General features: G+C 38.8%; 1 protein-coding gene across 2 annotated transcripts; it reads right to left on the reverse strand.

The window, feature by feature from the left end:
* Positions 1-8,600: 8,600 nt before the first annotated feature.
* On the reverse strand, positions 8,601-43,556 carry ATXN7L1 (ataxin 7 like 1). Of its 2 annotated transcripts, none has more exons than XM_010172527.2 (9): positions 43,338-43,556; positions 34,356-34,639; positions 29,007-29,089; positions 27,870-28,126; positions 25,475-25,667; positions 22,916-23,037; positions 18,854-19,808; positions 14,518-14,592; positions 8,601-11,231 (listed from the first exon to the last, which is right to left on the reverse strand). In XM_010172527.2, the coding sequence occupies exons 1-9, from the start codon at positions 43,541-43,543 to the stop codon at positions 11,190-11,192; spliced, it is 2,217 nt and encodes a 738-aa protein (XP_010170829.1). In that variant the 5' UTR covers positions 43,544-43,556; the 3' UTR covers positions 8,601-11,189. The 2 variants fall into 2 exon arrangements, with proteins under 2 accessions (XP_010170829.1, XP_010170830.1); XM_010172528.2 differs by having other exon boundaries at positions 11,190-11,228.
* Positions 43,557-59,764: the final 16,208 nt, after the last annotated feature.

The raw sequence follows: 59,764 nt of genomic DNA on the forward strand, positions 1-59,764 counted from the left end.
CCCTGGGTGCCGTGGGGTTGGCACGGAAACGGAGAATCGCCGCTTCCAGCCCAGGGACTAGTCTGTGCCGCAGCTGCGTTAACTCGGGGGGAAGCCAAGGACGCGCTGCTGTTCCTGCCGCTGAGGCCGCGCTTGTCCCTCGCAGCCGCAGCTCCGCCGTGGGCGGGAACGCGGCCGGCACGCCTCGCCCGAGCCCCGGGGCCCTGGCTGGAGGCGCTCTCGGTCAGTCCCGGTGAGTGCGGGAGGGAGCCCGGTGTTGGGATGCCACCCCGTGGAACGTGGCCCTGTGTGCACAGTGCTGCTCCGGGATGCAAACATCGGCGGCTACGTGTGAGAAGGGTTACATTTTTAACTCGCTATGGAGGTTTGCAGCGTAGCCTGGGCAAAGAGAGAAGAGATACCAAAGAACCTTTTTATTGTACTACCTCATGTGAGCAGGAGAAAGGTAATAAAGTGTCCCACTTAAGAAATAAAATTAAAACAAATCTACAAAGACATCTGCCATCAAATAAAAATAGACAATGTATAGCAAAGAAAAAATGGTATTCCTGTGAAAAGTCTAGCACTATCTGTATTTAACTGTTTGCCAAAACTAAAATATCACAAGAAAGATGTTAATAGAATTCACCTTTTTTTTTCTTAGGGTGGGAGAAAGACTGCATCCAAAACTGCAGAGATTGTACAGCCATGTTCTGGCTGTATTCTTAAACTGATAACACTGCCTCCTCTAAGTCTCAGTTTGGGCTAGAGGGACTGTAGGTTCAGAACAGTTACCCCCCAGTGATGGAAACCTCCTTTTCCTAAGGAATACAATTCATCCTTACTGAACCCACTTGGCTTTTCTCCACCTTTCAATAGAGTTTGCAAAGCACTAGCAAAGTTTTTTTACTAAAGAAGAGTGATGGGAGAAAGTGTGTACAGAGAGATACAAATGGGGGTGAGCTGGCCAGCAGAGGAGAAATAAAGATGTGGAAAATATCTTTGTGAAAATGAGAACCTAAGGATGGGAAGATTGACTGGAAAGGAAGGAGGAAATGAAAGACTGGAGAGAAAGGTAGGTAAGTCAGTATTTGGGGCAGGGAAAACAATATTTGGCAAAGGAAATTTCTTCTTTAGTGGTCAACAAAGATAACTGATATAAAACACATATGTTGAGGGCTGAAATTTTAAGAATAAACACCAGAATTACAGATTGAAGTGTGTTTCTTAGATGAATGGTTCAAAAATCACTAAGCAGAGCAAATGCCAATTTGATTTGCTACAATAATGTTTTTTAAAAAAATCTTTTTCACTTTAACAAACCACAATTTATTTCCTTGAAAAAATGTTCTGATAGTGATTCATGTATTTATTATTCAAATAATAGATTACTGTCCTCAGTTCCTATGATGACAGTATCAGCTATATATATATATGAGTCCTAAAAGTATGACAGTTTAGGACAATTTGTGAGAAGCTTACATAGACTATTGCAAGAGAAATTGAACTTCTGGTGACTAAGAAAAACAGGATTTGACAAACATCTGAAAGTTTTCTGGTTCTGTTACAGAGATGCTACTAACTGAGTTTTAATCTAGAACTAAAGAATCAGATCTGTTTTCATGTGTTTAAAGTGTCCTGGTTATTTAAAATTGAATTTGGTTGAAAGACTTAATACCTTTTATGACAGAAGCTGAGCCTTTTGCAGAGTATCTTTAGTAATTTAAGCCTTTTATCTAATTACATAGGACTGAATAGACTAGCAGGAGTCTTAAGGGTGGTAACGAAGAGGAACGGGGACTGCAGGTCAGATATGAAGCTGGCTGCAGAACAAGCATTTGTCTCACTGAGAAAAACAGGCAGATGGACATGTTTTTGCCAATGGAAGTGTTAGAAGATGGAAGTCTAGGGCTGTGGGAAGAGACAGGAGCAATGAGGGCATTGCTTACTGTGAACATGCTGAGTAGCAGCTCCTTTAATGCTTTACCTGCCTTTGCTCCTCCTCAACATGGACAGTAGAAAGCACTCTGTGTTAGGGAGCACAGGGTGGACCTGTAGGGATTGGGTCCTGCCGTTTCTGTAGCTGCTTTGGAAGAGCTCCACCACACCCTTCCATTGTGTATCCTCAAGGACTTCCAAGATACAAGTGAGTTCCTTGCCAGGGGATTTTACACTGTACATTTATAAGGGAAAATACTTAACAGCAGAACCAGTAATCTTCTGGGTATTGTCTCAGCAGAATAATTTAGGAACGGACCTCTAGAGATCATGTGGTCAACCCCCTCTCCCTCCTGAAAATGGGCTAGTTTCAGAGTTGAGATCAGGTTGTTCACAGCCTTGTCCAGTCAAGCTTTTAGTATCTCCAAGATGGAGAATCCATAACATCACTTGGTCCCTGTTCCAGTGCTCAACTACATTGCAAAGAATTTTTGCCGTGTGTCTAATCAGAATTGCCCTTGCTCTTCCTTATGTCTATTGCTTCTTGCCATTTTGTTGTGCACCACCCAGAAGACTCTGGCTCCATCTTCTCTACAATCATCCGATTTCCAGCTGAAGACAGCACTCAGACCCCTCTCCTTCCCTTAATCTTAAAACTGAACACATGTTTTTTTTTAGCATATCCTTCTACATCATGTGCTTCAGCTGCCAACCATCTCGATAGTGCTGCACTGGGCTCACTTCAGTATGTGTGCTGTGTCTGCTACAGCAGAGGCCCAAGCTGGATGTGGTTCTGCAGATGCAGTCTCACAAGCGAAAAAACAGAGAGGGACAATCAGTTCCCTCTGCTGCCTGGGGTTAGCTTGCTTACATTCTTACTGCTGTGGTGAGCTTTCAGCGCACCAGGGGCCCGTTACTGACTCATGTTCAGCTTTTCCACCTGCTCCTTCTCCTGCAAAGTTGCTTTCTTGCCAGTCAGCACCCAGCTTGTTCACTGACATGGGGTTATGCCTCCCTCCCAGGGGCAGGACTCTGCATTTCTCTTTGTTGAACCTAATGAGGTTCTTGTCAGCCCAATTTTCTAGCCTGTTGAGGTCCCTCTGAAGGACAGCCCTGCCCCTACAATTACCTCCCTACCCCCAATTTGTCATCTATGAATTTGCAACCCATCCCAACATCCAGGATGGTAACAAAACCCTCCAGCATTATTTCTCTCAGTATTAACCCCGAGGCATGTTACTAGTAACAACCAACCAACCAGACTTCAAGCGTCTGACCTTAGGCCTCTGAGCCCTGCTGCCAAGATGATTTTCCACCCACCTCACAGTCCACTCCTTGAATCCACATCTCTCCAATTTATTGTAAGAATACAAAAGCAGACAGTGTCAAAAACCTGGCTAAGGTCAAGGTGAATGACACTCGCTGTTCTGTGGTCAGCACCTGCAGGCAGTCATTTCATCACAGAAGGCAGGCAGGTTGGTCTGGCATGGTTTCCCTTGGTAAATCCGTGTTGTCTGGACATGGCTTCCAGTAGAGTTTGTTCCATAATCTGCCTGGGGTTGAGGTTGGGCTGAGCAGCCTGTAGTTCCTGGGTCTTTCTTGAAAATGGGCACTGCATTTGCCTTTTTCCAGTCCTTTGAAACCCTGTACCCTGTTCACCATGATCTTTCAAGAACGATAGCAGCCTTGTAATCATAGCAGCCTGCATCCTTGAATTAAGCCCAGCTTTTCCCCATAGACTGGTATGGATTCAGGGTAAGTAGTCCTTACTCAGGCTTCCTCTTATGTGGGTAGTACCTCACTCCCCAGACTCTCCCCCGAAATCTGAGCAGAGACCTGTCCAGTTAAAACCTGAAGCAAAGGCAGCACTGAGTGTACCTCAGTCATTCCCATGTCCTTTGTCACGAGGTTACCCACCCCATGTGGTGGGGCCTACATTTTCCTTAGCCTTCCTTCCATGTTAACATGCAGAAAGGGCCCTTCATATCCCTCAATAATTCTAACTACAGCTGAGCTTTGGCTTTCCTAGTTCTCCTTCAGCATGCCTAGGCAGCATTTCTGTCTTCCCCCAGGGTAGCCAACCTCTGCTTCCATAGTCTCTATACTCGCCTGTTGGACTTTATTTCAGGCAGGAGTTCCCCAGTCAGCCACCCCGGCCTTCTCCCATGTCTCCTCAACTTCCTGCACGTCAGAATGGACTGTTCTTGTGCTTCAGCTAGCTCCCCTGGGCCCTCAGGGCAGTCTTCTGGGGGATTCTGCCAACAAAATGTCTGCAGGAGACAAAGTCTGCCCTCCTGAATTCCAAGGTTGCAGTTCAACTATTTATCTTCCTCACTTCCCCCAGAATCTTTAGCTTTGTTATCTCACAGTCACGTCTGCCAAGGCTGCCACCAATGTCAGTGTTCCCTCCCTTATGTGTGAGTAGCCTGTCTAGCATAGCCACAGCTTGTTGAGCACTTCTGTCAAGAAATTGTCCTTGATATACAGAAGTAGCCTGGATCACTTGTGCCTCCACCATGTTGCCATCCCAGTCCCTTCTACAAGAACAAGAGTCTGCAGTTTTAAGGCTAAGCTTTGAATTTTTTGTTGTTGGTGGTGGTGGTGCTTTTTTTTCCATTCAGCTGCAAAACAAAGACAACCTGCCATCAAAAATTGTATCCTGAGAATAAATTAAATATCATTAGAATTAGAAAAATACTTCCAGTTACTATTTCTGAGTCAAGGAGCAGTAAAAACAGGTCACATCAGGAAACTTAGCTCTCTTACAGAACTCTCCACTTCGACTCTTCCAGTTGACTAAAAACCGAGGAAATTGATTTCCTAGAACTACAGTGGGACTTTTGCTGAATGCAAAAGGGGAAAGAGAAGATATGAGCAGGAGCCTCCACTCTTTGAGATATATAGTATATTTGCCTGTTTAAGTGTGGCTCTGAGCCCATAGCTCTTAAGACCACAGATGCTTTCATTCTAGCAGTATCTGTAGAGAGAGTTCACACTACATAAGGTGGTGGAGATCAGAGATGTATCATCTCCATCGCCTTAGTTTCTCTGACTCCCCACAGTCCAAATTTTTTCTGGATGCATCAACATTTGGTGGAGGTCAGCATCAATGTAGATGGTTTCCCACAGGTGTCAAGAACAGACATGCTCTTCATGTAGACTGCAACAGTGCATATGCTATAACAGAAAAGGTACTGATTACTGGGATAGTAGATTTAGAAAATAATGCCATCTAGTCTGTTACACAGTTAGCTATCCTTAGAGCAAAGATGTTCATGGTTCCTCAAAAGATTAACATTCTTGGAGAACATCTGAAGTGCTTGGTTCCGTGAATGTAAAAAGACAAGACGTGTTAGAGTGGGCAGTAGGTTCTCTGTTTCATCCTATGCTGTCTTAGAAACAAAGCAGACACAGCAATTTAAAGGAAGCTCTGTTATATCTCAGGGACATTTGGAAAAAAATCCAGTGAAATATCTATCTAAGAAAGACATAGTAGAGTGAGAAGGGCCAATAAGGCCTTGGGTGTCACCAGCTCTGAGTGGGAAATACAGCTACCAAAAAAGCTGCTTAATGAATAACAAAGACCAAGCACCAAAGAGGCTTTGGTATTAGGAAAATACCCCAAGGAGGCACGAGGGAGCGTTTTGAAGAAAATGACTCTACAAGATGAGTCCTTGAGCAAGGAGTTAGATCATCACTAGTGCTTTATTTGCATCTGGATCACAGGACAGAAGGTCTGTAGTCCAGCTTCTCACTCAAAGCAGGGTCAGCTCTGCAGTCAGACCAGGTTGCTCAGAGCTTTATCCAGTTTGGGCTTGAAAAATCTCAAAAGCTGGAGATTCCACCTACCTCTCTTCCAAGGCAGAGTGCCTTGGAAGCACTCTGCAAAATAACACAAGTGAAAACCAGCTTTCTGCACCTTCTTGGTGTCTCCTTGATAATGAAGCAGCAAGTCCAGTGCGCTGGTATTAACTGTTCAGGCTGTGCAGTCCAAATAGAAATCCTAAAGAGAATTAACAGGAAGGAGTAAATGAAGACAACATTAAAAAACCAAAAAACCCCCTCCAAACAACAACAACAAACCCTCTCAAACCCACCACAAAATCCCACAACTGATTATGGGTCAAAATAAGAGAAAACTAAAGAAAAAGGAAGGCAAATAGTTGCAATTTAAGCGTGGAGCTGACCGGAAGGGAAAGTTTCTTGTGTAGGCTGTTGAGAGTATCTTCAGAACTAAAGCAACAGGCCTGTCTATTCTGCATCTGCGGTGGGAAAGGCTAAAGAGCTGAGCCCGAGTAATCCTTTTCCAGTGCCCTGTCTACTCAGCTGTGACACAGCTCTCCACTCAAGCACTGAGTATATCTGCCACTGGGAAGGCGTGATGGCTTCTCTCTGCAGCGATGCTCACCCTGACACCAGTCCCTCCTCTGCCTCAGTAGGGGCCAGGCTAGAAGTAGCTGACCCAGACACAGGACTCACTGGGTTGCACTCATGAGTTCATCAGACCACTCACTGTATTGACACCAACAGGCCTTTATACCTGTAGCATTCTATACATAGACTTTGTTCACACCAGCCACTTTTTCTGAAACACTAGTCTCTTGTGGTGTCACATCAACCATGTTCATAACTGCTCCAAGTTAATCAAACCCAGATTCAGTTTCAGAACTCTATCCTTCAGGTTTGGGAAACATGCAAAGGGGCAGTGGAGTGTTGTGCATCATCTGAAATCCCTGTTGGTGTCCTTACCCCCAAATCAAGTTCTCCTGGATCCTGATTGTTGTTTCTGGCAAGCTTCCCCTAAAGCTCCCCTTCTCCCTTCTGTAGGGAAAAGACTAGATCTAAGTATTTCTGCAGGTCAGCCATAAACAACAAAAAAACACACACAAAAGAATCCTGCCCATGTCATTTGTAAAGCATCACAAAGTGAGAACAAGAGTATGCATGTGTCTGCCGTGGATGCTCCCTCTGGTCGAAGGGCAAACAGGGACCTGCTGCTGAATTACCAGCTTCATCTTCCTCATACTTAGAAAAGGAGGTTTTAAAGGAGGTCTGTCCTTGTTTAGAGTAGTAGCTTTTAAGAGGTACTCAAGGAGCAAAACTGCATAAAATTTGCATGAAATAAACATTCTTGTGTTCTGAATTCTGAATCTGTTGTATGAATCTCTTCCAAATATTTCTGGAATTGGTATTTGGCATTTCTTCCAATTATGAATCCTGACAGATTTGGATGAGGAAAGCAGATACTGGTTGCGGACAGCAGTGACTTCAGTCTAAAATAACTATCTCTGTGGTAAAACCAGAAGCGTAAAACCCAGAGTGCACTGAACAAAAAAGTTACAGCAAGATCTGCTTCCCTCTGAAACTGGTGGTGTTTTGAGCACCAGTGTGTTGATTAGAGAACACAAGCAAAAGAATACTGCTACAAGCAAAATACTGTGTCACAACTGAAAAAGGGTGGGAGGAAACAACTCCAAATAGAGAACAGCTTGTAAATCATTCTAATGAACCTGCAAGTGCTAAAAAATGACTCATTCTTATTTAGTGGTCTGTGGCCTTTTCTGGCCATAGGCACCGATGCCAAGCAACTCAGAACTCATGGCTGCAACATTCCATTTTCTTGGCTGCAGCTTTAATTTCTAATGGCTGCTAGAAAGAGCAAAGCATCTTACAAACACATTGTCACTCTGCAGCCCTGTGTGGGGACCACCCTATCAGATGAAACTTCAGTATCTACTGTTACTTTATGATGTTTGGTTTTTCTATGCTAGAAAAGATAAACTCAAGATTTTTTTTTTTTTTTTTTAAGTTTTCAGAATACAGGCAGCTCAGACCAAGGCACATATCGGACAGTGAAGAGGAAGTTCAGGACTAGCTTATGCCACATGCATCAAACATGCAAGATGTTACACAAAAAGCTATTTACCTTGAAGGTAAAATTTTCTTCCTTCAATTACCATTTCCTATAGCACAGGCCAGCTTTATCTCCTCTGCCAGTTCTGAGTGCATGCATACAAAAACACAGCTTGCAGTCCAAATTTCTCGCTTTTAAAAAAGATCATACCATAATTGGGAGTTTCCAGATACTTCATAAAAGGAACATAAAAATGTACATCTTCCCTCGATTTGCAGAAGAGGTTTGTGGCGAGAGAAAAAAACTGCAATCCTCTCTGCAGAGCCGACAAGCCAATGAACAATTTAAGTCTCATTTGATCTGTAATTGGAACAGACTTTACACAGAACAAGAATCTTAATGCCTCGATAAAAGTTGCATTTTTAGTATTAACAATGATAAAAAGACTGGTTATAAATTTGTACTGCCCACTGAAGTGAGAACTCCTAAATCTAGCAGCTCAAGCAAAGTTAATTCTTGCACTGATAAGGAAAGAGAAAATGCATTCAGCTAAGCAAAGGATTGTAAAAATGATTTATCAGTGCAAAAAACGCAGTAGCTGATCGTCTCACATGTCCTGGCATGGAATACAGAATAATTTTGGACACGCATGCCAAAAATAATCCCAGAGCAAGTCAGCCCTGCAGAGAGAGCTGGGCACATCTTCTGAACTACCAGTGGAAACCTCAGTGCTGGCTATCTGCACGGTGCATTGCAGCCCCTGGGAAGAGTAACTTGCGATATGTACCATCTTTGCTTTGTGAAGATAAATAATGACAAAATCCATCTGTTTCTTACAAACATATAAATTATTTTATTTACAAAGCCATGTTACAAAAAAAAATAATAATAATAAAGCAAAAAACAAAAATTACAATCGCTCACTAGAGAATATCTCCAGGCCCGGTGTTGAACCATGGCAGTATCAATCAGATACATGTTTGTTCTGTTTTTCCTTTTTAAACTGTAAGCCATAGAATTTACTATTTACACCTACTTTAGACATTTATTCTGCTTACAATTATCACAAGCATGGAATGAATTCTATTTGATACTGCTAATACATAAAGGTGCAGGACAAAGAATGAAAATACTTAGTGTTACAAAATATGGATTGTAGAAAAGAAATTGGCTGTACAAGTATGGCATTATTTTTTTTCTTAGAATGATTGGACATGCTTTCTTCAAAAGTCTTCTGGAAAAGGTTCTAAAATCTGTAGTAGGAAAGCACAATATAGCAGGTGCAAATTCATTTCTGTGCAACAACAGTTATTTAATATATCCCATGACTGACCAGCTATGCAAAACCCACAGAGTTTTGTTAAAGTGCCATGGGTCAACAGCATAACAAAATATAAGGTGTAAATAGAAAAATTTCTTTTTTTCTTCTTTTTTTTTTTAAAACAATAGTTCACTGAGAATCAGCAATAATAGAATATGCTGTATAAACTATTCTCTACAAAGGTCGATCAGCACTATTTACAACTGTTACATCAATACAAAAGAAGGCATACAAGTTATCCAAGTCGCTTTTTATGGCTGACGGGCCTATGCATTGCGTATGTGGAACAACCAAAGCTTCTGAGCCTCTATTGCTGGAAACAAATCACAAGATTTTCAGGCAAATGGGGAAGAAAAAGAACTACCGAGTGAATGCTACAATAATAATGCATTATAGGCTGGTCCAGTTTGTATCCGCTTTTTTTTTCCCAAATGTTTACTTCCATTTCACTTTTCAGGCTGAAATTTTTGATACAGATAATTAACTAATGAGTCTTTTATGACAAAAGAACACTGTGGCATTTTACTTGGTGCTTAACTTTCCTGAAATGCTGTCAGGTGTAAGCTAGTTGAAAAAAAATTTAAGCAGCATTGAAAGGACAGGCTCCATATTCCAGCTTTCCAATTAAAAGATGCATGGAAAGAGCTAAAGCTTCCTAAAATTACAACATTGCTCCTTCAGTCATTGATTAGCACTATTTCTCAGAAGCAACCACTGAATCTCACAACCACTGTTTTCCCTCAACAACTAGAAATAGCAATTCATTACAGAGGATGACTTTGTTACTGAGATTTTTAAACTCCTGCAGTTTTATAACTCAAAATAAATTAAAAAAATCAACATAGTACTGCTCCTAAAACCGAACAAGACAAAAATTGTGCAAAAATAACAAAGATATGTACACATTTTTCAGTCTGAAGAAATGTACAATAAAAACATAATTCAAAGAACATTTTAAAAATATAAACATTGCTTAAACTTTCCTAAGTTTCATACTGTTTCTGAAACTATACCGGTCAGTTAGCTCTGAAGTATAGCAAAACATAAATTATTACAAAATTAACACTATAAAAATTTATTTTAAGAATATTTCTAAACTTTTTTCAAAGGGTCTAGCCTTGTTTATAATTGCTTAAACATTTTTAGTCTTAAAATTTGCCTTAAGCCTTCTTTTTTTAAAAAAGAAAGTAGTAATAATCTCCCTATTTGCAGTCTCTTGCCTTTCCCCAAGATGTAAATAAACCAGCATATAAGTGCACTTTTAACACTGTAGAAATAAAAATTAACTCCTCTGTACTACTGTTCCAGTACCTAGTATTGGCTTCCTGATTATAAAATCTATATTTTATTAAAAAATTAATCAGTAATCCTATAAGAAACACTGTCAGTGCAATTCTGTTAATGCAAGCCAATCCGCTCAACTCCTGTCCTTGCAAACCCAAACTGCTTGCTCAAGTTATCAAGTGCTGTGATCTGAAGGGTCTAGAAATCCACCGAGATACGAGGATTTGACATGTTGAGCCCCTGATAACATCAGTTACAGTTTGGTGCAAAAATCCTCTATGCGTTGATCGAAGTACAGATGCCTTAAGAGCCTGATCCTGGAATTCCCACTGAAGTTATTAAATGCTGTAGGTACAGAGCACCAGTCAGGATTAGTCCCTAAAATTGCATTGCCCCAGCTGTTTGCAAATTACTAAGAAATGCACTCAATTTTTATCCATAGGACAAGCTTAAATACAGAATTACTGTAATTTTTATTTAATGAAAAAAATTGGAGATCCTTTAAATAAATTCAAATCGTGATCTGGATATTTTTTGGAATGTCCATTGTGTTCTGGTAAGGAAACAAAGGGAGCATTGCAACGCTAACAGCTTTAAAAGGCATGAAACGTAACCAAGCAGAACGCACAGATCAGTGGCAAATACAAGTGAAAAAAACTAAACAAATCACTATTACAGTTTTCTGTAAATTTAATTCTCTTTAAAACCACAAATTCATAAAAGGTTAAATCCATCTGCAGGACATAGAAAAGAAAAACCCTGTGGAGTAGGGCTGCTGAGAGCTAGAGATTATAGGCTGGTTCCTTTTCCTTGTTATGGAAGAGTCCTTATTCTACCAGTCCGGTTTGATGTCTTCTAAAAGAGAAACCAGAGCCAGGTTCAAAATCACAAAATGTCTTTCAGGATATAATACTTTTAATAACATCTGCGTCTGACAGAACTCAAAGCAGGAATTTATGTCAAATCCCTGAACTAAATTCCCTCCCTGTTTACTACATTAGACCTTTAAGAAAAGGAACTGCTTTGAATAAATGATGTATTTCCTTTTGGAACTGTCTGATTTTAGTAAGCTTTGGTAAATCTCATGCTCATTAGCTTGGTGTATCGTTACAAATAAAGAGCAGCAATTTAGACGACAACTCTGAAGAATCTTTTCCTCTACACAGCATGGTTTCATGCACAAGGAATCCCCACACAGCATACACGTTGTCACCTTCCCTTAATAAAATGATCTAGTTACTCAGTATTTAAAAACCACCGCATACTGAGGTCTTGAAGTGTTAACACATTCAGGCACCTAAAAGCACTATGAAGACAAAAAGACTTGATTAGTTATAAACCTAGAACAAGGATAAGAGCTGGAGAAAACAAATTTTTAAAACATAATTTGTATTAAAAGACACAAACAATTTGACTGTAAAACTACCATTCCATTAGTGTTTCTTAGAAACCAAGTAGGTTTTCTAGGGAACAGTAATATATTTTTTTTTTAAATTAAAGCAACAATAGTTGGAAAAAACAGGCACGCTTTTATGTATACAAGGCCCTGTTCAGGTCTCAAATAGATGCAGCAACACTGAAATTAAAGGTGAATTGAGAATAACTAGTCTGTGTTTAACCTGATTGAGTTTAATACGATGGGAGAGAGCAGACAGGCCCACAGCAGTTATCCTGACAATCCACCAGTCCCCGTGGGAGTACCTGAGAATACAGCAGCGTACTGACTGGCAAATGACCAAAAGAAACTACTCCTGTGATACCAGCACAGCCACGGGGCACCTTTATCTCACAACTCAACACTGGGAAACACCCAGGTAGCAGTGGTAGGAGACTCTCCTCTCGCTCCACCGCCACATGTCCTCTCAGCTCCGACTGGACACCGTGGGAAGGGGAGCAGGGAAGCTGCTTTCTCACACCGGCGATCACAGGTTCAAACCAGACTGTCTCTGCAGCCTACCACAACTTCCCAAATGCCTCATTCTCACCCTGACACTCAACCCCGTGGTGAGTTAAAGATCCCTCTCCCTTCTCTGGAGAAACAACCATCTTCTCCTCTGCACCAGCAGACAACCCTGACAGGTCGTCTGGCCAGGTAACACAGCGGAGGCAGTCCACAGTAACTGCTCTATACTCACATTTAGCTTAACAGCTGCAATTCTACTTCTAAGGGCATTGTTAGAAGTCTGTTGTTGTGACTTGTATGCGTGAAAGCTTGCCTGATTTTTCCAGCTATAAACCCCAGTGCACAGCAGAGATTGTCTGTCCACAGACCTTGCTGCACTTGGACTCCCTGATTATAATGGCTATAACAACACTAACATTAAAAACGAGCTCAGGTTCCCCCAGTAATATCTTCACTGCCACAGCATATACTTGCAGAACTACTTATTGTTACCTCATTAATAACACCTTTATAAAGAAATATTATAGCACAGTTTAAGACTAAAATTTTATTTAGAGACTATTCAGTTGCTAGATTGGAGATGAAAGCTGTCAACAAAGCAGCTCAGATTTATTTTGACAGTGACAAGCATTTATTAGATATGTAATTATTATTCATGGTTCCAAATACTAAAATCTGTTAGTTAAAAAAAATAATTAATAAAACTTAATACATCTTGATTTTCTTTTGTAGCTGTATTCTGAGCTCCATAGTCAACTACCAAACTGACAGAAACATATTTTTAACAATAAAGAGGTCGTGGGGCTTAAAACAAGCAAGCACTTCTATTTTTGATAAAGTTATGGAAACAGGCAGCTGAAAAGCTCAGCAATAGCCTGTGTTTACATAAGGCTGCCACAAATTAATGTTTTGTGCTGTTAGGTTTTCCCCATGGGATCCAGGCAACAGATCCCAACAAGCTCTGCTCCTCGGGTAGTGTGTATTTTATACTAACACGGGAGCAGGAGGTTAAAGCAAAAACAGTTTTGCACTTCAGAACAGCTTTTTTCCATGTTTGTTACTGGCAGTTGGATGACAAGTGTCTCACACACTAGTCCCTACAAGCATGAAGAAACTTTCCACGTTTTTTTTCCTTCCGAGTAGTTCGTCCATATGGACACTGCTTTGCATTCAGCACCAAGAGAAAAAATAAATTCACTGTATGGCAGTTCATCTCAAGATGTGAGTGATTCAGAATATTTTTCATGGGAATACAGTTGTGGGTTATCATTACTACATTCATTACTATTCTTTGCTGTGTCTACACAGCAGAAACTAAGCAGCACAGCCATTTGGAATAACGACTCCGGTATAATTTAGCCAGAATATGTAACAGAATTCTAAAATACTAACTGGTTGTACAGAAAAATCCTCTGGAATTTTTGTTTACTCGTGACTACACTTTGCTGAGGTGGGAAACCTTTTCATACCAAGGATCTTGATAATGAATTATTGATAAACTACTCAACTTGGAGAGTCAAACAGTAGGGGCCATATTAAAAAAATAAACTAGTCTATCTGCCCTCCAGACAGATGAGGGCTGGATCACAGGCCAAGCACCTATCCTCACAAAAAAGCCGAGTTCCAGAATTGATTATAATTACCTGACTAGTAGTCTGTGTGACACACATGGTGGGAGCGTTAGCATTTTCACTGTCTAAGAAGAGCTCAGGTTGCACTCAGCTTAGTTATGCTTTCAGATTAGTTTCTCCGAATAGTCAAGTGCCCTGTCTCCTCTCTCCTGTTTCTGTCCTTCCTTTGCTGCCTTTCACTTCTGGCCTGTTTTTAAATGCTGTCCCTTGTATGCCAGTTTGGCGACTTTGCTGTGCCACCTCGCTCAGCAGGGGAAGTTGGATAGAAAAAACCACATCAGCTTAGCTGGATCCTGTGCAGACAGTTCCTGCTGCTGCTGCCGAGTTTGTATCACCAAAGCAACAGCCAGTGAGCAGCACATAAGCCAACCTGAGGTGTACTACAGGTGGCGAAAAACAAGCAGAAAACTTGTTATTCATAAATCTCAGAGGGGAAAATAGCTGGAAAAGAAAAAAAGTGGGAGGAGAAATCTAGTATTATTCACTGAAAGAGCTTCTATTAAGAACCGCATTCATAAACAAATTGTATTTTAAGGCTTTACAGTATAAACTATTTCAAAACTGCTTACAGACTACTTAAGTACACTTTTTTTTCAAAGCAACTTACTTGTCTGTTGTGTACGGGGTTTGATGTACTCGAAGGACTGGATTGTGACAAAGCTACACTGCTATTTTTTCCAATCTGAAAGACATTAATTGAGCAGTAGTGAGAGGCATATTTGTCAGTTGAATGCAGATGCTGGTAATGGCCTTCCCTTTCCTGTGTGAAGTGGCACTAATTGCTTTGCATTTGGAACACAGGTATGTTGCTACTGCAAAAGATACACTTCTTCAGGTAGAATCATAATTATCTCTCAGAGCCTCCATACTTTAAATAAACTCTTAACAGGCATATAAATACTATTACAGGTCAGAAAACAACATACAAAACAGTCACTGGGGGAATAGAGATTTAAAACCCCTTATCTCTAGACCAAAATACTAGTTTACTGGCGTTACTTAGTGCAGCTAATCAGCAACTGAGGGAGCACTAAGTGCTCAAGGTCACAGACTCTTCCCCAGGGGACCTTCTCTGCTCCTGGGGAGTTCAACGCGAGCAGCCAAGCATCGTAGCACGCCCCAGGTTATTCCATTTTCTTCCATACAGTGTCTTCATTTATTATTGCTCAGCAAAGCAAATATTAACCAGAAGAATCAAACTTCAGAGGTTTACATTTGCAATTGTATCAATTTACTGAATTAAAGCATTTCTTTGGGAACGGGTGCGAATTGATACTACACAGACATACATTTTAAAAGTACTTAGTTAAAATAATGCAACCTTCAATCTGTGCATTTCAACACTGGAGAGATTACAGCACCCTGCAGGAGCAGTCTGCCTTAGGATTGTCTACATGACCCATAAACACAGCATATAGACATTTCTGTCGCGATACAGAAGTGGAGACAGCTGCTGAGTCACAGGAGCAGCTCCTCAGGGGTTACGAGGCTGAGAAAAATTAACCATGGACGCCAGCCTGCAAATGGCAGATGACTGGAGTTTGAATAATTATTCAAGAGGTCAATGGACTTCAAGTAATGTGAACTGTAATAATTTGATGGAGAGGTAGCAAGGACCTGTCTTCTGAACAGTGAGAAATGCAGTTTTTTACTGAAGAGATGGGACTGTGGTTTTACCAGCATCTTAAGTTTTCTCCTTCCCTTCTGCAACACCATTTGTTATTTGCCATTTCACATACATAGTGTCAGGCAGCCTTTGTCTCCCCTTCTCACACAGTGACTTTTAGAACAGTGTTCTCTATTCACATCCTATCCAGAAGAAATGTTTAAAGTTTTTATTCACAGCCAGTTCTGAAGGCAGCTCCCATGGTGCACACAGATTAAAAGGGCAGGCCTCTGTCTATCCTGTTCCCCTGAGCTTGTTATGCATGCCACAGCTATTCTCTAGGTAGTAATGTGCTTTTCTTCAATAGACAAATCTTGACTAAAGATACACAACCTTGTAAAATCTTTCCTAGCCATTCAGAACATCATGGCACACCTGCAAACCCTTCTCCTCCACACTCACCATTAGAATATTCATAAACCCCTTCCATAACAAAATAGACGCCCATCTTTTAAAGAAGAAAACGGCTACTAGGACATGAACTTGCTGAGACCCTAGACTCGTGAGAGGGAGTGTTATACCTCTTCAGGCTTTCACTCATTCAGTGCTCCTTCGACTCACGGACTGACCCTCTACATAAGACAAAGCACGGAGCAACACAGCTTGCAGCACTGTGGTCGGCTTCGAGCTGCTTCACCATCCTGTTTCCACCCAGAGCTGGAAAGGCAGCACTTGGGGACAGAAGGGTAATTCAGACTGACTGAACAGTTACAGCACTCAGTGAAAATAAGAAAGATTCCCAGTTGTGTTGGGTCTTTAATGATGGGAACAGCATTTCAAAAGGATTAGGGCGAGGCCAGGACTCAAGTGCCTTTTTTTTCCTTTTAAAAATATCATTTTATCACTTTATCACATATCACTTTAAAATCCAACGGTTAACGCTTTCAGTTAACTCAAGTGCCTTTTTTTTTCCTTTTAAAAATATCATATACTTTAAAATCCAACGGTTAACGCTTTCAGTTACTATCTATCCAGGCCAGACCTGAAATAAATTAGAATACAAAACAAAACAAAAACCTGAGCCTCTTCACTGGTCACTTGAACTTTTTTTCTGTGTTCTTATTCTCTTAATTTAATTTGCCCTATTACATCAAGGAAAAGGAGCAGGATTTTAAGTAACACTGATTTTTTTTTAGTGAAATTTCTACTGTGACTGCATTTCTAGAACACAGCAAGTCAAGACAGCAGAGCTTATAAATGATTTCAAGTATTGTATTTTCCAGAGTTTTAATATTCACACGTAGAGTATGTAATGTTATTTGGCCCATATGCTTAAGTGGGTACAAACCTCATTTATTTATAGCATAAATAAACAGTAGAAAATGTCTTTTTTTTTTTTTCCACATAGAGTTCAGTATCTTTGTCACAAAGACAATTAGCTGTCAGCCAGACATCTGAAATACAGTCAACTCCACTGGTTACCTCCAGTTTTTGATTACTAGTGTAGCTCCAAAAACCAGCAGTCTAAGAGGAAAGTGTGAGCAAATTTTAAATATATATACACACGCACATATATATGCAGGTGTGCCTCTATAGGCATATGCATCTGTACATGTATATAAAAATATGTTTAAAAATCTGTATATCATTACAGTCATCACATATATTTAACGTTTTACTTAAGGAAAAAAATATTAATGTGAATTATGTATTTAGAAATATTCAGAAAAGACTTCTGCTTCTTTATGGTTTATTTACTTCCATTACTGTGCAACACGCTGGAATGCATCATAAACTGGAACAGGAATGTCCCACAGGAACAGATTTAATCACTAGGGGAGTCAGAATTTGAACTCAGAACCTCCTGCCTCTATCTGTAAGCCTTCCTCAAACTGCACGAGCTACAGTTACGGTCCATGTACTGTGAAAAGAGGATACAATCCATTTCCTGCTACTGATGTTTGTACCAAAGTAACAGTTTGTACTTATTTTTTCTTCCTATTTGAGATGGTGTATCTCAGGGCACTTGCATCTTTTTGAGCACGCACAGATTTGAAAAGTCAGATGTGTGACAGAATGAAGAATTTACAGCATCGTCTACTGACTTCAGTGACTTAAAGATGAGTTCTGATTGCAGGACACATTTAAAAGGCTTAAAATAGGAAGACAATGCCACTACCCATTTTTAAAAGCCAAACAAATCAACTCAGTTGCACCTCTGCTGGCAGTAGGATGGAGAAAATATACCTCTAAGCCATTCTTTGAGACTTTCATTCTGCCTGCTATGCCAGTTTTAGAGTTTGTTTATTCCCTTCTTCCACTCTCATTTCTGTCTGCTATTACCCAGGGACTGCCCTGCCCAAGATCTTACCCTCTCCATTTCCAAATGCCATTTTATGCGCAATATCCTTAGGAAATGAGAGTTTCACAATTCTCCTAAGCTACCTTCTCTGCATTTGCTGAAGAATTCTGTTTTCTATGGTTTTGTCTTCCAGACACCAGGGCCAAGCTTTGTATTCTGTGCACTGCACAGCACTGGACACAGTAGCAGAATGAAACAGTAGATCATTATAAAGATCATATTGGCAGTTTTTCCACCAAATTCTCACATATACTTTTGTCCTTATGTAGCATCACTGAAAGAGAAGTCAAAGCTCTATGTGATAACAAAGCAAGAGCGTGTAACCTTATCTGTTGCACTGACTTCAATATTCTGAACACACGCGCACTAGGAAGGAAAACCAAACGTCCACTAAAGGTCATCTGGTTAAAATCTTAGTTTCTTAATTTTTCCAGTTTCAAACAGGAAACAGCATCGGAGGTCAGGCATCTCCGACTCTGGCCAGGGGAAAGGCAGATGCAAGCACTTCAAATACGAGATGAGAAGACTTCCATAACATTAAAAAATGAATCAGCAACAAGCTTGGGAACAGAAACAAACAGAAATGCTGACTCTATCTTCCTGTTTTAATGACACAGTTTATTTCAGAGAGAAGATAATTAAGATAAAAAATTAATTTCTAAAAATTATTTATCTGTTCTGGACATTAAATTTTACTTTCAGAAATACAAATGGCTACTTTATTAATTGAATAAAAAATCCCATAAAAATATTTTAAGAAAGAAGATATATATATATATATTTTTTTTTAACTCGAAGCATCTTTCTATGATTGGTACAAAACAAATACAAATATGTTTCTGCATTAACCTAGAAGGTAAGTTGTGTGATGAAAAACAATCTGAAGCAGACACAGTATTTTCTTTTCAGAATGCATGAAATATTTCAAGTAAGTCAGACATGACCTGCAAAAAAGTAACTGGAAGAGTCCCTTACCTGCCGAGAGATGGAGCTGCTTGTAGGGTCTGGCACCGCAGAAATAAGGTTGGCAGTGCTCTTTCTATGAACACTATTCATACCAGGCATTTTAGTGATTTTACAGGCTTTGCTACTAGAACTAGAGTTTTTACGTTTTTTTCCTTCTGATTTGTCGAACGAAAGGGGCAGAGAAGACACTGCATTGTGTGCTCCCAGGGAGTGGTCCCCTGAGTGGTGCACGAGAGAAGATACAGACAGATTAGAAGAGTCAATACTGCTTACTACCATGCTCATGTGTTTCACTGAGTCTGTTGAACTACTCGATAATGAAGTCCGTCCTGAGGGCTCCGATTTGGCACTGAGTGGGCTTGTTCCGTTATTTGTATTGTGCACAGACATACTGTTATAGGAAGATGTAGCCTGATAGGAGTTCAAAGTTGAACTGGGGTTCAGGACACAGTTCTTTTTGTGGGACCCTGAAAATGAAGAGGAAGAGGATGTCTGCAAAGATAATGAGGAGGAGGAGGATGACGACGATGACGACTGCGGCTTTTTCTTTTTGTTACTTGAAGACTCATCACTCCGAGATGATGGGTCTTTCACTTTTGAGGATTTGCTGGTTTTTGTTTTGGATGGCTTGTGGGATGGGGAAGGGATGACTGCTGGCACTGGTGACACAGCTGATGGCGCCTTAAAAGTTGAGTCCATGATGCTTAGGCTTGCAGCCACATGAGGAAACGCTGTAGTGTGTGACATAATAGAATTTGTATCTGACGTTGTCACAAAGGCTGCATTTGATAACATGGCTGATGCCATTATGTACGAAGAAGAAGTGATTCTTGAACTGATAGGTGTTGAAGGAATATACACCGCACTGGGGTTGCTGAAAGGCTGCAAGACTGGTGCTGGAAAAGGAGTGGAGACATGTGCTGCTGGAGAAGGCATGGGACTGTCTGCCGCAGGAGGAATTTTCCTAAATAGAGAAGGGGGGGGAAAGAAAAAGAAAGTTTTAGATACATTAAAAATTCCATCTGAACAATGCAGACAGGAAATAATTTCTGGGAAGGACCAACTTAATAAAAAAGGCAAACCTACTTCTTTCTAATTTTGATTCCTATTCCACCAATCACATATATTTTAATATTCACAGTTCAAAATCAGCTCTGCATTATGTAACAGCTTAAAAATGCTTTTACTTCTGATTTTTGTTCTCTCTTTTTAAACTTGCAATTCCATTACAAGGTTCTTTGGGATTTAATAACAAACAACAAAACCCAAAACACGTGTGTTTTAATATTGTAAGGATTCGTGAAAGCTGGATCATTGAGTATATTTTTGTAAAAATGAATTTTGAAATGATGCACATTAAATCTGTGAAGACAGCAGAGACCAAGCACAAGATGATTAGGTAAAGAACTGTGCAGCGTAATTTTTCCTATAAAACTCTGTCATGACACATGGGCCCTGAACTGCGTAACTCAGTTAAACCAGAACTGAGCTCCACTTCAGCACGAGTGCCCCACGCAGCAATTAAATGCACAGTGTTACAATTTATTCACTCTATTACAAATTTAATTTCCTTTTTTCCTCTCCTACTTTACCAAACAATTAAAAAATGCAAACAATATGCCTGATGGTGGTACCTATAAATGTCCTAGTCACTATGTTTCATGCATTGCATATGTTTTGCCTGAAAGTTCAAGTTGTGGAACAGTTTCAGTATCGACCTAAACTCACAGGTTAGATTTGATGAGGGCAGTAAATGAGCCAGTTTGGGGGTTTGTGAAGCACTTACAGCGCTATTCCCAACAACTCATTTGAGAGCTGGTTAGATGGGAATTAACTAGGTAAGTTATTGATTAATTTCACTGATACTGAAAAATTGACAAAATATTAAACAATGCTTGATAAGCTTTATAACTAGTTGAATACTATTCGGAGAATAAAATTTAATAATACTACCTGTGAAATTAGAATGTATTAAAATTCCTTTCTATTCAGCCACCATCTTCTATTATTTTATCTGGTTCAGTGTTAACAAAGAGCCAGACTTCCACTAAGGTCTCTTGGAAAATTATCATGTGAGCTTTTCTCATTATTTAGACTAAAATTTAATTCACAGTTTAATCCTATTTCTCTTTGTTAAGAACCTGTACCTCACCATAACTCTGCCCTTGTTTTTCTCACTACTGACACCTTTTCAGTTTTTAAAAGCTTACTCTTGCCCTCGAAGAAGTATGATAAAAGAGGAGCACAGGGTGTGCTGTGTTATCCTAAATCAAATCCTAATTACAAGTGTTCTCTCCTGGTATTCTTCTTATGGAGACTGTCAGACAGAACACTGTGTATGACACAATTACATGAGGGATTACATACAGTCCACGCAGCCAGAAATGAGCAAGTCCTACTGCCTGTGACTTGCTGTGCGAACGAAGCTGCTTATCAGAGCCAGTCTTCAGTTTATTTTTAAAGAAGGGCTAATAATTCTTACCCACCTTTGTAAAGTACTCTGAGAGCTAGGGATAAAAAGTACTTTGTAAATGTTAATTATCATTCTCAAAACGCAGCCTTGCATCCCTGTACCTTTAGCCATAGCTACAGAGCTGCACTGGCTCTGTTATAAAATAACAGCTTTGTGCATACCCCTGCTTGGGCAGACAGGGAAAGATCAGTCCAGAGGAGGGTTGAGGACAAGAGAAGAATACAACAGGGGTTAAGCACCGTGAACTTCCTGTGTTATATACAAGTAAGTATGGGTGGAATTCATTAAAATATTAGAGATTACATAAACAAATAGAATTTAGGAAAACATTTACGACTGGATTTAGTGGGAGCAGGATGAGTCCTGTTTATTTCCTGTATCATATAACTACTGTAGAGGTTATTTTTTGTTTTTGTGATAGTAGTGGTACTAGTGACACATTTTCTCAGATGCCCGAGTATCTTTTCTCCTGACAAACAAAACCAAGAGATAACAAGTTTTAATCTTTCTATTTAAGGCAACCAAATTAGTTTTATTTGTGGAAGGCGAGAGACACTAGTTAACAGCTGGATTTACAAAGCAAAAGAGAGGAACCTCTTGCAGATCAAGCATTATCTGTCTCTAAACAGACACAGAACTGTCCCTTTTATGGCAAACCCAACCATTTCCAAACGATGTCTCCCAGCACAGTAGCATTGTTATCGTCATGTTACCAGGTTAGTCAGACAAGCCAAGCTTTAGTGTTTCAAAAATATATTTAAATAAAAATCAAACCTTGTTTATCTAATGGCTGGCATCCAATGAATATAACACAGTCCTGATAATAAACAGTGACACGAAACACTGCACTTTAGTGTCATTACATTGGAAGAAGAATGCATATTCTGTAGCAGATTACTCCCAAAAAAATCAATCCTACCTGCAGATGCCATGAACTTTTCCAACATATATTTTTAAAAAGAATTAGCATCTTTTTTAGATGTGCAGTCTATTTTAATGCCTCTTGTATAGCCAAAGCCTATAGTGCTTGGAACCTGCATATGTGATATAGAAGTGTTCAATAGTAGAGTAATAATCAGAATTTTGAGACCCCAAAGCCAGTAAGGGCACGATGGACTAAAAGTATTGTGCTCCATCTTACGCACATGCAAACATGTACCGAGTTCCTTATCATGCAACACGAGCCTTACTGAGCAAAGTCTGAAGGGTGATATGGGTATGACATAGGTATAAAAATCTAGGCAAAATCTAACCTGTGTGTTATAAAACAATATGATATCAAAACATATTTCCAAACCCAGAAAACTCTGAGCTTTAATGCTTTTAGGTAATGTTAACAGAACTACTGAATTATTCCTCCCCAGATTCAGAGAGAGTAAGAAAATGTCCTAAATCTGGCAGAAATTTACATTGGAACAGGAGACAGTTTTGTTGTGCTGCATATTCCTTAACAGAGAAGAGAAAATTTGTAGTCCTATTACTGCTATGACTTAATACAGAAGTAATTTTACAAATGCTTCCCATGGCGTGTTTAATTTAGAAGTTCTACAGAAATAAAAATGTTAAAACTATCCACCAAGTGTAAAAATCCCACTTACTTCCACATCTGTGAGTTCAAGTGTTTTTCTACCATGGAGTTTAGTGCGAATCGAAAATGGTCCCATCTTCTGTCAAAGACATAGTACCCTCTTCCCATTAAGCGACTGCCATATGAACAAAACTGGAAGAAAAGATATTTCAACGTTGTTTATAAAACAGTATTTCTACATTATAAAATAATTATCGTTTACAGATCAAGGAACACCTTTGTAATTTGTATCATGCATATAAAAATACCTATAAAAAGGTGTTTTTCACTATCTGCAGCATCAATACTTTTTGCACAATATATGAAATATGTGCATGTTTCAGCTTAGTGTAAAGTATACGTCATACTTCACTAACAAGTCAGTTTACTATCAGGTGATAGTACACCTATGTGTGAGACAGAAAGAACATAAATGCTGAGGTTCTGTTAAGGAAATAATTCTGGCTAGTGATACTCATACTGCCTCAGGAAGACAGTTAGGCTGCTCTGTGCACATTAAATCTCATAAGTGTGTAACAGGAATTCAAAATATAACTGAAGAGGAAAAAGGTGCAATGGGAGCCACTTTAGTATCTATTTAATGAACAAACCAGTGACATTTCAGTAAAAAAATAAGTTATCGTCCACGGCTCCTGTGCTACAACAGAGCACTGGGTATACTCTTCATGGAAATCATCCAGAGGAGCAGTCAATATTCTATATTTTGAGAACCTGCAGAGCTCAGGAGTGTTTGCATCACTTTCTCTAGAGAACTTCCTGCAAAGTCCTACTACACTGAAATGGTATGAACAGGAATCTGCCCTTTCAGTTCAGTCTTACTGGTCTCGCATTACCAAGAGAACTGCCACAATACCTATTTGTGGGAGAGAAATCTGTTATAAATCATCTTCAGAAAACAAGGCAACTCTCCATCATGCAGGGGACATGCACACAATGTGACACAAATTCTGGCTGAAAACAGAAGCTACTGATGCAGTAGAAAAGCGTCTGTTTAAAGTACTTTTCAGCTTAATGGCCAGCGAGTGGTAACTGTTTATCTTAAGTCTGTTTCACAACAAGGTTACACAGGTTAATTAAAACCACCTAAGTTGATAAACTAGCCTCACCTCCCAGTAATACACCTCAGTTAGCACTAAGAGGTAGTTTAAGAAGCTTCTGCTTTGTCCTGGTCTGTTACTACCACCTAGCTGGGAGAAGGACTATGTAAGGAAAACAGCCCACTTCAATATGAACTTCAGCAAGTTAGCACAAACTGTTCTGAAGGCGATTTACACCATCTTTTCTGACTTCACATTGATATAGACTAAGAACAGGGGTACTATCAGTAGCTGCTTCAGTTGAGAGATTCTAAGACTTCAAAGAACAGATGAGTCAGTGGGATTTGCCTTGAAACAGAACCAGGATCCCAAAACAAAATCGCTGTTGACAGCCGTGCCTCACTGATGACGCCTGTACAAGAGCTGTCTGCACTTAGATTATTTTTCAATTGTGTGGACATACATGCAAGTGAGCTTTTAGTTTTGAATTCATAAAGAAGCAGCCAGCAAAAATGAAGCAGAATACAAGAAGGTTACTGCCTATCATAGTATTATATGGACTATAACAATTCTTATTTTCAGTGTAAGAACCAAATACAGAATTTCATCTGACAGTCATTTTATGTTCAGTTCATACTTTTTCCTGGTGTCTGACAGTAACAAATTCTCCTCTGCTCTAAGGAATACAGACAACACTACAGTTATCACAGTGCTTGTTTTATTCTGCATATCACATGGAAAATACATAAGGGAAGTCTCCATTAATTTTATTCCTAGGCTCAGCTTTTTTGAGAACTAACTGCTTAGAAGTTCAAGAGTTCTCCCATTACCTCTTGGTTTGTGCAGTGTGAACACATTTGCACTGCAGAGATAATGCCACCAGGCAGCTCTTACTGCTTACAATGAAATTTCTCACTAACGTGGGAGAAAAAACAAAAACAGCTGCCAGAGAAGCACATAGTTAAGCTACAGCCAGAGCAGATGGGCTATGCCATGCTCTAGACTTTCCATTTTCAGATGAATGAAGCAACAGCTTTTAAGTCCACATACATTCACATAAGCCACATCTAATTACTGCTTCAAACCAGACTACAAAAATCAATGAAGCACTGTAACAGCCCTTTACTGTCTTATGATTTCAGAACTATAACCAATTGCAAGGTCAGTTTTGTAAGAACTATGATAACAGAGATTATCTGTTCATGTCACGTTTAAAACAATACAACTCTCAGTTTAGCAGAATTATACTCACGTTGCAGTCTACTGAGAAGAAAATTTCAAACTAGAATTTTTGATTTTCTGCTGCTCCACCTGTCCTGCAACTGAGCAATGTTTCTCACATGCACTGACAAGTCTCCTCCTACTTTATCTCATCCATACCTTTTTCTGTCAAATTAATTTGTTCTCTTTAGAATATAGTTTTCAGAATGTAAGGTCCTCATTTAATACATTTTTACAAAATTACTTATTTTTTCCTCCCCTCTGTAATTCCATAAGAATAATGGCAAGGCATGCCAGACACAGACACATACCCCAAGAGGCCTGGGATGGTGTCCAGAGAAATGACAGTCTAGTTTCTCAGATTCTTCACCTCCATCCACTTCTCCTTCATCACTGGACAATCTGCTCGTTAAATCTCCTCCCATGGAAGGCAGTGGCAGTTCTGGCACATACCCACTGTGGTTTGAAGAACTGTTGCTGTTTATGCTATTTGCAGATGACGGTCTACAAGGAGAATAAACATTTAAGTCATCAGCATTCAAAGGCTCTGCAAACCTACCTGTTGGAGTCAAGCATCAAAGTAAATTATACCAGAAATGATCATATAAAGAAGGACAGTAAGATACAAAATAGCTCACATTTGCTCTTGTCAGACTTATATAATGTGTTATCATCAAGTGAACATTAGCAGAAGCACCTTTGTATTGCCTGAGATTTTAAATTTGCCATGAGGTTAAGATCTTGAGAGAGGCAAAGTATATAAAAGAGGCAAACAAAAATCAGATGTGTGTAATCTTCTTACAAAGCACCATTACTCTGCTACTTGATTGATCCCAAGGGCCCAGTTATGAAATTTTATTTCATACCAAAATACTACTGGAATTAGCGCACTCAATATAACATGAGTGTTTAGCTGACACCCTCAACAGCCAGATCAATAAGTGAAGTAACTGAAAAGACCTCTTACAGCATGTAGGTTTTTTTTACCTTTGTTTAAAATCCAGTAAAACAAAAAGGAAATGCCTTTGGTGCCTTGCCCTTCAAAAGTAGCTTGGAAAGAAATGAGATCAGAAGTGGGGGTGAAAATGATTCTCAACTACAGTCTGTGAAACCAAGTATCTCTGTGGACCTCTGAGGCTGGAGACGTCCACACTGAGCAAAATCCGAAGATTATCTTCAGTTTAATGAATTTATGCTATCAGGACACAGCAGTCACTGAGACTGTTGAGAGGTGCCCTCTTCTGAACTGAGTAGGGATTGCTAACAATGTCCATCAGCTAGAAATAACTGCTGCAGTTGCTGCTGCAAGGGATAGATTGTGCGAGTGTGCCCCTTAGCCTTCAGGAAAAGTCAGCCAGGGCAAACCAAATCACCTTCAGCGAAGCCACCAAGTTTTGTCTAAGCAGAGCAGGAAGCACTCGCATTACCTCTCCCAGCAGCAGAGCTGCAGGCTTGCTGGCTCCCAGCAGAGGTAGCCAGGCTTTCCTCTGGCACAGCTGCTGCAAAAACAGTCAGGATGACAGAACAGAGGCACCGCAGCAGCAACAGACGTGTAGATTGTACAAATCCAACGTATGTCTGCTAAAATCCTCCACTACCTTTGCAGTTTCTGCAGCTGACTCACTGAATCACATTCCATTTTCATTTCTTTGACTGTAACCCCTACTAAAAAAAAAATGTCTACCCTGTCCCTCTGTGCTCATCTCTATGTAAGGACTGTGTAAGGTCACTCCTTTTACAAGAATTATGCAGACTTCTCACCACTTTGTTTATTTATGCTTATTCTTTCATTGTCCTTTCACTAAAACCCTGTAAGACCCACCTGTGCCACTGTATGAATAAGATTTCATTATGGCTTGATGAACACACAGAAAACACTGGAAATGGCTGTCTGCAAGACTTGAGATAGCAAATACAACAAATATCTCTCTGAAATAGGGACTATCTTAGTACAAAAGCTCCAAAAAGAGCACCCAATCCTGACCAAGGCTTCTGCAAAGAAAAGAATTATGAAACAAAATAAATATGAACAAACCCAACTAGTTTAGCTCTATCTACTCCAGTCAAAGCTAGTACGAAAAAAAACCCCCAGCCAACAAAACAAAACATATGAGAAGTTTAGCAGAGGGTAAGTAAAATTCAGTAGATTCAGTACATAATACTAGTTTTTCTAAAGGGATGTCTAGAAGTTTGCATTGTTTTTCTGAAGACTGTTTTTGTCCTTTACATGAAAAATCTCCAAAATGAGGAAAGACACACTATGGACAGTTTCAAATCAATAGTTTTAAGAACTAGCTGCTTACATCGTCATTTACACTAAATTACTTTTTTTTTTTAATAAGACTTTCCATTGATGTAATTGGTGAAGGATTTGCAGAGAAAAATTCTACATAAATGTGTCAGAATTACTCAAATCTAAACTTTCCTAATTACTTCTGACTCTTTTAGCAAAAAAATGCAGTTAGTCTGAGATTCTGATCAGAGAGTGGACATGACTCCTCACCCCATTCCCAATCAGATCACGGGCTACCATGGACAGATTTAGGTTAATATAAACATAGTCTTAACTTCTACTGCTAAGAGAAACTCTTATATTAGCAACAGCCTACGGAAATACCAAATGCTTATAAAATAAGCTGTATGAAGACTATGACAGTTCCTGCAGCACCGTCAGAATGTCCCATTCCACACTGGAGAACTGCTTACCTTGGAAGTACAGAATTTGGTGGTCTAGATTTTGCAGGAGATGTTACTTTAGATTCTTGCCCAGAGTTCACTGAAGATCCTGCCAGAGAGTCTTGTGCTGGTGTGGGCTGGCTCTGATAGCTTTCCCTTGCAGATGGTGGATGCTCTTTGTCTTTTGCAACTTCTTTTTCCCTGGATCGAGCTTTGTGTTCAGCTAGAAGGATGTCAAACTGTTTTTTACGGCCTGGAACTGCTCGTCGATGATTAAGTGAATGAGTCTAAAAATAGGGTGGTTAAAAAGCATTTGTGTGTGCATGACATTATGAGTCCTCTATACTTCTGATACACCACAACTCCAAAAGATAAAAATCTACTTCTAACAACTTTAGCCACAGTTATGGAAATAAAGCTGTTATTTCCACATTCTCTTTGAAAACTTATGAAGTCATTCTTAAGAAATGCCAACATCAAGGCTAAAATTACTTATTTTATATAATAATTATATATAAATTACACATTTTATATAATAGTCTATTGACTTACCTTTTCCAAAACAGAAAATATAATTCCAGTAATTTTAAAATATTAAGTATTAACATTATTGTAGTTCATAACTTACAATGAAAAACTGATTTCATTGGATTGAAAAATGTGAATACAGTTGAAAGCGGATTTAACTGATCATCTCTACTGACAAGCAGCACATACACATACAAATGTTCATTATAAATGTCTTACCCTGCTGCTACTTTTTGACTTGAGACTTATGATTACCACAAGGGCAGCCTCCAAGTAATTAATTATACAAAAATCATGTTAGTTTTTTATTAAAATTTGACTATACTTCAACATTGTTGCACACATGAACCAAAACAGAAGCATTTAAAATAACACTTGTGCTTCTACGTGAAACGTTAATGCTTTTTGCATAACAAAATGACAAGGGAAAAAAAAAAAAATCTTTTTAGAATTATCAGTGGAATAATGCAGATGCTCTGATTCAAAGAAACAGAATTACTCAAAAGAATTACCTGAAGACAGCGTCTGAATACCATACCCATTGTCTGTAAGACAGGAGCAGGTATGACCTCTCAAACTACTGTGGTAGGATTTAAACTATAACAAAGCATCTGATATTTTATCTTCTAAGAAAAATACCTTGCAGGTGAGTGATCTTGTGCAAGGTTTCTTTGTTTCAGGATCCAGTACTCCACAGTGTTTATTTGGGTCAAATTCTCTTTCTGTTTGATGGGGGAAGGTGGGGAGAAAAAGGAGAGAAAAATAGATTATTACAAAAAATTTTAACCAGAGTAGCTCTGATTTTTGCCTTGTAGTACTTAACGAAACCAGGCTCAACCTGAACCACTGTTCCCAACCCCAGCACCCCACAATAGCGTGACATGCATCACTCACAGTTGTGCATTTTTTTCTGTCCTAGCATGTTTCAAACTATTTAGAGCAGGATTTCAGTCACAGACTTCACAGAAATAAGTGTGCTTTCAGAGCTGTGCTCACAGAGTGGCCCAAACACAGGACCAAGCCAAATACCCGCGAGTTCAATTCTCTCTCTAAAGCTGGCTGACCCTGAGCCCATGAAATCCAGCATTTGCAAATCTAGCTTCTGAGTGTGGCCAAGACACATACAGACTGAATATCACAAGTGCTTTGAACAACATTTCTTTGACATACTCGGAAACTCTGAAAAACAACCCGTAGTGTCTCAAAAGTAAATGCAAGATTACTAGTGGCATTTTAAAAACAAAATTTATCTAAATCTGTCCCCTAAATCTGTGTAAAAACAACGTGTACGTTAGTTCATATTTCCCTAAGTGAAGGGAGGCATGGAGTTTGAAGTTTGCAGAGATTATAAAAAAAAAGGCATTTACATGAGTTCTACTCATGATTAACATTAAAAGTGCATTAATATTTAACATGTTGTATTTGCATATTTCATTTTCATTAATATTTTAGTATTTATATACCACAGATAGCATCACCTCCTTTAGGTTATGTTAATATAATTTTAGTGTTTGCACTACAGAGCTGTAACAAAACTAGACATACACTTTTTAGTTTATGCCACCAAAACCATCTACCATTATCTTTATACACCTCAACTTCATATGGTTTAATTGGCAGACTGGTTTGCTTTCATTTGACAGTGGAATATAAACTATTTGCCAAAGCCTATTTTAATGATACAGTGGTGTTAGAGATATAATAAACATGCTGTACTCAAATACAACATTTAATCTGAGGATCTAAAAATCCTTTACAGACAAACAAATCACAGCTAACATGAAGATGGCAATTCACAGCTATGTTACAATGTTATGACATCATTACAGCAAGTAGAACAGCTGGAAGAACCAGGAGGCCAAGCAGCCTACATTAGATGACAGCTATCACCCAGATATCACAATGTATTCTGCTATTAGGACTTGAAAATGATAAAGCAAACATTAAACTGCTTGCCTATTACCAGAGACATCGACCTATCAACCTATTAGCAGAGACATACCAAAAAGTGGGCTTGGAAAAAACAGTTGGCACTGGTTTTTTTTGGTGGCATCTATAAGGGTACTGAAATCTGTCACAAGTAGTTGTAGTTTCTGTGGCCTTTACAGCACAACAGAAACAGAAAAGGGTATGACTAAAAATGACAAATGTTTTTTTTCTACTTAATGGATGAAAATGCATGTTCATGAACTATAGGAGTTAATCACTCCTGGTTTTTGAGTGTATGATATTCCTATCACAGTTTCCTGAATCACCTGCCTAAAAAGCTTCAGCGCAAATTAAACTCCAAACTAAATAGACTATCTGGACTTATAACTATGCCTTCAAAGGAAAAATCCTGAGGGTAATCATAAGGCTGTGGAATGTGTTCTGAAAGTCACCAGGCAAGGACTGTTTGGAACCAACAGGGAAACATACTTCAAAAATCCAAAGTGCTCCCTTTGGGAGCATCCAGATTGCTACTCGTCAGTAAGAGTGTCCTCATCAAGGAAGATGTGCAGGACTGATTATAGCAAAGACAGTTTTTAGGAAACCATATAGAGGTAAAATCAACAGAATTAATTATAGTCAGAAAAAGTGGAAGCCTTCGCCATCTACTGAAGAACAAAATAACATGTTTTCCTTGAGGAACAGAAAATACTAAACAAACAGGAAACCACTTCTCCTGGCTGAAGTGTGCGTGGCTGTTCCAGAGAAATCATTAACATCTAATTACCAGCTACAGACATGCCTGGTTTGGGCAACACATTAAATGAAGATTATCACGTTCTTATCAATAACGCAATGCAGCTTCTGACTGCATCTGTAGTAGGAAGTGTGTAGTGTGAGAACCCCCAGACTGCTGTGTGCAGGCACAGCTTGAGAAAGTTGTTTCTCTAGAATGCACTCCACTTGTTCACATTTGGTGGGCTGAGTAAAGAGCCTTCATTATAACCTCACTGAAGAGGAAGGGCCAAAACTGACTTGTCTCAAATTCCTCTTTGCAACACAACAGGTATTCTTGGCGTTAAACGGGCATCTGCATTCTGTAACTTCAGCCCACAGAGAGAACAAGAACTAAGGAAGATTTATGAAAAAAATATTTTTTTGCAGTTTGCTACTAGGGAACAGTGATCCACTTATTCTGGGCAGCTACAGACTGTCTTTTGTGGTTCCACAAGCTGCTTCCTCTCTCTCACCAAAGACAGCGCTCCTGAAAAGAGGGCGGGTTCATTCATCACCCAAACAACCACCAGCTCTCAGCAAAAAAAAAAAAACAAACCCCAAACTTCAGCCACAGTCAGGGAAATTGTGTGAGAGACAGTGGAGGTTACTAAAAAGGAAAGAAAACAAATGTCAACTGGCCAGACCTATTCAAGAGCTTCAAAAATTAACAGCTGTTAATTAACAGTTCACAGCAGCAGACTGAGGGAACCCTAAATCCCCTAGCCACCATCTCATTCTTTTAATGTGAAATGAAGGAAATGTATGGGATATCTAAAATAATCATCTCATTGACCTTCCGAGATCTTTTTCTCAGCCTTTGCACAGTTCTGTATAATAATGGAGAGGAATCCATCATAGTGACACACGATCTACAGGCCATTCATCTACAGCGCTCTCAGGGCTTCTCCCATTTGCATCATGGCTAAATTATTGTGTTGCTGCATCAATACACGAGGCAGCAGAAGCAAGACTGAACGAATTCTAAATCTGATAATGACTGAGGAGGTTTAAAAAAAAAATATATATCAATTCTGTGCATTTATTAACCAAATAAAAGTAAACTAATGCCTATCGGAGTGCTCCGACAGTCCTGCGCAGTCCCAGTCTGGTTTGGAAATTTCCACCAGTGAAACCAGCCTAGAAGATGCTGTGAGTGACAGCTTAGACACAGAGTAACGATGGAGTCACCTTCACAGAAAAAGAAGCAAGTTGAAGGAAGGCCCTACAGAAATTATTCTCCTTTATGAACACATTTCAGCAAGCACTTGTACAAAAAAATGTACGTGTATCACCTACAGCCCTGTGCTGGCAGACAGTGACATGAGGAAAAAAAGGTATCTCAAAAGTATCAGATTCAATTGCCCAAGCAGGAATTCAGAATTGATTAGTCAAATTAAGCATCTAAACCATTAAAGGAAATAATGGTTTAACAGAAACCAGCATTTTAATTTAATTGCAGAATATAGAGAGTTTTTATTAGAATAACAAATTGGATCTTAGCAAGTGAAATGTAAGGTATAAAAGCCTAATCAGCTACTTTATCTTACTATTTTTTCGTTGTGTGGAACGCTATCATGAACAATGGTTCTGCTTTCCTAGATGCCACCTTTAACTAGTCAAAAAAGCAATCAGTGTACTGAATCCTTTAAGGCAATGGCGCTGGTCCATACCCCACACAGCCCTAGCAAACACCTCACACTGGTCTGGAATCAAGCCAAGGTAGCAGTACCATGGGCTAAGGGCCAAATTTGAGAAAATAAAAAAAATAAACCCGATATTCAGTCAAAAACCAGGGCACACACATTAACTGGAAATGGAAGCATTTATCTGCTACAACTTATACTTGGTTCATAACTAGTGCACATTTAGAAATCATGTGAACTAACTTTCTGCCAAACTGACGATCCAATGCGGATCATGCTGCCATTAGCAAAATTAGCCTTTCACTGCACACAAGAGGTTCCTGCCCAAATCACAAAGTACTGCCAGCTGATGAACAGACCCTGCACAGCTTCTGAAGCCATAAACTTGAGTCAGTTACTCTTGTTAAAAGAAAAAACAAAACCAAAAAAAACAGCCCTCAAAACACTTTGTTTCCTTTCATTCAGAACAAAAAAATGTTTTCAAGCTTTAAGGGGCAAATCCTCTGCTCGCTGCCCAACAGCTGGCACAGGTCACCTCTGGGGAACTCCATGGAAAACAATTCTTCCTCCCAATGGATGGCAACCTTTCTAACCAAGCCTCTGTCCTCCCATGATGGGGCATTCTGCGCGTCGGTGGCAGATGTGCAGAGGAACCTACATCCTCGATACTGCCCTGCCTAAGGCCATCCAGGGCATTCCCACGTTTAGTATCGCTCCCTCAACCCCACCATCCTGCCTTCCTGAGGAAGACTAAGATCCCCATGCTACGTGCTTCCAGTACCTGAAGGGGGCCTACAAGAAAGCTGGGGGGAGACTTTTGACAAAGACAGGGAGTGAGAAGACGAGGGGTAATGGCTTTAAACTGGAAGAGGGTAGGTTTAGATTAGACATTAGGAAGAAATTCTTTCCTGTGAGGAGGGTGAGACACTGGAACAGGTTGCCCAGAGAAGCTGTGGATGCTCCTCCCTGGAAGTGTTCAAGGCCAGGTTGGATGAAGCTTTGAGCACCCTGGTCTGGTGGAAGGTGTCCCTGCTGATGGCAGGGGGCGTGGAACTAGATAATCTTTAAGGTCCCTTCCAACTCACACCATTCTGTGATTCTATGATTCTAAATGTCTTCACTCATGTGAATCACAGAGGGAGATGGATGGAGGGGAATTATAACTAGTATTTACAACCAAGAAATAACATTTTTTTAAGAAAACATGACTTGGTAGATAATCCAATGTCTTAAGCCTCAACTGTTCAACCTGATCATAACTATACTGAAGTCACTGAATCAAGGCACATTGTCTTTTGTTGTAAACAGACTCAAATTACATAATGGCTTGAGGAAGCCTTCTGCCTTTCTGTTTTAATAAATTTACTTCCTTAAAAATTTATATTTGGCCTGTTGACCAGTTGAGAAACACATTAAACACACTGATTTCAACCTAAACAGAATGTGTACTTTGAAAATATTTCACACGTGCTAAGAGTGTGAAAGTTTTCTTTTTCATATATGCAAACTGGCATCTTACAGTAAAAAAATCAAACCAAAACCAGGCTACAGAATTTTATTAGTACTTTATTTCTGAGCCATAGAAATGTTAATGAAGAAAGACGGACTACCTCAAAAAATGAACTACAGCATCACTTACCTGAAAGTCTTTTGTAAGGCTTGTTACTGCTTTTAGTGCCATTTTGGTGTTTCTTGTCTATTGATGGAGCTATAATTCCTTTGCCATTCAGAATCTTTTCTGGTGATGGTGGCACTGACTTGGATGTCAAACCAGATTTAACCAAAGTTGGAGCAGGTACGGTGGATGAAGAGGCTGAGGAAGAGGTGATGGTGGTAGTGGTTGCAGAATTCATTTTAACATTGGCACCATCTGCCTTCACTAGGTTAGGAATTTTCTCTAGACTGACTACTGGAACAGGAACACTGCAAAATCAAAGAAAAATCTTCAAGTTTTATTTTCTGTACCGAAGCTTTACAGTTCCTTAATCCCCTTCCACAGATATAAGAATGTCAATGCAAGTGACAAAATATCTTCAGACCAGACTAAAACTAAATACTTAGTACAATTATTGACTGTTTTTGTTCAATCATATGTTTACAAAACCAGGCATCTGTAAAGCCTGGCAATGTACAAAAATATGAAAATTAACCTTTTCATTTTTTTAAAAATCCAATCCCTTACTATTCATAAACAAAATAAGTCTTTGATACTAAGTAAAACATATGCCCTTACAGTTATGGTCTCATACCTTTAACATAAGCACATGTCAGATATGGGTATGCTGTACTAAACTCACCATGATAACAAAAAGAAGTTTGCTCACAATATTTTTAAAGAAACACAAAAATAATTAATTTGCTGAGAAGTATCTGAATAACATACAAGTTCTGTAAACAAGGAGAAAAGAGATTTTAAGCACAGAAATCTTAACAGTGGTCTATTTAAAAGTCTTAAAATCCTTGATTAATTGAGCATTACTAAAAATGTATTTTTAATAAAATCTTGTGAACTTTAAAACAAAAATTCCCAGTACAATTATTAGCTTAGTTGGCTCTTTTCAGAATAAAGTTGCAATAACTAACTTCTCCTGACTTAACTACCACCACAGCATATTTATGACAGTAACAAATGTTACCTTCTCCATTTGGCAGCAAAAAAATATTAAGACAATTTTAAATTACAACATTATTTTAACATTTCTGTCTCCTATATGAGGAAATATCCAACAATGGTAGCTGCTTTTTACCTACCCAACAACTCAAAATTTGGATGTCTTGTGGTTACCAATAAATATAAAATATATAAATTACATACCTCTCCTTACTGAAACAAACCCAGAGAAAAAATACTAATGAAACCCCCTAAATTCTCAGAGCTTTAAGCCCAGGTTTCACAAATGAAAACATCTCACTTATTCAGTTCTTCCTATACGCTGCCTGAAGAGTTGCTTTTGCCAAATAATTGACAATCTGCCTTGTAAGCAAATTCACACACAGATCATGCGAAAAATGACAGTTTTAACACTACCATTCCACAGTAAGCAAACAAAAGAAACACAATTTTTCTTAAATACAAATTCCATGGTGATGTTTAAAAGGTAAAACAAATTCCTCACATAGAAGCATGAGACTCTCCTTAACAGTATTCCTGTCTTCTCCTTTCTGAATTGCACAGAACTAAGCTAACCTTCATAATTTTAAACCCCAGCATTAATGACAATCAAGGAGGTTGTTCAACATAGAAAAATTTCTTAAAACTCAGGGATTTTTTAAATCTATTATTATCTTAAAGGTTCAACGTTATGTACAGGCTAAGGTAAAATGAAACATATTTATAAAGAGTGAGAAATTACTGCTTAGCAAACTGTACTCAAAAAACAATCTCCTCCTTGCACATCACTGCAGTTATTTTGTGTGGTAGTGCAGATATTCTATGTTTGTTAAACAATCAACCAGTGCTAAATCAGTATATAATCTGAAGTACACTGCCGAGTTGCAGTTCAGGTAAGCAGAGTTTCTTGCCAGAGACCACAGTCAGTGGTCAGTGTCCCAACACAGGCAACATTTGCCTGTCTGCACATCACTGTATGGTCTGGGGCTTCCCCCCATTCACAAGTCTCACATAATTTCAGTCTTTTGTGTCTGAAAAATGCACCTTTGCTGCATTCTTCCTAGAGAAGGAATGCTTAAGAGGTGTGGAGTTTCTACAGTCTGAAAAAGATGACTTTGAGATGGCATTCTCCATGGGACACCCTTTGGAAACGTCGGAAGAAGGGTCCAAAATAACAAGTCTTGACCTCCTTGGGCTACGACAAAACCTGTTTCTCCACAGCTGATAAGCAGAAAGTGCAGCGTGTGTGGCTGGAACGGCCTCTCCAATTCTGGAGAGTTGTTAATCTGTGTTCCAACAGTATTTTAATATAGAAAAATGTATGAAACTTGATATAAACAATATGTATATAAAACTAAAAAGAAGAATTAAACACCAAGACATATTCTGCAGCTGGAATTAGATTATATGAAACTTCCACATCGTGTGGTACCATAAATACAGCAGTCAGCTAGTCAGAATACAGACCTGACTGCACACAATGTAGAGCGCTGGCCAGTACCTCAGCAAAACAATGTGACTTACTTACAAAACCAGAATTACATTAAGTATGTCAATGACAATGCAAACATGGAGCTATGAAAGAGAGGATTTGATCCTCTACTTTTTAAACTTCTCTGAGCTTATTAAGTTACTTGACAGATAAAAATTGTAACATCTCAGGGTAGGAATTAGTATTTTTTTTTTGCTTTTAAACAGATGGCAATTACATTTTCTGAAAATAGGAGAATTTTTTTTTTTACTCTTGATCAAGGAGTTTTACTGTGTAAAACTATGTAAAAACATATGAACAAATCTTCACGCCCAGTCTACGATCTGTCTTAATTCAAAGTACTGATACACAGTGAAAGGGTCAACTGTATTATCTGGTCCAGTTGTAAATTACAGTTAATAAATATTTTAAAATTTTCTCTGTTTTGCAGTGCCCAGAATCTCAAATCCTAGGGCACATGCAGATGGATCACTGCGATAACAAAAAAAGCCCAGGGGAGGGAAGAGTTTTGCTTAGTTTTGTTATAGATCAACAAGTCAACCTTTATCATGCATTTCATTGCACTGTAGAACAAAAATGAAAAATACTCCAGTACTTGAAGACACACATTCTATAGGGCTCCTGGTAGTCTACAACAAATTATTTGAGAATTTAGAAGCTATAGATTTTTTTTTTTTTTTAAATATGAGTACTACATTCAACATTAAGGAACTTTAGTTTCATCTTAGCATAACCTGTAAAAATTAATTGATAACCAAACAGCAAACTGGAAGCTGCACAGGACCAGTGATCACAGTCAATTACTGGGGACTAAAAACAGAAATAAATCACAACCGCTGATATTTGTATTTGATGGTTAAAAAGAGTTCTCAAACTGAGTTTTTTGAGTAAAAATTGAGGACTTCTTTAAAAAGTTTGTTAGAAAAATAAAAAATAAGGTCTTTATCCTTCTTTACTATATTTTAAAAGGAATTTTTGAATGAAGAGCCTGTTGAGATTTATTAAAGACAACTGCTGAAAGAGGTAATTAGAAAAACAACATGCAACAAACAGAAAAACAGAGCAAGGGCACATGACAATCAGTAAAAACGAGAAAAATAGGAATACAGATGATTGCCAAAGATAGGTGAGAAAAATCTGTTTTTAGTAAAGACAAGTTCACTTAATAGCAGTATCTACTTAAAGGACAGTAAAATAGTTATTGGCGATGCAAAAATGTCAGAAATGTTCAGTATTTCTTCTATACTAAGAAGGAAGCATAATAATTGGATTATCTCCAATCACATAAAAATGTTTTTCGATTCCCTCAGTAAGTGTAAAGTGCCAGCTGAAAAATTATGTTTTGTTTTGTTTTGTTTTTTAAACATAAGCAAATCTGGATAATGTTGCCATGAGTTCCAAAGGAGCTGGAGAGATATTGGGTCTCAGCATATTAATTTCTAATTGACTCTTGGAATATTTGGCAACTTAGAGAAGCTAGCTCAGTGCTGCTGTTGCATCCACACTGAAAATCCAAACTAGAGTGTCTTGGAAGAAATAATGGAAAAGCTAATAAAAATAAACTGATAAATAATTAGTTCACATGGTTTTGCTGAAAATCAGATCTTGGCAAAGCAATGCATTTCACTTTTTGATGAGGTTACCAGTTAAGCTGACAAAGATAACTGTGAAAATGTTCTGACTTTTGAAAAGCATTATAAAACACAAATAAAAACAGTTTAAAACCTAATGTAAAAACAGTTTAAAAGCAAATGTTAAACAACATAAAATTCAAAACTAGTTTTTCAGAGATTTATGATTCAATAAGGGTGCTTGCTAGGGAGCTTTTTAGCCATCATTACCAAGTCTAACATGATTGAAAACTTAACTGGTCTTCAGAAACAGAAGATTACTGGTGATAACATTTGCTGATGGAATCAGTATCGAGGGAAAACAAATAACGAAGAGACCAGGGCAGTGATAAAAAGGAGCATGGAGTGTTTGGTAAAGTTCATTAATTTAAAAGATATTTTAATAAAAGCAAATGTAAAGTTACACATGAAATAAACTATTCAGTCTGCAGTGAAATACAGGGAAACAACATACTAGAAAATAGTGACAAAAATATTAAGTGGTCACAGGGGATAAGCACTATGAGCTTTTATTGTATTGCTGTGCTTATTATATTAACAGGGATAAGATTAAGGAGCAGTTTTAGTTTTCACACATCCCTGGTTACACCGATACTGGAATATGGCTTCCAGTGTTGCTGACCAGTGGTTCAATACCAATGCTGATGAATTAGAAGAGAACCAGAAAAAGGCTACAGAAATATCAGAGGGCTACACAAAGTGCTCGATCATGCCAGGATTCAAAAGCTCATTCTCTTTTTTGGATAACTGATTTCTTTCTGTTTTCTCATATTCTTGGTCAAGCACTTGGACTAGACAATCACTGTAGGGCCCTTCCAACTGAAATTATTCTGTTCTTATTCTATTCTAACTACTCCTTCAGCAGAACCCGTGACAGACACCTGAAACAAGAGTAAATTCACCTCCCAAGTATCTCATGGCAATTTTTTTTAGTCCCAGGCCATTGCTTGTCACTATCATTCCCAAGCATGAAAAAATAATTTTAATATGCCACAATACTCCTCATACCTAGTTCCCTATTACCTCTATTTTCCTTTCTTCAGACTTTAAAAAAATATTTTTCCTTGCTCTTACATAATTTTGCTTGGTGGTTTTTTTTTGTCATTTATAACTATATTCATTCTAAAATCTCAGCCACCCATTCAACTCTCTTCAAATTTGTGAGAAAAGAAATTCACAAACATTTAAAAACATAAAACATTGCTCCATTCTACATTGCTGGGATCATCTCTACAATGTAACTAAGTATTTGTGATTTAGTGGTAGAATAAGAGGTCCAAGTTAACTGCTGAATTTTGTTTCCAATTCCATGCTGTGTTAGGAATATCCTTAAATCTTGACTAGCTTCACTTTCTCAACCTCAGTATGAAAAATGGTATTTCCTAACATAAAGAAATAAATACTAAGAGATGATTAAAAAAAACCTTTGAAAAGTGACATAAATTTTAAATGATTACCCACATGTATACCCTTATGATCCTATTTGTGTTCACAGAAGGAGTGTCAGTTTTCTACATGTTAATGAAACCCACATCATTTCCATCCCATTTTCTTCATTTTCTGAACTTCTGTCAGGCAATGGCTAATCCTTGCGGAGGGAGGTCGAGGAGACTTTCTTCAGCTGGTATCTCAGGGCTAGCTTACTTTAACACTTTACCCCAGTTTTACACTGCCTCAGGATCAGAGATGGGTGGATTCACAGCACCAAAATCCTCCAGGGCAGTGCTCAGAAGCTGCGCTGGGGCACGACAAGGGAAGCAGCTCTGTTTGGGTAGGTCAGCAGTGAGGGAGAGAGCTCCTGGCCACAGGAATAAAAAGAATGCCTTTTATCAAGGGTATCTGGGCTATTCTTATTATGATTGCTTGCTCATTATTATTGTTATTACTACCAATCATCTTCTTTTTTGCCTTTTTCTCTCTATTTTCTACCCTTTTGCTATATTTCTTGCCACCTCAGGCGCTAGCTTCAGAAAACAATGGTTTACATTTATCCTGTGCAGAGCGCAGCGGTGCTCCAGCACTGCTCCAGTCTCTAAGCGCTGCTGTATTAATAGCAACAACGTTAAGAGAGATACAGAGGGGAAAAAAATCAGAACTGACAGATATTTTGGGATGATGTATTCACAATAATCCTTTGTATTCCAGCTACAAGAAGGGAAGTATTAAAACAGCGGCTACAAAACAAAACAGTTTCAGAACTCTTTCATCTGACCATTCTGATCACGCTTCTTAAAGCGTTAGCCAAGGAGCAACCTGAACCTCTGTAGCACATCTTAGAACGACACAGGACGCAAAGAAGAGAAAGAGTTACTCAGTCAACGTTTAAGGTGATGACTCAACCAAAACTATAATGAATTAAACAAGGGAAGAGTTGGGTCTACATGCAGGCAGGCATGACAACAGATCTGCTGGGCCATGCTGTGGCAGAGGCCACTGCTGAAATACTCTACTAATTGTAACAGCTAAAATTTAAGTGATGTTGTATGAAAGAATCAGGCAAGCACAGCAAACATTATTCCAGGTCTGGAAAATAATCACTGCAAGTGATACAATTCCTGAATTAAGCTAATTTGGTAACTGTCTGAAAGAACCTATGTCAAGTAAATATTTGTGGTATGAGACTACAACAGAACAGACAAAAGCACTGAATAACTGGAAGTTTTTGAGGATGATAAACCACAATACGCTTGGATACATGACAAATCCTATTTGCATTTTTGAGACAAATATATTTGTGTCAATTGAGTATTTCATTCTGCAAGTGGCTGAAATTCTATGACTTGTACAGACAGCTGAATGGAAGATATAATCTTACCTTAAAAAAGAATAGATTTTTATTAATAATTTCTCCTTTAAAAAATCAGAACTGCTGAATATTTTCTAGAATTCTAAATAAAAATTATAATCCACTACTGGAATAGGAACAAACATTTTCTTCCATAACAGCCATCAGCTCTCTATAACCTATGATAATTATCAGACTGATTTTATTCTTTAAAAAGTCATATAATCTAAGGCACTTAACACTACATTTTGAAAGACAAGTTCATTGATGTCCACTTCAGACTGTTTGTGATTTGTTGTGTGATGATTACAATATCTGTAACTACTATATCCCCCATTTTTCCCCTCCAGTAAACAAAACCACAGTATTATCTCCCAGCAGAGCTGCAAGAATGGGTAATTCACAAGTACAACTACTGACATATTCGTTGCCAAAGTATTAACAGAGCAGTACAACAGTTTTAAATGGCTAAATCTACTTTGTTAATCATCAGTAAATGTTTGGGATGTTCCAAATAAAGGGAAAAGGGATTGGTGGAAATGCTCAGTTATTTTGTTCCCTTCCAGCTTTTACTGACTGACAGAATGCCATCTGTTGCCAGAACGGAAGAGAGTGTTTATAGATTCAGTGAGTATGCTGAAATGTAGATATGTAAGTTGCTGTCTGTACCACTAGGATGAGAAACAGGTTTAGAGTCAATAGTGTTAATATTCTGAAGTCCTTTCTGATTTTCTTTTACTTACTTAAAAAAAAAAACCCTCTTGTATAAAATTCCTCTCTAACATTCAGAAGAAAAGGTCACTATTCAGTCAAGAATATTGTTTGAAAAACAGTAAATGAGGTGCTTACACCTTAACTAGAATAGCTTCTATCTTATCTGTGTATGTACGTGTGCGTGTAATCTATTTTCAGAATTATATACCATAATTGTCCAGAATGCTTATCATGCTTATAGAGACGGTGGGTTCAGATTTATAGGAAGATTAGATTTTGATCAGGTTTGTTCCAGTGCAAGGTAAATTCTACAGCTTGGCAGAAGCTCCCTCTTTGAAATCACACCAACTAGTGTGTGTTCCAGGCAGAAAACATGAGCCATTACTCTAACATAATTTGAGTTTATGCTTTGTCTCATGAGTGAATGGCTTGCATTACATTATTTACTGCTTTAAGGCAATTGTGTCCAGAAATCCTACCTAAAATCATGATCTTCTTATGCTAGATATTACATCTAAAAGGAAGGATCTTTACACAGTGAGTAGATAAAACTTAAGAAAAAGGAAGTCTTACTATCTCAAGTTTACAGACACAGAAATGAGGCCGAGGAGGCTACAGCGTAACAGTAGCCTGTGCAGAACCAGGAACTGAACCCAGACCTCAAGTCACCAACCTAGTGACCTAATCACAAAGCATCTTTTCTGTAGATAACTAAAGACAAAACAGTTTCTTATGGGATAAAATAGTGACTCAGTTCTGCTCTCATTTACATTTTTGCAACCCTGATGCTATCATCACAGTCACAGGAGGATGGGCCTGGCAGTGGCAAAGCCTATATATGTAAATATATCACAGTATATTATGTAAGATGTCCCCCAACAAGTGATTTTCATAGCCAGGATTTTCTTCTGTCTTCTTTTAAGTCATGAAACATTACCAAAATACAGAACACACTCCAACAGCAGCTGCTGTTGAAGATAAATGACTATAACCAGTAAGTTTTCATGAACATCAGTTAAGCCAATATTAAGAACTCTGCAAAAAATATCCTACTGTTTAAAAGCAGCAGTTTTAAGGGCTGATTCTGTAAAGGAAGAAGAACCTTGAAGATAGCAAACTGGGTCAATATCTCACTTGCTATACAAATCTCAGAAAAGCAGACATTTGATTGAACATCCGAAAAGTAAGCCAGTCCTTTTTCCTCTTCCTATATATATATAGATATAAATTTAAAAACATCCCAGTTTTCTCCTTGAAATAGAGGCTTTTAAACTGTAAACTTAGATAAGACGAGAATAAGGAATTTTTTTTTTTTTTTAATTATTGTGAAATATACATAGAGATACTTGAACACCAACATCTTCAGGAACTATTATTTTGGTACTTACCATGGTTTATCCCGTGATACTTTTGAAGGAAAGACTGTGTGCTGTTTGCTACTGGAGGTAAGTAGATTGTCTTTGGGCGTTTTGAATGGCTTTGAGTTGCTGCTGACAGGGTTATGGCCACTGATACAGGATTTCGGTTTCATCTGTACTAGGGATGTCCTGGAATTGCAGGCTGGAGAAGCTGGAGAAGGGGAAGGTTTACACATTGAACCGTGTCTTCGTTCTGTAACGGAAAAATAATAAACTTTACAGCATTTCACAGGCTAAAAAAATAAAAAGAAGTCAGGGAAGAGGAAATTGTTTCTCTCTATGCTAGTTACACTGATTTCATCACTCTGAATATCACCAGCTCATTCCTGTTGTGAATGCAATCAAGCCAAATGATAATTAAACAAAATCAACTCTGTGAAGGGCTCTGAAAAATGTAAAACGTAGTAAAATAAATGCTAATAACCTACCAGAAAATTTCACCAAGAAATCTCAAACCACTTTTTAAGCAGTAAGTAACCACCAGCATCTGTGTGAGGTACACTAGGTGTCCCAGCTCTTTAACGTAAAGAGGAAAGAGGAGAGCATGTAACAACAGCTCAGATGATTCGGTGAAATACTCTGTGACAGACATGAGATTGCTTCTATAATGGTTTATGAAGAATTTAGGTGATCCAGTTATTGGGCACTTTATTTTATGACTATCTTGTTTAATAGAAAGCTATAAGGAAAACCACCAGAAGACTGAAAAGCAGGAAAAGGTCTACTGCTCCCAGCCCTTCCAGACAGACAGGTTATCTCCAAGCACCAATCAAGGTAAAAGCTTATTTTTTTCCACACAGAGCAACTGGCAAGTGCAAAAAAAGCAGGAAGTTTATATATCAGTTACAAACACTGCATCCAGAGGTCAGGCCCTTGTGTAAGCACACTCAGACCTCTGAAGTACTGCTAAAAGCAAGGCCCTGCTGACCCCACAACGGGGGAAACAGGCTTCAGGACAGACAAGACTTCAGTAAAATTGTTTGGGTTTGGTTATTATTATTATTTTTTAAAATCTAAAAATCCTATCCCTGATATTATTAAATAAAAAGACTGTTTGAAGAAGGTATCTGGCCATTCTTTACAAATGATGTACTTCAGGGAAAAAGTGCTAGTGCTTTGGCCAGTCAGCTGGATCACAGTGCGCTGCAAACAGGCTTGATGCTGCGAACTTCAGCACAACTACAAAATATTACAAGAGACAGGAGTTGTTCATTTGCTGAGAGGTGCTATAAACCCTTAACAGTGCTGTCCCCTGTTCGTGGGAACACCCTCTCCCCAAGCCCTTCACCCCGCAGTGAGTCAGCCCCGGTGCTCCCCGGGCAGAGGCAGCGGGCGGCACGGGTGGGCTGAGGGAAGAGGAACTTCCCAGTCAGCAGGGCCCCTCAGCAGCAGCTGACCGGTCCGGCTCGATGGTGCCCCGGCACCAGGGGCCTCCACAGCAGTGATCAGCCAGGTACCCCCGCTACTGGCACAGGAACCAAATGCAGTAAGCCCAACCAGGACCACAGGAGGGCTGGGGAGGGACTTTTTTTTCAAGAGCAGGTAGTGATAGAACAAGGAGAAATGGCTTTAAGCTGGAAGAGGGTAGGTTTAGATTAGATATTAGGAAGAAATTCTTTGCTGTGAGGGTGGTGAGACACTGGAACAGGTTGCCCAGAGAAGCTGTGGATGCCCCCTCCCTGGAAGTGTTCAAGGCCAGGTTGGATGAGGCTTTGAGCAACCTGGTCTAGTGGAAGGTGTCCCTGTTAATGGCAGGGGGGTTGGAACTGGATGACCTTTAAGGTCCCTTCCAACCCAAACCATTCTATGATAATGTAATTACAGACCAAGAACTTTGGAAAAGCTGGAGTTTCTCCTTCCACATGTGGCAATTTTTCCTCATCTAAAGCCTTCAGCACGTAACTTGGAGAATCCAAGTGGGTGCTATTCTTTGAGCTTGCACAGTATTGCCCCATCAGCCAAGAGCAGGTTAAAGAAGCAACAACAACCTGCTGCTGCTGCAAGGGAAGGTTTTGTATTTACATCATCAACCTTGTGCTTGCTAGTTTGATATTTCAAGGATAGCTAAGAAAAATTTTCCCACAGAGAATCAAAACATGACAATTTGTCTGGCATCCTCACAAGTAAAAACTTGCCAGTAGCAGAAGGATTCATCCATGATTAATTTGCAATAGGCGAGTACCTCAAGAACAAAGATAAATGCTTAAAAAAATATATATTCAAAACTGTTTCTATTATATCTCCAATGACTAAATAAAGGCATTTCTCTTAAAGATCAAGCACTTCCATATCTTCATATTTGCAATGCTTTCATTACAAATGCTGAAATTCCTACCAGGTTCTCCCGCAACCAAGAATAAAAAAGTCTTAATTCTTCTCAAATACAAAAAGTAGCTCCCCTCACACCCCAAATGCCAACTGTCATTTGCTGGTTTTCACCCTGTCACACACCTCAGTGTGCAGCCTCTGCCTTTAAAAGTCCTTTGCAGGACACGGTTAATTTACATTCATTTCACCTCACATTTGTGGCAACAACCATGTAAACTACGCATCTGCCTCTGAAATGCAGAGTTCCATTCACAGAGTATTTATTTTGTTAAATAACAGTTATTGTTTCAAGATTCACCAAGTCAAGATTCTCAGCAACTGCTCAATTTAAATTAGCTTAATAAAAATTTGCAACTTTCCCATTAATTACTTGAGGACTGATGAAAAGGAACTACTATGTAATCAACAAAACCAAGCTGTATATAAAGGGAAACTTGGGAAAAAACTAAATTTTCATACACAAATTATGTCAATTCAGGATTAAATACTCCAATCTTCACCACAGCTACTGGCTTTCTCAAGACCAACTACCTTCTAATAAACTGTGTCTTAAACATCACCCCTGTGAATATATTTGGAAGTGAAATATGCTACTCTGTTATTAAAATTAATCTTCCAGAAAGACGGACATTCAAGATACTGACCATCTAAAATTACATTTCAAGTCATCTAAGGATCACATGCTATATCAAGTTATTTTTTAACAGTTTCTCTACACTGGATTTTTAGTCAAGCTAAACATTTGGTGCTTTTCCCTAGACAACTTTCTCAATTTATTAATTTCCAAGAGCACACCATTAAATTAACTTTGGATTTTTTACTATAACATAGAAAATGGTGGAAGAGGCATTGTTGTGATATGACAGTATAATAAAGTGCATATAACTATTTTAAATAAATGTTTACTTAAAAGATAGGGAAGGAAAAGATTACAAAATCACTTCTTTTATCTGAGTGTGTCAGATTGGTGATCATTCTTGTCATCAGAACCAATTACTGTATTTGGCATTTCCTTTTACCTCCTCAAGCTCCCCTCTTGTCCCAAAACATGGCTACAGAAAGTCTTCCATGTTTTAGACAGACTCTGATACATATTTGAGAACTATCAGCATCATTCAGCTTCTCCTGAAATTTCCTAGAAGCAAAATGGAAATTAAGACCACTGTAAAGTCATACAGGAGGAAGAATGTAAATAGCCAGTGCCACGTAACTGTGAGTGTTCTCACACACTGTCAGATGGGTAAAATCTGCACGTTTACTCACGTAAGCAAATATCACTTGAGTGTCAACGGGAGAAGGTGGCAGCAAGGCCTCGCAGGTAGGGCACACGGGAGAGCTGGGAGAGTAACTTCCCCCAGGGGAGCAGAAAACCACTACTTGAGCTGGGCAAGCATAGCTGCAGGAGGCTGGACTTGCAGAAGGTGTAAAACCTCACAGACAAATCTCAATGGTGGGGGCATAAATCATAACTAAATACTGACATATTCCCTCTCAAGAAATATTAGGTTGCCTCTTGCTTCCTCCTTCCTTACTACGTATGTTGTAGTGAATCAGCCTTAGACACTGGTAATAAGTTTCAAAGGGAAATAATGGGAATATATGACAAAGCAAGAAGGCTGTCAGCTGTCAAAATCAACTGCTTATACCAAGGTGGTGGTGCTCCTCTACAAAACTGAGCTTCCTGGTCACATGTTTTTTAAAAATTTATACTAATTTGTCTATTCATATTTTACATACATACAAGGAATTACACACAATATAGAAAGCTGTTATTATACAGCCTATGTAATAAATTAATATGTGAATAAAGACATTTGCATATGAAATAGTTATTATAAAACAAGATATTCACATACTAACACGTTTGGGAGATAACCAGCCATCTGTGTAAAAATTTCTACGCTCATTTGCAGTTCACATGTAGACAGATTAGATCTAGCAGGGCAGGTGAACTTGTGCACACACAACTGTCAACATGGCTGTCCCTGTTTACGTACAGAAGTGGCATAGTCACTGGACATAAATGAGCCTGAAGTAGAATGAAAATTTTTGCTCTTAAAAAAAATAATGAAATAATCCTGCAAGGCAACTAGAAAACCAGTTATCACTCATAAAATACTAACCTAAATTCTACATGCATTTCAGTTTCTGCATAAGCCTGCAATGCTACGAACGTGTGCCTAAGTTTAAAGTACGAAACACAACTTTTCCAATTCATTTGAATAATTCCAGATGGATGTTTACACTCCACATAAATAACAACACATATTCTGTTTTGTTTCTAAATACCAGTTGCTGTCAAATCCAAGAGCAGCGAGAACACAATCAAAGTTACAATCCTCTTTACCGCACTAATCCTTCTGCAACCTCTCAGCTGTCTCAGCACAGTCACTGCAGCAAATGACAAGCAACATGTGACTCCTGCTGTCAAACAGTTAATGTATTAATGACATAAATCTCGGAGGAAAGTTTAACACTCTCTCACTGAATTAACTGTACTTGCTAAAGAATCAATTTAAGATCAATATCTGTTTAGTGGCAAGAGTCCAAAAGCTCAACGCTACATATCGCCCTAATGCGCACTGCAAACTCTGCATCAGTAGCACTGCGAACGATCTTAAACTATTCCAGGAGATTCTCCATGTCCTATGGAAACATGGATATAGTCCAACTTTCTCAGCCAAACCTGAATTGTTTGTAGATGTGAAGTCCTTATGCTGTTGGAGACTTAACAGTCCCTGAATCTCCAGAGCTTCTCTCCCATGCCCTTGTACTCCATTTCTAATCCTCCTTCCTGCCTCCTACACAATGCAACCCCCTACCTTTCCCCAAAACCTCTGCTGCAGCTGCCAAAGTCCTCTCGGTCTGCCTTTGAATCTGTAATTCCACTGGATCCTCTCTGACTGGTCACCAGGGAATACTAGCAGCTGTTTTGCAGGAAACGCCACATCTCCTTCTAATCATAATCAAAAAAGCAAAGCAATAGAGAGGCAACATGAGCTCCACGGCCACAAGCACAGCATGTGGGAAAAAGAGGCAAAACCACATTCTGAGTAGAAAGTCTCTTCTCGAATTTTTGCCTTGACTCTCACAAAGATCAAGCACTCACTTGGCTCACAGCAAACCTTATAGACAATGACACAACAGTAAATAAGTCGCCAGTAAAATACACCAACCTTATGTTTCCAGGTGGAACACAGTAGTTTTGTACCCCAAAAGATCTTTATATGATCCTGAAACTGCAGATATCTCTCATTTGGACTACAAACAAAAAACATTTCTTAGTATATCCCACCTACATCCATTCTTGCCCAACATGTGCTACTCAAAATTGATCAAATCAAGCAAGCAGGTTTTGCACACAGTATCTTCTCCATCGGTGAGACACAGAAGATTGCAAAGAAAAAAAGTCATGATACAGATACAGCTTGAGCGTAGAGGAAGATATGTCTTTGGTCTTTCAGTATTTTTCGCAGGTAGTTGAAACAACAACAAAAAATCCCTCTGAAGTTGTAAGAAGAGAGACACTAGAACTTTGTCAGCACCAGTCATTTTGAAATATTATTCTCATTTAACACTATCAGACTTCCTGCGTACAAGAGGCCTAGAGCAAAAATCAATTTTAGGCTGACCCATGAATAACTCAGAGACCCAGTATTACGGATTATAGCTTGGCATTACACTTGGTAAAAACAAACAAAACCTGATTGCTAAAACCCAGAAAGGTAAGAAAGTTATTTGCTGTTAGTAAACATTACAGAATAATAAACCCCCTTTTAAGCTTGTAATCATCACAACCCTTGAATTCAAAGCCCTTTTACTTAAAATAGCATAAAGTAATTTATCCGATCGCCTCTAACACAATGTGACTACTGTTTGTCAGCCCCCATTTACAATATTTAAGTAATGAAATTTAGTATCTCATCCACAACGTGATTCTGTTCCAGTAACGTATCAGTCTTGTTGATGAAGATGTTACTTATGGCAACTCCATACACCACCTATGCACAAATTACAGTTTTTCTATTTACAGTATAACCCGAGGCGTTTTGTTGCACAGCCCTTCACTGTTCCAAGTTGAGCAATGTATACTGACAATTTCAGTAAATAGTAAGTGAAACTTGCCACCTTGCTGTACTGATCCCAGTTCAAAGTTTGCAAATGTACTTGGCGTTAATTCTAATAAAGCTAAAACAGAAAAAAACCCACACATGCCCAAAAAGCAACAGCCAGCAACCAGAAAACTGAACAACTAGACTGGTTGCAGAAATGTGTCATCCTGCAGTAACTGGCAGCTGGTTCATAACAAGAGTTCATAAACACCTTGTAAGCACTTTCATTTTGCAGCCACAGTCTGAAAAAAACTTAACAAAACCCAGTACGTGAGGTTAAGCAAAAATAAACTTGGGTTTCATGCTAGCAAACTACAGCATACTGTTGCAAGATTGAAGAATAACTTTACCAGCTTTTTTGACAAAACGCTATTCCAAGTCCAGCTGAAAAAGTTTGGAAATAATATCCACAAACCGTTCCACCCTTCTTGCGCTGCGCACTGGAAAGGAAACAGCACAGTCGGTTTCATTTTGATACTTCTTGTAAACTGACAAAGGAAATAAACTGCCAGCTCAAACCCCCAGCCTGATCCGCTGCATAAAACACAGCTCGACAATCGCAAGCTTCATTCCAGGTCAAATGACATAATTGGGAAATTATCAAGTGCTAAAACAACCACCCTTCTGATGGTGTTTGTTTACAATAAATACAAGCTTTGCTTTCTGACATAAACCCACTAAAATAATTCTCCATTTCACAAAGTCTACAAGTGAGTAGGATCAGCAAAATTATGCAAAACATCCTGCTAGAAGAAGAAATGTAAACTGAGCCACTTACAGAGAGGAGCAGGCTGCCAACTTAATCTGATTCTACGACGACTGTAAACATGTACTTTTGGAACGTGAAACGATTCACATTGCCACAGATGCCGTCAGAGAAACACAGCAACGTGATTAGGTATTCTGCACACGGTGAAAAATCAGGCAGATGACCCGCTGCAGCAAATACCAGATCAGCGCTTGCACACACCAACTGTTTTGACTACAGGCACTTGTTAAGCACCAAGTTTCAGGTCCTACCAGTTGGACACCAGAACTGATCCTGTGCCAAGAACAACAAGCACTGAAAACGGCAGCAGCGGGGTTTTTTTTTTTCCTTTTTTTTTTTTTTATGATTGTTGATACAACTCAAGTAACTGCAGAAATGAACCAAAGTGCAAAATTCAAAGCAGCAAAAAACCACGAGCGTATATTTAGAGGAGAACACTGCATTTTTTTCTTTCTTGATTCAGGAAAGGAGGAGAGTGTTTGTGTTTAACACAGTAGAATGAATCTGCTGTTTTCCTGAAAAATCTTTTATTTATGGGATAACTTGGCATTTGGGTAGTTATAAGAGACAGGAGGAATAATCTCTAAAATATCACTAAGTTACTCTTAAGTGGACAAATCTCTTAAAAATGGCCAAATTCCATAAAAAAGCCACACATACAGCATTTCCCTAGAACACTTCCATTCCTCTTTGGTAGAAAGCATTAAAAAAAAAAGAGAAAAAAAAAAGTCAAATGGAACTCACAGTAACAAAAATGCTTAAAACAGTGCAATTAACATATTAACATTACTATTATACTAAATTTAAAATTTAGTATAAGCTGCTGGGTACTTGTCTGCTTCTTTTGCAAGGATTTTGAGATCTCAAGATGAAGCTCCAAGGTATCACTGACATATCAGAGACACAGGAGAACGCTGGAGTGAATACCTTGCCCTGGTGACAATGTCACTCTTCACATCACTGAGCTGGAAGACCTAGATTTAACTCTGGTGTCACGACCTGTTTCTTCAACTATAAAATGGGATATTAATAATTTAGAGTATTAACTTGATTCAAAAAAGAGCTGGAGATTTAAGCAGGAATTCATCACTTCTTATAATGACACAATTCCACATGTGTAATCAGCATTTGCCACCTGACACACTACTGCTGCAGAAAAAAAATGACAATTTTCTACTATAAGTCATACACGTTTCTCAGCTCAGCAAGACCAAATATCTCTGAGCAAAAATGAAATAACAGAATCCCAGGTACACGCTTTTTTAAAGTGACATTCTACCAAAGAAAAGCACGGAGAGCTTATGCACGGAAATTTCCTGTTGTGCTGGGAAGAGACGCTCTGGTAGCCCAACGTGAAATTCGTGTGACATCCTGACGTGTCTGGGAGTGTTTGAGGTAAATACCACCTCACACCTCCTGGTCACTGCTTACACCACAAGGACAGCCCTCACCATCCTCTTGTACCAGTTCCTCCGCACTGGTATCTTATTACCCACTGACCAGTGGTAATGGCTATTTCCATCATTTTTGTTCTCAGAGCAAGGTAATATATCATCAGCCCTAAACCAAAGGCAGGTACAGTGGGTGAAATGCTAAAACATTTACAGCAAACAAGCAATGGTACCTTCCATCAAGCAAACGTAAGGACTGTCGACAAATTAGAATTTTGTGGGTGATTTTATATGTAAAGAGAAATCTTTTATTTGCCTACTTGTTGGATGTAAGCAAAAAGTATCTTTACATTTAACACTGAAATATAACAACAGGAACAGAACTCTAATTTGCTAAATATATAAATTTAAAAGCAACTCACCTATTCACTCCTCCAAACACCCAACGTAAATAATTTTACTCCAGACACAGTGTTGCAAATAGAGGAAAATTTAGCATTGCCATGTAACATTGTATAACAGACCCGCTTCCTCAGGCCTGGGGCAGATCTTTCACATTCAAGGTCATCTGATTATATTTTTTATTTATTTACTTATATTTATCAGTTAAAATATTTCACTGTACCTCTATCTCCATCTTTAATGATATCTAAAAATCAATAACAAAAAAGTAATTTATATACATTATTGTTTTAGGAAATCATCAGATGTTTCCCCTCATCTATCATAAAACTACTACAGGAAACTGGTACCTTTTTAATGCTTTACTTAATCCAGACAGATATAACAACATTTATTTTCACAGATAAGAGCAGCCACAGAACAGTGAGACGAACTATTGAGGTGGTTTGGCAAAAAACAATGCTGTACTACAACACCGAGAAAACAAGCTATCGTTTTTAGAAGACTTACGTTCTTGATCTGTTTTTGTCTATAATATCATGTCAGATTTTATTCAATATCAAGATGACACATTGCCAGCTTATTTTATCATTCCTTAGAATAAACTTTTTAAAAAAATGGTAACTTTACAGAAATTAGCAAAGAATAACAGCTTTGCAGGACTTGTATATAATCTATTGTTTAAACCTTCTGGCTTTTCCAGCTCTAGCTGTTATTTGGGATCCAAAACCAGCATCTGGTGAAATAATGTATTTCTTAACATGCTGTTTTATAAGCAAAGAAATAATGAAAAACGTTTTCCTAAAAATCTGTGGGTTTGATCCCTAAATTTGCTCTGTCTCTGCTGCTCTGAGCTCCTCTGCCTCCTGGCACCATTTCATCCCGTATCCACAGCCCTCTGCCCCCCTGCAAAAGAGACAGGATAAGCCCTGCCTGGTCTGTAGGTACACGTGTGACAACTGTCAGTACAAGCGTGCTACTGTCACATGAAATACTGTTCTCGGGGGGCACATTAATTAAGGTGTCTCTTCACAGTTGCTGATTGCTGAAACCTTGTATTTTTGAAGCCAAATTCGCAAAGAGTTAAAAGTTCTTAGACAAAATTGGTATAATCATATAAGCTTTATTGCTATTATTATTATTACTCCTCCTACTACTATCATTATTATAATAACTATTATCTTTTAGAAAATTCAAATTAAAATTTATATATTAAACTTTTTACTTGCTTTTCTGTGTTTGCCACTCCTCATGGATATTCCTAGGCTTCAAATTAATTGCCTTGGAATATTCTGACATCTTCTGAAAATCCAGGTAACCAAACAGATCTGCCCAAATAAGGACACTGTTTTGTTTTGAAAATTGAATGAGTTTATATTTAAGTTTCAGTCCACTTTATCAAACCTTGCTACAAAAGCAGCATAACTGTCAGTGCAGAATATTTCCTCATTCCACTCATCTTTCGGGAATACCCACAAGTGATAACTCTCTAACCCACAGCCTCCAAAGTGAATGTGGAAAATAATTCCTGAAGAGATCACTTATTCACATTTCCCTCACTATATACAATAGCTCCTACAAACAAGAAACCAAACTCTCAACTTTCTACAGAACAAAACTGAGCAGACAATGCTGACACACCCAAACACAAAACTGGGTTTTTAGGGCACTTTTTATCTGTTCCTCTCCCTTAAAAATCTCTTTAGTTCTGTATTTACATGCAACTTAAAATCTAAAAAGATGGTTTCTACTTTAACTTGCATCGTTTATGACTTTAACTGGGCAAACTAAAGAAACTCAGACCTAACACCTACTTCATATTCTACCTCTGAATGCACCTCTTATTGGTGAATAATGCAAGAATGCATTGCATTCTCCACTGCAATGAAATTCACGTATTACAAATTACTTGTTTTGGATAAACTATTTACCTGTTCATAATACCAAGAGCTTTCCCATCATTGTCTTGAATGGGAGAGAGTGTTTCATGTCTACAATTTTAAATGTCTGTTCTACCTATATAAAAATTTCTTTCAGATGGGTAACAAATCGAGACTTCAAAACTTGTTGAAGCATAGTCAGTGTTCCAAACGCTGTGTGAAGAAAGGTATTTTCCAAGGCCACATGGTGATTAGAGTGTGGCTCTGTATTTAAGGCATTCCAAGTTCATTCACCCACTCCTGTTGCCTCTGTCATGTATTAATGTGCCAGGAATGGCACAGGGGAAAGAGACAGATGATTTCCATTACAACTACCTAGCAAGGTGCACGAACTCCACAACGTAGCACAGCTGTGCAATTCAGCTTTCCCTCCTACCACGTCCAATGCCTTAAACAACCTATCATCCAGTGCAGGTGGTTCCAACTTTCTATGCATCTTCTCAGAAGCACACAGACTATACTTTAGAAAAATATTTAGGACAAAATAAATGTGTAGACACTCACCAGCTGAAGACATGGGATATTTTTCTTATAAGGCACTCTAATTACTTTCTATAATTACTTACATAAGCTCATTGGGAGAAAAAAAAAATCACTTCTCATTAAAACAAGGCATAGCTCAACTGAGAACATTTCTTCTGAGTTTTAACATGGACAGTAAGATCATTGTAAGTCCAAATTGCAAGCAAGTCTGCATGAAGGAATCAGTTTTACCTGGAGACATTTAACTGTGAGATACGCAACAGGAGGTCTCTGTGAACGAGCATGCAACAAACATCCTTCCAAAGTATCAAATGTTTGACATGTATCAGTTGTTTTTGATTTAAACCACCTGACTCAATTAGAACATAGGTAAAACATATTAGGATTATTATCTCCTGCCAGGGCTTAGCTGGCTTTTTATCATGCTAGAACCTGGCTTCATCCCTGCCTGGTGTAACATGTCACTTAGGAGGGATGAACAAATAGTACACCTGTTTGTCAAGAGGTGAGAGTTGCCTTTGGTCAGCCAAGAAATTACTACAGGGGGAGTAAGCTTGGAAGGTAACAGGAAGAAGAAGAAAACAATTTTAAAAACAAGGATTTCAAAGTGGGTTATTTATAGAGTCAACACTCAATTATCCACAGTCAGATTATCTGTACCAGAGATGCAGAAACAAATCAGCTCCAGCTGGGCTCATTAGCCTAGGTGCAGCTCGGTGCAAATGTTCCTATGCTTCTAGGGACAGTGTGGGTCCAGAAATTATGCAACAACTTTTTTCAGCGTAAGACTGAAGTCCTTTCTTTCATCTAAAGTGAGGCACTTTGGTTGTCTCAGTATGGCATTTCCAAAAGCAAGAGCACTGGGGAAAATGGCAGAGACCCCAGATGAAGCCACGGCCTGCAGCGTTACCCCTGTGCTCTGGGGGTACAACAAGAAGTTGTAACAACTCAGGCAGGGTGTCAAGCCCGAGCTGGCTGTGTGCATTCCTGGCACGCTGTGTCAGGGATGCGTCCTCTGCCTGGATGCCAGGGAGCTCGGGACCTTGGTGCGGAGAAGCACAAGATACTTGTGACAAGGCAGGAGCCGGGCACCAGTCAGCGTGACAAACACTAATAAACCCAAATACAGCTGAGATGGCCTCCGTGCAGAAGGACTGAGCCATGACATCACTTGAGATTATGATATACAGTTAAGTAATTTAAACCAGATATTCTAAATAAGGGAAAACTTTAAACACAAGTGCTTTCCTAACTGTAAGAAAAACACAACAAGAGACAATACCAATCCAGACTGAAGCTGCTTTCCTGGCCACAATGCCAGAAGTGTAATTGACAGTGAAATAAAAACGTAGACAGAGAAGGAAATAGAAAAAATCCAACATTACATTTCCTACCTGCCAATTGCTTTCTCTGAATCAGACTACCTGTGTTCATGCTGAATAACTGTAACCTTTCTCCATCTGTCAGGAGGTAGCAAACTCCAGAAAAGACTTTATGCTCTTTAGGCCCTCTGGAAGTTGTCCCTGCTCATCAATTTGATGCTGCTATAGTTGAAATAACTCCTACCGTGTAGAAATAACAAGAGATACTTCTAAATTGAAGGAGTTTGAGATTCAGTTTATTTTTTTCCAGCAATGACAGTTACTTGACCAAAGAATTAGGGAAAGGACAACAAGCAGGATACTGGCATGAAAAATCTGCTATAATAGGCTGACCCCAGCTTGATTACAGAGGAGGAACTAAACTCTGTATTTGGCAAATGGATCACAGAGCAAGTCTTTTCTAAAGCTTTTTGCTGAGTCTGCCAATTGGTAGCTAGACAGTACAGCAGATTTAACCAGCAATGGCTAACAAGTGAACCAAAACTAACCATGCCTGAGCTGTCACCCCTGGGATTTGCCTACCATATCTAAATACTGAGAAAAAACACATTTATTTACACTGAAGAGCACAATGGGTAGCAGAGAACTGCTCAAATAGTTTCAAATGACAGCAAGAAACAGACGGTCACAGAGTGCAGGATGAGGCAGAGGAAGAGTTACCTATCTTACCAGAACATCCTTGTAACACTTGCAGAAATCTGCAGGACCTAAATCTACAACCTTTCTATCCTTCCTTTCCTTCTCCCTAGTCCTAAATGCCTTGATTTTCCAGGTTGCTTAAATAAAAACAATAGTTCAAAACAAAAAATTACTATGATGGATACTACTCATCAGAGAAATCTGGCAGGTTTAGTTGTTATTATTTCTCCTTACATTTCAGATCCCTAAATGCCTACTGCCTAAGTAGCAGAGGAAGTTACAGAAGATTTATTGGGTTTTTTGGCTGTTTTACCTTAGGACATTAAGTTTATTCTCAGTATTGGAGACTAACATATTTTGGAAGGTGTAACATTCAGACAAAAATCCCCAGAAAACATATCTTCTGCTGTATAATATTTCCAGGTCTTTTTTATGATATTTATCTTGGAATATATACTAATGAGGACAGCAGCACAAGCAATAGAAGGGAAAGGACTAAATTACTATAAACAACTGGGAGCAAAAGACTGTTAAACATTCAACAATTCACATCAATGGAAGGTTTAAAAGTGTTCACCTCTTATTTACTGTAACAAGATTAGGTCAACTCTCCCCTCCTCCCTGCTAAGCTCCATCAAACTAGGAAAGGCGATAAATACAAAACCACTGCACTACCTCACTGCCCTGCTGAAAGTCTCAATTGCTGCAAGGTTTGAGGAAAGGCCCCCAAGGTATTTCCCCTTCCCAAGACTAATGCCACAGCAGATTTCTGCCTGTAACTTCCAGGTGAGCTGGCTGCATATCTGTCAAGCACATACACGTGAACTGCACTTACATAAACTTTCCACTCCGTTACTGATCCTCTCACGCCAAGATATCAATCCTAGCCAGGAACTTGATTAGCAACAGACTATGAAACACTTTCAGAAAACTTCAGAGGTGGCACTTACAAAAGGACAGTGACATTTTATGGCCTGAAGGCCCCAGAGCCAAGTGTGGTGGCTGGCATCAGCCTTGTGTGTTACGGCGACAGTCATACCATGGATCAAACAGAGATGCAATTTCTATTTCTGTTCTTCCTCTCTTTCAAAACATTCCTGGCTCACCTTTGGCTTCAACCTGGTTTTAATACACAGCTGCATTACACTGTAGGAATAGAGACTGGGCACATTGTGTAATATAACCCTGAGTCTTTCAGCAACTCCTTCCTCGAATAGGCTGCTCTTGCCCTGCGAGTACAGTGTGTATTGTTGCCCCCAGATGTAGCCTCATAGATTCAGTATATTGAAATAGACTTGCTGAGCCCGCTCTCACAAGCAATCTCAATTCATCCTGTACCAGGGACCTTTCTCTTTTTAATAATTTTATGCCAATTTACCAGTCACAAATCTTACATGCTTCCTCCCCTCTTCCTGGTTAATTGTAAAATTATTGAATACTGTAGTGATATGGACTACTTTTGTATGACTTCTGTCTTCCTCTTCATAATTACCTGTCAAAATCTGTTACACAGCAAGTTTAAAACAAATCATTCTATGCTGGTTTTGTATTTTAATTAAATAAAAACCAGTACTGGTCAGACACCTCAGGACATTTCTAGCTTTACAGAAATCAGAGCTCATTTAACAGCCACAGTATTTCACAGATTTAGACAGATACCCCCTCCATTAGATGACAGTGGCTTCAGGTAAACAAGGTTTTATTTTTTTCCCCTGAAAACTATAATGAAGTCTTCTAGTGTCACTTAGATTTCATAGTTGTAACCATTTAAGAATAATGGAGATACAGAACTTTAAGTTCTTCTCCTTCTAATTTCATTAGTACAAATAGAGGGAGGTGGTAATCCATGCGCACAACAAGCAATTCAGATGTAATTCATACTTCAGCACAGCAGAGGTAAAGTGGTAATGCCGACATTAAACCTGATACTCTATAGCCCTTAAAGCTTGCAGGTAATCCCTCTCTTTCCAAGAACTGCACACTGACAGAAATCAGAAATATTTAAAGAATAATTCAACATAATGAAAGTACTCACTTCCTTTTAATTTAAACTTACACATCTAGAACCGTATCAAAGCTTCCAAAAGCAAATGCTTAGCAACTGCCTTGTTCTTTATTTAAAAAGCTCTATGGAATATATATAAAGGAGTCCATAAAAAAGTTGACAGCTGCTAATTCAAGAGTCAGCAGTTTCCCGTTATAGTGGCACATTGTATTTAAACTGCTTTGATTCCACTGTCATGTTATTAATGAAACAAAAAACCCCCCACCCTATGAATTCTGTTTTCTGAAACACTACCTATTAGCAATGTAATCAGACACAGGTAGCTTTTTTTTTTTTCAACCACACTGTCACATGTAACATATATATTGCAGAGCAAAACATAGAACATACAAATGCATGCTATGCATAAGGGAGAAATCATGATAACTTCTTTGCATACATGAGTCTAGCTAAGTTTCCAGATAACTGCTGCTGTTTTTCTTTAACCTTTCTGAAGCGGCTGCAAACAGAGCTTAGTGTCTGCTCACAAGTTTAAAATCTTTGCAGTAATTTGTGCAGATGAAAATAAAAAACACAGACTCTGCTAGATTCCAAGACTGTAAGCAACACGAGCTATCTTATTTGCACAAGAGTATGCTGATATAGTTGGGAAAAAACCCATAAAAATCACAGTACAGATAAGCAAAGGTCAAAGTTCTGGTTATGCTTAAAGTTTCAGTATTGGCCCATCCTGATCCGAGTCTAAACTACTCTTAATTAAATCTATTTTGTCCTTCTACGCTAAAGTCATGAACTACTATTCTCCCTGCCCCCCTTCATATACCTACTTCTGATTTGCCCACTCGCATCATTATAAACCACCAGGCCAGTTTTAAAAGGTCTTCAGCCCACGGGAGGCATTGCCCCAAGGAGCCGGGCAGGCCGGGGCTGCGCTCCTCGCTGCACC

Source organism: Antrostomus carolinensis, unplaced genomic scaffold (genome assembly GCF_000700745.2).
Source record: "Antrostomus carolinensis isolate BGI_N321 unplaced genomic scaffold, ASM70074v2 scaffold5607, whole genome shotgun sequence".
NCBI lineage: Eukaryota > Metazoa > Chordata > Aves > Caprimulgiformes > Caprimulgidae > Antrostomus > Antrostomus carolinensis.

Excerpts from the sequence above, each read along its gene's own strand:
- ATXN7L1 (XM_010172527.2), bottom strand. The coding sequence starts at position 43,543 with ATGTGTAAACCTTCCCCTTCTCCAGCTTCTCCAGCCTGCAATTCCAGG. Across the intron at positions 34,640-43,337 it reads GTATCACGGGATAAACCATG|TGTTCCTGTTCCAGTAGTCA; the intron begins GTAAGTACCAAA and ends TTGATTTTGCAG. Across the intron at positions 25,668-27,869 it reads CCAAATTCTGTACTTCCAAG|ACCGTCATCTGCAAATAGCA; the intron begins GTAAGCAGTTCT and ends TTCTCCTTGTAG.